The following is a 72,089-nucleotide window of genomic DNA, read 5'->3' on the forward strand; positions in this document are numbered from 1 at the left end:
GTCTTTAAGTGGTTTAAAGTTAAATATTGTTCTCTACTTAGATCTTTGCGATACGTAAAATTACTAGATTTTTGTATGTCACAGATGTCTATAACTGTTATATATACTACATTAAGGTTTTCGATGTTGACACTTGTAATTAATATTATATATGCTGTGACAACACAGATGAAAGCACAAAGCAGATTATGCAATTTGTGCAGGAATTTTGTAATCTGTTAATTGTCATATATTCTACATCAAAAATGTAATTTGTTTAAAGATCAAACACTCATTATATAAGATTATATAATGTTTCTCAGAGACATAATTAAGTTCTCTGATTGAATGAGAGTGTTATAGTAAAGCCACAGTTATTTAGACTCTGTGTCAAGAAATGAGGCAGATATGTCAAAAGGCAAATGGGTTCAACTACTACTTCCAAAAGTGAATGTTGGGGCCTCACAGAAGGGAAATGAGTGCTTGCGCCACTTGGTGGTAGTCTTCCTGGAATCCTCTCCCACTGGTCCAGAACAACAACCTCTGCTGAGGGGGATCGATGTCTCCACAGTTGCCGACTCATAGGTGATGACAGGTGTCTCTAGGGTTTGCAGGGCATCACTTTCTGTGGAGGAGCCTAGTTGGTTGTTGGATGTTGAACTTGGTCCAATGAAAGGTGTACATGCGTCCCAGTAGCCCTACAAATGTTCTTTAATCCTTCCTGCACCATTTCTGAAATGAAGCACAATATAGAAATCTATCATTTCATGAGGTCATTGGGCTCCCACTGCAACTGATTTTGCTCCCCAGGAGGTCAATGTTGTTTAGGAGAACCATGATCATGGCCCATCTGATGTTCATGTCTAGCGGCTGCACCCATTATGATCTGGCCCATAGTTGTACAAAAACTATGGCCATCTGTGGCCCCAAGAAGCTGTGCAAATCCAGCCTTACCCCTACCTCCAGTACCCTGTAAATTTAAAATGGTATGCACGGTAACAGTGGGCCCTCGCTCAATTGCAGATGTTGTTGTAGGACATACAGGATCCAGGACTGGGGTGCACACTGCTGAGCTGATGGTGTGTGTTTAGCCACAGAGAGCAAATGTTGCCACAGACAGTTGAGGAGGGGGCTGCACTACACTAAAGGATGTGGATGTAGTATATGGCCCCACGTCCCTGGTGTCGCAGAAAAACCGCCCGCCTGGTCCGGGGAATATCTGATGGTCAAATTACGATACATGGACTGCAGAATCCTTCCACAGCGGTCGGAATCCCCAAAAAATCCGACCACAAGAGTAAAAGTGCCTGAAACTCTAACTGATGCGGAGGGAAAACCATATTCCTGATAACCAAATGCCGATTCCTCAGCGCTATGACCGCTGAGCAAAGTATGATGACAAACTCTGCGTTCCAACCACCGCGGTCCTGCTAAGTTAACATAAAAAATAGGCCCAAAGCAAACTCAGCAAGTAAAAACACAGCTGGTGGTCATTCCTCAGACAGACACACCCACATCGCTATATATAAAACCACACCTCTTCCCTGACCAGCATCCTTTGCCAAAACCCAGCATTCTAGGTCAACACAACTGCTAGGAGAGGCGAATGCTTCACACTGCACATCACCACACCCACTTATCTCCACACGCCAACCCTCATTAAACACACACCTTACACACCTTTTACACCTTCACCACCACATTTCCATTTGCTCTAGTATTCCTTTCATTACCACCCTTCACCATGTCCCAGAATAAAATGCCAATACTTTCTGAGAATGAATTAGCAGTGATGGTAGATGAGAGCATAAGAGGTGAGCCACATTTGTTTGATAACCTAGTCCAACAGACCCCACTTGCCAGGAAGAATCAAATGTGGGTGAGGATAGTAAACAAAGTCAATGCAGTAGGTTCCACCCTGCGCACAACGCGTGACATCAGAAAAAGGTGGCATGACCTCAAGAACCGTGTCAAAGAAAGGGCCAACAGGAACCACCTGGCGGCTCAGAGGACTGGCGAAGACCCTCTCATTCCACCACTAACATTCACTGAATGGGATGAGAAAGTGCTTTCTATCTTGCATCCAGAGAGTTCCACAGGAATACCCGGGGGAGTGCAGACTGGTAAGTAACAACTACAAAAAAACACCATATTGTCATGTTTCATGTTTTACACACCAATTGATAAAGACTGTCACATCTAATTATCACATATGTTGTTCTCACTGCTCCCACTCCATCACCCACTGGATAGCCATTTCCCTCCTCTGATCTTGACCTTACAGGAAGGTAGCCATCTCACTAGGGAGGGGGGTATGGAGACAGGAGAACACCACTACAACTCCTAGCGAGGCCACCCTGCCTCAGCCTCAAACAGCATGGAGCACTCCCATCACCCCAAAGCCATGTGGCAGCCATCTCGCTGCTCTGATTCACCTCACAGGTAGGTAGCCATCTTACTAGGGAAGGGGTTGTGGGGACCGGAGAACACCACTACAACTCCCAGCAGGCTTTCTTGCCTCACCCCTAAACAACATGGAATACTCCCACCACCCCAGAGATATGTGGCAGACATTTCAGTCCTCTGATTCACTTCACAGGTAGGTAGCCATCATAAGCTCTCTTGCCTCACCCCTAAACAGTATGGAACACTCCCACCACCCCAGAGCCATGTGCCAGCCATATCCGTACTCTGATTCACCTTACAGGTAGATAGCCATCTTACTAGAGAGGGGGTGTGGGGACAGGAGAACACAGCTACAACTCCCAGCAGGCCATTTTGCCTCACTCTCAAACAGCTTGGAACACTCCCACCCTCCCAGAGCCATGTGACAGCCATCCCACTCCTCTGATTCACCTTACAGGTAGGTAGCCATCTTAAGCTATCCTGCCTCACCCCTAAACAGCATAACAGTGACATATCATATATTGTGCACAATGATATGCGTACATACAATGGATGGTAAACATGAAGGTGACACGGCAACAATACATGCATGTACATGCCTTCAAAGTACAGAGTGCATATGATGGCCAATGCAAAATGGCCTAAATAAAATATGAATATTGCCAAAGATTGTAAACATGCAATTGCTATATAAATAATACACATGCCAAAAATACAGTGCTTGATCATCAAGTTGCCAGGTGATAAAATGTCTACTGAAACAGGGAATGTAACTATGTATTATAATCCTCAAGTCCATTAAAGTTCACTAACAAATAATGGCTGTAGTAACTAGTTCATCCTATTCTGGTAAAGCACATGGAAAATGTCTGTTATTTACAAATGGAAGCCTTTTGTTGCCTTCAAAACATTACTTACTGTGTCAGTTATTTTTGAGACTGAACTCAACATCCTGACAATGTTACTTTTCTCCAACAGCCGGATCTCAATCCTCATCAGTTGAGACTCAGAACACTGAGCAAAGCCAGTCCTCAACCCTAGATCAAGAACTCTCATATGCCGAATCTCTCCAAAACTTGGACGTGGAGGACCAACCAGGCCCTTCTGGCCTGCCAGGGCAGCAACAGTCAGTGCTTCTCAATGGCCCCAACACCACTCCCACCACAACAACCGGGACAATGCTGACTACTGTCCCAAGTACCTGTATGCCAACCACCACCACCACTGCTGCCTGCACCACAGTACCTGTCCCAGAGGAAACCAACAACACCACGCTCAGCGAGGATCCAGAGGACAGTGCGCCTGTGCAGGCCCAGCCGTGGACACAGGTCCGGGGGGGCACGGCTTGTGGGAGGGCCACTGGGAGCCAATCACGGGAGCCCAATTTCCAGAGTCCTTGGGGCCTATGAAGGCAACCAGGGACAGATGGGCCAGGTCCTGGAAGAACTCTGGGAGATGAGGCTGCTGCAGCGGTCCATGGACACCAGATTTGGTCAACTCATCGATGTCATGGGTCAGCTCGTTGGGGTTTTGAGGGACATCAAAGCACGTCAAGTCATAGCTCCCCCCCACATCATCATCTAGTGGCCACTCTGCAGATACTCCATCAACCTTTGCGGCTGCCACAGGGAGGGAGGAGCAGACACATCCCTTGTCCTCAGATTCCTCAGAGCCTGCAGCAGTGGAACCCCCCTAAACGTAAGCGGGGACATCCAAGAAATACAACAGGAGATTCTAGTGGCAATGCACCACCCCAAGCCAGGAAGCCGAGCCGCAAATGATGTCACTAGTTATGTGCAGGTCATTTACTTTGTGTACTATCCTGTCCCACATTTCCTATCTGATGGCAGGAGTCTGTTGAACTATGGACATTACCAATGAGGTTTCAAATCCTATGTGTACATCATGGACAACTCAAGCCCTCTGTGTTTCCCACCCCACTATTTTCATAATTATTTTTTTTAATCATTGTTCAGCAACTAAATAAACACTCACATATCACACATTTATTTATCAGAGTTGTATGTTTTTCAGATTCATTTAAATGTGAACTTGACTAGGACTTTACAAAAACAATTTTTTATGTGCAAAACAATATTGTCGGTCACTAGGTGCAGCTCTAGCCAACATAGCAGATGAGTACACCAAACATGTCAACATTTACAGACATTGAAGTAAAAAAAAAACATATCTTTATCACAGTGCCACAAATATTGGTACTTGTGAGGAGAAGCACATCCGCACAGTGACAACACATATTTGTCAGCAGTGTAAGATGCTGTACCACCGTTCACATAAAGCAAAATCTCAAGTACAAGTATGTTTTGGAAACATGAGGCACTGTCCAATGCCAGAGTAAGCACACCGCTGTGTCATCAGTGAAGCCACAGACATGTCAAGTATGCCACAAGAGACTTTACACAGCCAAACATGTTACCGCATCAGTGGGTCTACACAGCAAGTCTGCACTGGTACACTCAAAACAGCTGTGGCTGCATCTCCATGGATACCTTTGGGCCATGTGTATGTATTGCAACATGATGTCTGTCACATACAATAATGACACACATGGACATCTACATCCAGTTTGTACATAGAGAGGTATACGCCTAGGTAAAAATCAAAAAACATGTATTGGTTTGAAGACACAATAAAGTAATGAAGTTGTACCTTAAACAACCATCCCATTGCTGTGCAAGTTGCCCGCAAAGCAGAGTTGTACTCACAAAGTCAGGGTCAGACATTCACTTGTACACATCACGTGCAATTTTCATGGCAGAACAGCAACATTCCGCTGATGATGTCAATACACTGACATGGCAGTTATGGTAATTACAGGGCGAACACAACAACACAACAAGGATATGTAATTGAGGAGTTTCATCATGTCCCATCCACTACACTACACTACTGGAGTACACTGTACAAGGATCAGATCACATAACACCGACCTACACCAAGAACGGGATATATGACATTACATCATATACAAATACAACACATTCATTTACAACAAGCTCAATACAAGGAAGCTTACATTACAATGCATACCAATACAATGCGAGACATTACAACACATGTTGTTACATACAAAAAATCAGTAATATATCCCTGTAGGGTGCGTAGCTCAGGGAAGGTGCTTGTCAGTGAGTGACCTGCATTGCAATGGCATGCCTTGGAATGGAAAGTGTGTTGTATTGTCCGCCACAGTTATGCATAACAAACAGTCATCATCCCACAACATCCTCATTGCTTCAGCTGACACCAGATGCAACCGTAAGAGTCATGCCATCTCAATGCATACTTACAGTCAAGGGAAGTAGTTGTTGATGAGCTGTTGACCATGGTCCACACCTCCTTCTTCCCCACTATCATCTTCACTGCTCATGTCAGGATTCACAGCCGGGGGCTCCTGCTGGTCACCGTCATCCAGAATCAGCGGGATCTCCTTGTGCAATGCAAGGTTGTGGAGCATGCAGCATGCAACTGTGATCTGGCACACCTTCTCTGGTGAGTAGAGGAGGGCTCCACCAGTCTTGTCTAAACACTGTAATCTGGCCTTCAGGAGCCCAAAGGCCCGGTCACCTACCTGATGTGTGCTCCCATGGGCATCATTGAAACTGACTTCCCCTGGTGTCATTGGATTTCTCAGTGGGGTCAACAACCAAGGCTGGTTTGGATACGCTGAGTCACCCAGTTGTGAGACACACAGATGCACAATCAGAATCAACCTCACTGATGATGAGCTTCGCATGTCACACACTCACTTAAAATATTGACACATCTTACTCACCAACAAGCCCTTTCTGGTTGTATGTTGCTGTACCGCATGATATAGGAGTCATGTGCAGAGCCTGAAAATTTAGCACATACATGTGAAATGGTCATATCTGCTAGGCATCTCACTTGAACATTGATGGAAAGATGATATTTACGGTTACTATACATCTCCTCACATGCCTGAGGGGGAACCAGGCCAATGTGTGTGCCATCAATGGCTCCTACAACATGTGGGATGTGACCTAGGACATAAAAATAACCCTTCGGATTTTTCAAATCTCCTATTTTTGGGAATTGTATGTAACTGTCCATGTGTATCAACAATGCTGACAGGACATCAAGCAACACAATACTAACCATCGGTTGTGACATCCCACCTGATGTAAACACAGTGTACTGAAATGAACCAGTTGTAAAGAAAGGCAGGGTGGCCAGCACCTTCACTGTTGGGGTCAGCGCTGTGGGATCGGTTCTGTGAGCCCTTAACTGAGGCGGCAACTGCTGACATAGCTCTTGAATAGTCAGGTGATTGAGTCTGAACTTCTTGAAGATGCCTCGCTCTTTCATGGTCAGCAAGTCTGGAGAAGGCCGATAGACAGGCGCTTGTCTCCTTTTCCCTCTGGCAGGGTACACATATGTGGAAAGAAGCAAAGATGACATGTTGGTACAGCGTGCACGATGACTCATACCAGCACAAGAGTAACAGTCATGTTGAATCATTGTCATGCACGTGTGAGCTTGATACATACCATGCCATAATTACATTACTTAGGTAGATAAGATGTACATACTGACCTAAAAAATCTGATATTTGGCATAGGGTCCCTTTACATAACACACCTTGATGTAGATGCTGCACAACATCATCACTAGATTCCACAATTAACTGGAAACAGAACAAGACATCATTTTTTGTGAGCCCTGTTTTTGACATGTCTGCACATATCGTGTTTTATACATGTCTGTGTGAAGAGTGTGCATAACAGACCTTGCCACATACACAACTAACACAATTGCACTAGTAATGTGTGTCCATGCACACATGGATGATAGTGACTTCTGAGGAAGACAAAAGTAATGTTGTTAATCATCTGTGTGCAGCTAGTTCATGTGTTGGATGAAGAAACAACAATGTCACACTCTCAAGTCCCTTTGCAAGGTGCCCTCGATGTCTGATCTTTTGTGGCGCACAATGCAGAAAAACATGTGTCAAGAACTTCAAACATAAGATGTTGTCACCCGCAGGGTGTATGTCAACCACTGCGGCCACTGACACTAGAAATAATTGATAAAAGCCAGCGGTAGAGATGTTCTGACCTCCGCGGTGTGTCACCGCCAATGCGCATAACATGGCTGCCAATGTGACATGCCGGGGCGGCCAGAATTCGGGGATTTGAACATCTCAGGTCTCATACTGAGCACATCAGGGCCCTTCCCTTTACCCCAGAGGAGCTGGGTATCCTGGTGGACGATTTCCTTGCCCAGTACGGGCATCTTTTGGTGCATCAGAGGTTCTGGTAAGTGAATGTGTGCGTATTCTGAACACTGTCAACGCGTGGCTTGTGTAATTGTACAGTAGTATATGCCTCAGGGTGCAAGACAATGTGGATGCCCAGTTTTGTGGCTTAATACATGGACCATACATGACAATCCAGACGTTGCACTTAGGTCTGTGTAGGGTATGGCAACATTCTGGAGAGTGTAGCTCTCTTTGTCACTTTTGATGCATATTTTTAAAGAGGCATGTTTCTGATTCATGTTTGTGATTTTGTTTTACATGGTGATTTCACAGTTATAATGCAATGATGAGTTGATACTCCGTCCCCATGACCCCTGACTGCATGCAATGATGATATGGACAGGATGGTTTTTGCAAATTGTACACTTATACTGATGACTGTGCCAATTTTCACTTTATGCACCACTTCCCTGTGTGGTGTTTAGCAATCTAGATCAGACTTAGCATGTCGACATGAATGTGATGGGTCATGTCTACTGGGCTCAGGGTGCATGTATGTTATGCATAGATGTATATAGGGAGACAATGTAGATGAGTGCTGTCTGCCCATGAGCTCAAGGCCGTTTTCTGTGTAAGCCAATGTTTATCTGAATTCACCTCTGACACATCTGAGACATGTACAGTGTAGACACAATCCTACCATTATGATCATTATGAGGTGTGGGTCACATGTGAATATAATTTTTGAACATTCAGTTGAGACATGCAGTTGAGTATTGTGATGGCATGCCTGTGTTAGTGTACCATTTGCCTAAAGGGATGTCCTGTGAATACACAATGCCGGAAATCATACTCTCAAAACTGACTATTTCAGCCATCTGAGTATTGCACCCTAATATTTGGATACAAACAGTCATATAGATCAATTGTACACATGACTGCCCTTAGCCTTGTCATGTTAGTGATCGAATGTTGTGTCATGTACATTACTGTGCCTTGTGCACCACGTGATGTAACGCACTGAGCCAGGACTCATAGATGTCTGTAGTGTCAGACACAGTGAACATTTATCAAAGGTTTCAATTACTGTATGATATCTGTCATGGTCACTCACATTACACACCACAGAGGATGTCCATGCTCAGCCTGATCTAAGTGGCCAGCCTCAAAATGTTGATGTAATGACCAGTTAGTATGCCCATCCACACAGACATTACCATTGTACTCATCAATCTTGATCAGAGCGTAGTATGTGACATGGGCTAGCTGACTATGCTATGTATGTGTTATAGGTAGTATTGCTTTCAGACAGACACAAAAATGTCTGCTACATATTAATGTAAACTTGCTCTACATGTCTCCAATGCCTACAGCTCAAAGTCCATCATCGCAAGGCCATCTGGAGGGGCATCGCCCAGAAGGTGCAGGCCATCTGGGTCTTCAACCGGCGCGGTACACACTGCCGCAAGAGGTGGGACGACATCTGTCGCCTCAGCAGGAACATCGCAGAAATGCAGCTGGGGCTGGCCCCTCGAACAGGCAGGTTGGCGCGCCATACCTTGACCCCACTAATGTTCTGCAGCCTGGCAATGGCCCAGCCTGAGCTGGATGGGCGCTTCTAGGCATAACAGCAGCAAGTTGGGGGTGAGTATTGGTCTGAGTGTATCTTTGTGCATGACTGACCAGCTTAATTCCAGACATCAGCAACACAGGAAGGTCAGAGATTTCTCTTTGTGTGATGCTATATTTAGTCTGTTTTTGGGTGGGTGAATGTCATGTGGTGCCAGCAGCATCAAAGTGTTTCTATATCAGGTATCATTGACCTGACCTGACCGGTGTCAGCCCAAATGTCCCTACCATGGTTGCAGATTCCATCTTGGAACTGATGTCTGACCGGAGCCATTTAGACACATGAATGTAGGTCTGTGAATTGGCTATCACAGTACCCTTGTCATCCTTGTGTGTTCAATGTGGCTCACATACTCTTGTGACTCATGGGATGGTGTGTGTGTGACTTGAGTTATGGCCACTTGATTACTCAGGGTGTAATGAGTTAGTGGTGTATAAACTTGACCCTTGTGTTGTTTAGAACAAAATGATACAGATTACAGCATTCCTCACTTGCCTATCTGCAGCTTGGCATCACAATAATGTTTTGGAAGACACAATCATAGTAGCTGCAATAATGCACTGATCCCGTAAATGGTAATGAGTACAGTTCTGTTGGAGCTGATTTTAATTTAGACATTGTGTACATGGGAATATGTATTTGTGATGGACAAGTGTAAGGTTGATTTTAAGGAGCAGTTAGTGTGTACAGGCTGAATGTGTTAATACCTAAGTGTTGACATGGTTGTATGGGATCAGGGTGTATAGAATTTTGTAATAGGGCAACGGTAATATATTGAACATTGAAGCAAGTCAGCCTAGGTCACTCTGAGTGGCAGTACTTACTGTGTGTGAATTGAGGATGTGTGTACATATTCATCAGTGGCGTTAAAGGTGTGGCTACTGATTTGCATCACTGAGTGAGCTCTGGAGACATTGATGTGTCTTGCATGTCAGAGGTCAGCACAACATGAGTATGTCAGACAACAGACAAGGACTCTGGGTGCCACATTCCCTGTGTTTGTGGAGGCCACTCTCACATTCCAGAATATATGCATTTTGATGCCTTTTGTCCTTCAAGGCTTGCACTGACATTGACAGATGTATGATTTAAGATTTCTGAGCCCATGCAGGGCCCTTGACTGAGATTGCCCTAGACATACCAATGTGACTTGGACATTCTTCACATTTGTACATGGTGCTTACTTACTTCTTTTTTTTTTTTTTAACTTTTTATTGTATATATAAATTGGCACAAGTACAGCATACAGTACACAGAAACATTATATCCAGACATCTGCGTTTTTTCAGTAATTGGCACAATGATATTACATGTATCATAGCAATGGATAACTTCCCATCTATTAAGTTCCCGCCTCCCCGTCATTTCCATCTTCAGATTCCCCCTCCGCCCGCATCTCAGGAGGCTCGCAGATATATCCCCTGAATTTATTCCAAGCCCCCCAAACTCTGCTCCACTTCTTAGGACATCCTCTATGGATGAAAACTGCCCTTTCGGCCATCATAGCAGTATCTAGATCTCCACACCATGCAGTGAGTGTTGGTGATTCTCCCGCACCCCACTTTTGTGCGATGTTGCGCTTCGCTATCATTATCCCCATTGTGGCCCACTCCTGCGTTGGGCACGTAAGATCGTTTGGCTCCCACACGTTTAGCAAGCATCTCCTGGGTTCCGGCGTTAATGACACCTCTACCGCCTGTGATAAGGTCCTCATTATTTTTACCCAGTATTCCCTGATCTTAGCACACTCCCACACCGTATGAAAGAATGTGCCTTCCTCCCCACAGCGTCTCAGGCAGTATGGGTGCGGCGCCGAACTTATTTTGTGAAGAGTGTGTCTCGTGTAGTAGGTTCTGTGTAAGGTTTTAAGCTGTACTAATTTAAGTTTAGAGGGTATTCCCACCTCCCGCAGGGAGGCCAGTGCCTCCCGCCATTCAGAATCATCGAAATCGCCCAAGTCCCAGGACCACCTCTCCCTGAGCGCCACATGTGGGTCGGGTAAATTGTTTACTAATCTTCGGCATGTAGTCTGTCAGCAGCCTATCCTTTCAGGGGGGGTGGCACCGGAACCTCAGTGCCGGACGGCAAGACCGCCTGCAATGCATGCTTACTTACTTTTAACCATTCAACATATGACACATGTGAAGTCCACTGATGTGTCTATTACAGTTGCATCACGGACAGCAGTGTTCATGACGAATGGAGGTGTAACATATGTGTGCTGTCCACTTACAGCTCAGTGACGTGTTGGGATTGAGAAGTCACTGATCAAAAGTCTGTGATCTGCAGTACAAGGAGATGTTAGTGTATGCATGTAAGGTCATTTCCCAATTTGTTTGTTCCTTTTTGTATGTGTGGTGGTATGGACTTCCATCCTAACTTTAGAGGGACACTAAACCATTGGATATGCAGCTCTTTTGCAATTAAGACTGTAGGTGTGGATACACAAAATTGAATACGAGATGAATTGGATTGGCACATGCAATGTTTTTTGCCATTGTCAACACATCATGTTGCATGGATGGACATACGACATATGTCTATACATCAAGTTAACATGTCAAAGGTTGTGCTGATGCAGCCGGTACTTGTACAAGTAATTTCATGTTCTGATGTGTTACATTATATTTTTGCTATTTGTCTACATATTTGTGCCAAGGCCACTGTATTAAACATATTTCTCCGTCTGTTACAGCATCTACCGAGGACAGGGAAGGAGAGGGGCCTGACACCATTGGGGAAGCAGCTGGCATGAGTGGTCCCCGGGATTTCAGTGACATGGAGGGGAAAAGTGCCTCAGAGGGGGACAAGAGTGCCCTGGAGGAGACAGGAACTGAAACTCCAAGCTCAACATCTTAACACTCCAGCGGCGACTCCATGGTATTGGTGGACACAGGAAGCTCTACATCTACATCTCTGTCTGCCAAACCACATACTTTGTTCACCCTACCTGCTTCTCCCCAACCTGCTATCCGGGCCCCCTCCCCAAAGAAGGGTAGAGTCTCCTTCCCCCCCAGGCATCGCAGCCCCTGCCCCTGTCTTCCCTGCTGCCCTCAGTGTGGAAGCCATAGACGTCCTTTGGCAGATCTCTGTGGGTCAGACTGCAGTCCTACATGCCCTCCAGGATCATGGCAACAAGTTGTCACAAGTCGTAGCACTCCTGGAGGGCATTCATTCTGACATGGCTCGCCTGCAGAGATCTTTCCAGTCTCTGGCCTCCACAGTGATGTCAGCCATCCAGAGCTATCAAATTCCCATCCCAGCTCATGTCCCTTCCCCCTCAATACTCCCAGTGCCCCACCTGACCAGAGCACATGCATACCAGAGCACACATGCACCCAGACGTCCACATGCAGCACACATCAACACCACTCCAAAAAACACAGAAACACCACACCCTCAAAAACATGCAATACACACCCCAAGCACACATGACACCACACCAACTACACCATCCCTGGACCCTCAGAGAAACCCCTCGTAGAATTTCATCCACATATCACACCTCCGAATCCCCACCCTCTAAAAGCCCACCCCTCACCACACCTTCTCCCACGTGTCAAAAAACACTTGCCATGCGTGCACTGGACCTGTGGCCTACCAATACTGATCCCCCTCCCAGAGTGAAAAGGGCTAGCTTGCACCAAAAAACTCCCCAATTCCCAGGTCAACCCCTGAGAAGGGTGGCCCCAGCACACATGCGGAGGTAGTCCCTTCAAAACAGGGGAGAAAGGGCAAAAGAAGAAGCAAGCATGATCCCACACCAGAATCGGAAAGACGGGTAAGGAAAGACGCCCCACCCTCATGTCCTGAGAAGAAGGTGGATGTGGTGGCCACCTCACTTTCCATTGCTGGTAAAGTCTTTCAGGGATATCGCATTCCCAGAAGAATCAAGCCCAGCCCTCTCCATTCTGAGCCAAGTCATCCTCCTCACCAAGCCAGCCCTTCTCCTTCCCAAGCCACTACTCCCACTGGCCCAACCAGCCCACGAGACACTACTCACACTATCACTGCCAGCCCTCTCCCTACCCGGTCCAGTGCAGCAACTACACCATCCATCCATCCCCCTTCAAGTTCCAGTCCTCCCCAAGTTTGAGCCAGCCTCCCAGTTCACACTAATATCCCGCCCGAACGGTGCCTGGAGTGCCCATTTTATGCCCCTTCCCCAGGGAGGTTTCCCTGGCAGTGATCGGTATGGCAAGTTTTCAAGCACACAAGTTCTTAATTTGTGTGTGCTTAGTTGTATTTGGACTGGCACTCTGCCTTGATATTTTTGCACTATGTCTAAAAGATGTTCTTGTTGAATAAAAAAATATTATTTTGTGTATGACCCTTGTGGCTGTGCTTGCTAATGATGCTGGACAATGTTGTTGTATATGTTGTCAAATCAAGTATATTGGTACCACTGTCACTGTGGCATGTGAGTCATTTGCAGGTGTGGAGGACCCCAGAAAGTTGAGCAGGTAATGTGATTCATGGATCATTGGGTAAGTGGGTACATGATACATATCTGTGATGGTCAACTCTTGGCCTCTACATTGGCTTGTGTGAGATCAGCTTTGAAACACATACGATCTTTGCTTCCTTTACATCAACACATTCAATTTGTCCGTACTGTATGACTTGTGTGGTGGACAGGGTGCATAATATGTTAATGGATAGGTTAATGTGCAACCACCTTGTTAGGTGGACAATTCTCTTTGATGTGTAGTGTTACACAGGCACCTGTGTACATTTCCCATATTTGGACTTGATAAGCTATGCATATTGAATGCCATGGGTAGTGCAGATGTGGAAATGTGTACTGTGGATATCAAGCTCAAGCATGTACACATGTACATGACAGTTGGTGACAGCATGATCAGTGCCAAACTCAGATACATGCAACAGGTTGTGTGCACAAGGGGACATTGCTGCAGGTACTGTGTGCGGTGTCGTTGTGACCTTGCCGTACTAGAATACAGCTACTTGTGGGCCACATCAGTTAGGATTAGGGAGAGTGTGTTGCTCTAATGTGTGAGACAATGGTTTCTGAATATTCCTAGTTTCTGATTTTCCTTCTTAACCGTGAATTGACTGTGCTGCATAGCTCTGCACAAGATGTTTTTATTTGCTGGCATATCTCCTACATTCATGTTCCATGGCACTGTATACACTCAACTTAATGTTAATACACTCCATGTCAGTCCTGTATACCAGGCGAGTGTACGCCACTCCTCTGTATGCTGTTATGCTGTACCTACTACCACTATATGACACTACAGTTTACACAACTGCATTATCCACAACTACAATGTGCTGTCATCCAATATTTCATGTAGCACTCGAAACCAATCCACTGTACAACATTCCTATCTATGCTACTCCACTCTACACCATCACACTGTAGAGCATTCCAGTGTATGACACTCCACTATCCAGAACTCCAGTGTATGACACTATATTGTGGCACAATCCATTCTGACCTACTCCATTGTGCACATCACCAGTTTTGCCACTCCAATCCATGCTAGGGGACTCTGTCACATTCCAGTGACAACAAATCCTATCACATTCCAGTGAAAACAAATTCATTATAGTACATTTCACTTTGCAACACTGTCCTCTACGCTTATGCCTTGCATATGTAGTTGCTTACATTGTATAGCAGTATGTGACATTCGCAGTGTTGATGTGTTTGGTGAGCCAATCACACCCATCCTGACATTTGTTGTAGATGAGTATGTGACGTATGTTGGGATGCATTTGAGGTTGTGGCATGAGATGCAGACGGTGTCATTTGTGAGGATGTGCAGTAAGTGAGGACTGTGGTCTGCAGACTATACAGAATTGGCATGTGGTGTGTGAGAAGTCGTTTGATTGGTTTGTGTAGGCCAGACCATGTTGATTTTTGTGGACACAGGGCAGGCAACCAACTTACATGAGTGGTGGTCTGATGGCAGAGATGTTGCAAACATGATCAACGTTGCTTGTTTTTTTGCATGGATTTGTAAGTGAAGACATTTGCCACTGTGTTGATGCTTTTGGGTGGTAGTGGCATGTGTGTTGAGGACACCTGCTTAGATGTTTTCTGTATGCTATCTCTGTTTTTATTAGCCTTTTGTGTATTGATATTGAGTGTATGTGAAACTGATTCAGAATGTGTTTTTTGACACTCTGACATGTACAGGTACTGGCTGTTTGCTCAACTGTTTTGAGTGTACATTGTGGTCATGGTAATGCTGCTCCTCCTAGTAGCAGATGTGCTGTAGCTGGTGACCTTCATTGTAATGCGTATGGATGGTGCACTGTGAAAGTGATATGAGGGGTACTGTATGGTTCAGTCATGGAAAATGCGGAGTACAATGAGTGCTGTGATGAATTGTGATGTTGTTTATCATGCTCCTGACATCAGTTATGTGTGTTGGTTGTTGTTGTGGTGTTGGCACACTGCTTTGTGCACATGCAGGGATGTCAGTTGCAGAACCATGCCCCTTGATAGGTGTGATGTCCACTCTTGTCCGGCTGTGTTTGCTGTGTGATGTATTTGACTGTGAATGGTTAATGAGTTTGATTCGGATGAGTGGAGTGTATTTTGTGTATCGGCCCTTGCCACAGAGCAGTGTATGTATGTTCTGTTGTCATTGTAGGAGTGTGTGTCATTAAGTGCACTCAGATGTGTATTGCTTTTGTATTTGGTTTCCTTTTGTGCATGTCAAATCAGACAATATTGAGTTTTGTACAGTTTGATTTGTGAGTGTTCCCTTTTGTGCTCTGGCACTCCATCTGTTACCAATCTGCTGTCAGGATTATGTCTGCTAATGTTTGGGAAGGGTGAATGACACAGTTACCCCATTGTGACCAGTGGAGTCTCTGCAGTGGTGTTACCACTCATGCCCATGAGGGGTCCAATTTATCGGTCGTCCTTTGAAATAATATGTTAGTGAGGTTTCTGCGGTCTATGTGGTTGGCCAAATGTAAAACTGTTATGTGTTCCATGGGCATATTGGCCTGTCCCCTCTCTCTTACTACACCTCCCCATAGTTTGTGAATGCATTTAGAGGTTGTCTATGAGGATGAGCCTTTGGAATTACCTTGTGTACAACTTAGCATCTGACATGCTTGACCTGGGCTCCCTACATTTTGTATACTGTCCAGTCTGAGACACTATGGAACAGGGACACAATGCTAATGGTGTGGCACCTGTACAGTGAATGAGCAGGGTCTATAGCAGGAAAGTTGTTGTCGGGTAAGTGATGGCTGATGTAAAATGGGTTTTTACATTATTCATGACAGGGCTGTGCACAGAAAGGCAGTAGAAGGGTGACAGTGGCATACTGACATGAGAATCGTGTAGGCATTTATGTTTCATATCCATGGATGCCTATTGCCAATGTGTAATCATTGTGCTTCAATGGCTACCTTGCATTACAGGACCACAGTGAAACTGCACTGATGATATCTTTCCTTCTTATCCCAGCTCTGTGCCACTCAGAGGTCAGTAGACGTACAAGGTGTGATCTCAGAAGTGAGACCTCTTTACTTACAGCAACATATGCAGCCACTCATTTCTACAAACATTTCTTACAGTGTTTGCTCAACTTTGGAACAGTTAACTCGTTGTAATACTGTTTTTGAGATTTACACAGTGTGAAAGAAGCAGGGGAAAGTGACTTAGAGGCTGGCAGAGAGTGGATTATGAAGCTGACATGCAGACTGACCAGTGAAAGGTCTGGAATCTGAGCAGTCAATTATTCATTAACCTATTCCTCAAGGTTATTCACAGGAGGATAAGGCAGGGGAAACAATGATGCCTTTTGCTATGTTGCTTAGGTCATGTGTCACCGCTTTATTAGTGGCCTATTCATTACACATCAGAAACCATTCAGCTTTAGTGCTTTATGCTACAGGTGTACATGTTAAGTACTGGGTTGGAGCAGTTAAGTTGATTGGCTGCATAGTCAATGTTTTGGGGGGACGGGACAAAAACACATTGCAACTTGTTGTGCTGCTAAACAGATAGGAGTCACGATGTCCACTGTTGATGCCATGAAGTTTACAGAGCAGGGCAGCAATACTCTGGTGTGATGAATGGCATGTCCTGTCATTATGCTGTATGTTCTGCCACTGTATGGTATGTGCCTGTTATTGGCTGATTGTGGTATGATATGGCCTGTGATTGTATGGCATGGTACCTCTCTTCATGTGTCATCTACATCCACTCTGTGACGCATCCCAGAGCTCATTGTACTACTGTGATCTCCAATTTCACATTTGGTTTACTCTTCCTTCCTCTATTCCTCCTTGAATCAGTCCAAGCCTCATTTCACTAGCATGAGCTCCATAATCACTTTCTGGAGACTCTGCCCTCCTCTATCTTTCCTATTGCTCATTCCAAAACTCATATTCCTACTATAATCTCACAATGTACACTTCCTGGACCTTTCCCTCAACTCTTCCTCCAATATAGTTTTAATCCAACCTCACATACTCACAAGGCCATCATTCACATTAAAAAGGATTTCACAGGACTATTCCTTCACCAATCCTTTATGTGTTACAGTATGGCACGCAACTGACCAATAAGTGCTCCAACGCCTATTAAGGGGGAGTAGGCTAGATATGATCTCACGGATGAGGTGCCTGCACTGACTGTGAGATTAGTGCTGCCCTTAGAATAGTGTGTGCTAACCACTTGTAAGCTGAAATTGTTAGTTGTATGAAAACTACGGGCATCCGTGGTTCCAATAAGCTGTGCCAATCCAGCCTTGCCCCTAACCTCAGTACGCTGTGACTTTAAAATAGTGTGCAGCATAACAGTAGGCCCGCTCTCAATTGCAGATGTTGCTGTAGGACATACAGGATCCAGGAATGGTGTGCACACTGCTGACCTGATGGTGGGTTTTGAGCCACTGGGAGCACTTGTTACCACAGACTGTTGTGGCGTGGCCTGCACTACACTGGAGGATGTGGATGTAGTGTATGGCTGAGCGAGTCTCATGCTGTTCCTCCTCACGATCCAGAATAGCAGGAGATGTCTGTCCACTGGAAGCTTCTGTAGTGGTGGTTGGGTGATTTTTAGAGGGTTGCTGGACTTCACCTTTGGATGATCTTCCTACAATTATAATGGAAATAATAGTTAACAAAATATGAAATAAATAGAGTGGCATTTGATATACTGCATACTGGGTAGACTGAGTTCTATAAAGGTGGACTTGCAATTCAGATAGTTATGAACAGGCTCTTTTATCTGTGCCAAAGGGACAGAAATGGGACAGTAGGTTTTGTTAAAACAGACACATATTTTGAGTTATTCGGATGAGGTCCCGTTATATTTCATATCGGTACCCCCATATAGGTCTAGAGAACATCATACTCTTTCCCTACATCATCTCCCCTTCATTTCATATGAACGAGCCTTCTAATGACATAACTCCAAATAAGGACAGAATGCCTTATAGGGACTGACGTCTTTTAAGGACTAAACCTTTCACCTAGTTCCATGCCGAGGGTGGGCTTTTCCCAATCGATATTGCTAAGATGTCATCCTTAGCACATATGAATAATTTATGAGAACACTCTCCCGGTGGTATACTTCACCTCTCCTATCTACGCACAAGGTTTAATCCCCAACGTCATCCTCATACTGAACAATGGCTAACACACGCACATAGACTGTATAACAACAGCACCTCTTGCTATCAGTAGTTCAGGAGGGAACCGAGACTTCAACGCCGACACACTGACCAGAGACGCTGCGGCTCCGACATGCAATCGCTCCAGCTGACAGTGGTCGGACTATCCCTTACGGGGTGTCCAACTCAAGTCCAGGACGAAGTCCCACACTCTCACTATTCAGGTAATGGGGTTCGACTAAATCCTAGAGGGATTCTTGGCTATTAGACTATTAGGCTCTTAGGCTTATTATGCGAGGTACACTCAGGTACATTTACACAGACATCTTCGGAGTACGCACTTTATTTTATAAATGCATTTTATATTCATGTATATGTTCATGACTATTGAAAAATGGTAGAGCTGTACTATTCCTTTTTATTCACTGTACTGCTGATTCTATATCTCTGCTACTGTGTAACAGTTGTAGCAGCACATATATTTTACATGAGAAGAACAACGGTACAATACATTTTTATTGTAAACACGCCCGACTGTTTCTTCTGTGCATCTCTCTGAGAGAAAACGAGCAAGCACGAGTGATTGGGTGAAAAGTAGTATATTGTTTCCACGAGTCAAAGGAATCAGGGTTTGTTGTTTTCTGAGGTTGCCAAAAACGAATCTCTCTGATAAAAGGAGATTCTAGTGGCACTGCGAGCTAGCTAATGCAAAAACAGGCTAACATACTCGGCGGGTGTGTACAGAGTCAGTCTCCCACCAGACCCACAGTTTATATTATCCACAAACAGCGCAGGTCCTGCATGAAGGGAACTATAGGAACTACACTACAGTCCTGCTTCACAACCATTACATTGATACCATCCAGTTTAATAGAAATGATTGATATGCGTTGACAAATGTGTTACAGAAAAATAAATGTCCATGATTCTTTTTTTATTAAAGTATGTTGCCTGCCCAATTCCAACTATAGGCCTAAATTCATGTTTGCTACCAAGTAAACCTGTTGGTTTATGGAATAGCTCTGAACTTATTTTCTGCATTTTTGTTGCACCTATTTATTGAACACAAATATTTGATCAATCTAATAATTTTTAACACATATGTTATATGGGAGACTCATGTTGTCTGAACCTAAAATGCAAACCTATTGCTTTGTAAATATTTGACATAACTAACAGTATTTACCAAGAAGAGCTATGTGATTGTGTAATTATTATCTGTGTCCATGTTAGTAAGAGTCTAATAAGAGGGGTACCACCTTCGGTGTTATGTCACTGGAGTATGTATAGATGTGTCAACAACACGGTTGTACTTCATCCTGTTAACTTTGAATCAAAATGTACATTTAATCATTCAATATTGGCACAGCAAGGCATTTGAAAATGCATTAGTGTTGGTACAAGAGTAGCCATGATTTGTAATATGTAGGTACAATACAAATGTATAGAAGTAAAAGTGTAGCAAACCATAATGACCATGGAGTGTATTTTTCTAATCCATAGATTGGAGATTGTCAGTAAATGTTCTAAAGTGACACATTGTTCTCTACTTAGACCTTTGCTATATGCAAAATTACTAGTTATTTGTATGTCACAGATGTCTAAAACTGTTATATATCTTACATTATTAAAAGGTTTTCTATGTTGACATTCTTATTATGAATAGTATATTTGCTGTGAGAACACAGATGAAAGCACACAATAGATTATCCAATTTGTGCAGGAATTTTGTAATATGTTAATTGTCATATATTCTACATCAAAAATGTAATTTGTGTAAGGGTCAAACCAGCATTATATAAGATTATATAAGGTTTCTGAGATACATAATTAAGTTGCTTGATTGAATGTGATTGTTATAGTAAAGCCACAGTCATTTAGACTCTGTGTCAAGAAATGAGATGTCTCAAAAGGCAAATGGGCGCAACTAAACATACTTCCAAAAGCGAATGTTGGTGCCTCAAAGAAGGAAACTAGTGCTTGTGCCTCTTGGTGGTAGTCTTGCTGGAATACTCGCCCACCGGTCCAGAAGAACTGCCCCTCTTGAGGGGGACCGATCTCTCTGCAATTGCAGACTCAGACGTGATGAAGGGGTCTCCAGGGTTTGTAGGGCCTCCCTTTCTGTGGAGGAGCCTGGTTGCTTGCTGGATGTTGAAGTTGGTCCAGACAAAGGGATACAAGAGTCCCTAATGGCCTTATAAATGTTCTTTAGTCCATCCTGCACCATCTCTGAAATGAAGCACAATATAGAAATTGAATGTTTCCTGAATTCATTGGGCTCCCACTGCAATTGATTTTGCTCACCCTGGAGGTCAATGGGGCATATTCTCTAGGAGCTATCGCTGAGTTAACGGCACTTGATCGCAGCCAAACTCGCGATAAAGTTACCGCCCCATTCATTCACAAGCCGGTGCTAGCAGCCCATATCACCAGTTTTCCGGCGATAGCATCCTCAAAAAACATCGCCACAGATGACCCCGGCAACTATCGCTAATGGGATGCAGAGTAGTTGTTCCCGAGCAAAAAGCAGCAACAACACCACTCCACAACATTCTCAATGACCAGCCACAATGGTGAAAAGATCTCAAAAGAGGCGATAAGGCGCGTTAGCAGCAGGAAATTAACACCTGCTCCGACCTGGTGCAAAGTCGGACGACAACCGGCAACAGAAAGGAAACCAAGCCCAGAGCCACACCTGAAGATCAACAGATGCCATGGAGCTACTCATCATGCAGCTTGGAGCCCCAACAGAGCCACAACACCCACCGTCACCACCCCCAGGACCACCACCCCCACCGGACCACCACTGCCCCCTCCTCGGACCACCACAGCGGCAGCACAGACAAAGACAGCGGACCTTCAGGAAACGCACCAGCCTCACAGATGTAACACCAGAGCATGTCATTGCCCACTGCAGCCTCAAAAGGACAACCATCCTATGCCTCCTGAACATCATTGCCCACAGGCTGACAGTACCAACACAGCGGAGAACCAACATCCCTCCGCAGACAAAGCTGCTGGCTGTGCTGCACCTGTTGTCCTCTGGGACATTCCAACCAACAGCTGCCATATTCGGAGGAGTCTCACAGCCAGCCCTATCCAAGTTCCTCACACCTGTCTTGGATGTCATCATCAGCTTGGTACCCCAGCACCTATACTTCCCCCACACTGCGCAGGAACAGCTGGAGACCAAGCCATAGCTGGATTTCCACAAGTCGTGGGGGCAATCGACTACACACATGTCCTACTTGTCCCCCCTGCCGACACTGCACACAATTACCGCAACAGAAAGTAAACACATTCAATCAATGTGCAGGTAATAGTGGACCACCGGGGACTCTTCACCAATGTCGTAGCCAACTACCCAGGCAGTGTGCACGACTCATACATCTTTCGACAGTCCATCATCAACCGGCACTTCCGGGATGGCACCTACGGAAATGCAGTGCTCGTTGGTAAGTACCAACTGGACACACCACACACCTCAACTCCACAATCATGCAACCCACAACTCTGGCAATACACACCTCACAAACCCACAAACAACATGCCAAACTACATGCCCACCCACCAGACCTGACAGCACAACGTACTGTGGCAACCTGGGCTAGCCATGTACATTACCCACCAATGGCATGGCACATCAGCCACACACCAGTAGAATGTGGAGGTAGGTGGCAACCAGGCATGTGCGAAGGAGGCGAGTGACCCATGAATGAGAATGCACACATTGCCAATTGTGGCGTGGATGTGCTGGACAGACAGCAGTATGCAGACTGCAGACATATCCATGCCGAAAAATACTGCTGGTGGTGGTAGTGTTGTGGACAGTGGACGCAACCATGTCACGCCAGCCAGTGGGGTAGATCTCGGAAATGTAGCTTGTTACGTACCCCCTGTAAGCGTGTGCATTGTGCGCTTGCCCTGCATACGCCAGGCTAGCGCAGGGGTGTGAATAAAAAGCACGTAGCCCGGGGCGTGGTTCTCTTCCGGAATGCCCAATGTCTCTGCCAGGACGGCGCCTCTCACCCCGCCAAGAGGCCGATGCCATATGCGGTAGTGCCTGCAATCATGTGTGCCTACCGCAGCCCGTGCTGCAGCTCCTCGAACCAGTCTCGTCCAACCCTGCACATCCTGGCCACACTGCACACCTGCCGACACCGGCTTGTCTCCAAGAGTACCCACCACGTGCCTGTGCCAGCTCCACGCCTTCTGCCCGTGACCATTGGTAGACTCCTCAGACCATCACGGCCTCCGCGAGGAAGGTACGCAGTACTCCTTCCTGTTGACACACTCCACCGTAATACACAGCGGACAAGTAGGTTGCACATGTGGAACTGAGTCTTGATAACGCAATGGCAGAGTACATATTTAAGGAAGGGCTGAAATCCACATATTCTCTTCGATGTGGTGCCACCAACTCCTTGCATAGCAGTCCAACCACACGTGTCTGTGGGCCCTTGCGGACTTCTGCCTTAGGCCTACACATCGGTCCAGCAGGCCTCAGACAAATCCTTTCCAGTCCGTCCCAGCCAGGACACAGCATCGTCGCTGTGTGCACACCCGCCCTGCTCTGGTGCCTCCACCTCCGTCACCCAGGAAACCTTTCCACATGCCATTCCAACGCCGTGTGTTAGTGATCCAGGAGGAGCTGGCTGCACAGCGGATGCCCCACAATGACCCCGGTCTCGGGCACACACTGCAGTCGAGTCAGATACTCATTTGGAACAGACTCTTGATTTGTCAGTGTACAGGCCTCATCGCAGACTGCATCCCCTTTCAGCTCTGGTGCCACTGCCACGGGAGTCATGGGCACCCTCCCATTGGACTAATTTGGCATCTGAGTCCATGGCCTGGGGGTTGTCTTCATCATGTAGCTGACACTGACATGGTGGGATACAGGAGACTGTAGCATTCATCTCCTACATTATGCCTGTTTCTGCTTGCTCCTGCCCTCTACATCATTCCCTGGATGGACACCTTCCACTGTCCCCCGTAACACTCCACGACATTCTCCTGGGACATCAACGAGGACCCGCTCAGCTCTTGTTGCCCTATCCCAGTGCACCACAAGTCACCGTTCTTTGCGGGTGTACCTGTGCCTGCCGCAGTGCATCCTGTGCCACTAACTCTGTGCAGCTCACGTCATGGACCCTTACTGTTTCTACTTTGGACTTCTGATTGTCAGATCACTGTTGTAGTTGTTGGCAGCACCAGCCAACCCCTGAGAGGTTGCTTACACTACCCTACACCCATCCAGCACAGGCGTCACTGGACGTGTGACCCTGGCAATAAAGGTGCTGGGCACACGTGCCCATACCACAAATTATCTCAATGTGTCAGTGTGATCATTGCGTATTCATGTGGGCCCCGAGCCATACCACATCACATTGTGCTGTGTACAGCGTGCGCAGCCTTGTCATCTCAGGTAGTGATGTAGACCTTTGACATGTGGCTGTGTCGGACCCCCCTGTGAGCGTAAGTGAGTTGACTGGTGTACGGCAGTACGGCGTGGGGTGTGGTCTTTCGACACGTGGCTCTGGGCGTAGTTGAGATCAGGCCTTGGGAAAGAGGCAACTGATGCGTGTGTTTCTGGTGTGGTGCCGGCGCCACCCATCACGCAATGTGCGATGTTGCTTTGCGGCATGCCCACGGCGTGCGGCCTCGTCCGAGGGGTACATGAGGGTGGGCAAGCCCACACGGGGTCGTGGAACATACATGCCAACTGTTGTGTGTGTCGCTATTTCTGCAGCATGGCCCAAAGGTCTACACTCAAGCTCAGGGCGAGTTCAGCCAGGCATGTATCCTACATCTGTGTCCGTCCTGTCCTTACCATAGGCTTATGTACCACCTTGATACAGGGATGCCCCCTGTGACTCAGATCCCACAACATGTGCAACATGTACGTAAGCGGGAGTCACTGCCCCTACATTCATAATGCAGGAATTCTTTGTGGAAACCATGTCCTCTTATATCACTACACCAATTGTATTTCCATATTCTTAAATAGCCAGAAAGAACCGCTGACATACTCTCTCAGCTTAACTAATATAAGATGAGGTAAGATTAAACTCCCTTCCAAGATGGCGCTTCGAAAGATATGCAGATACACTTTACTCACATTGTGCAGGTCCGAAATCTCGCGAGACTAACAATACGTTAAAGCACTCCAATTCTTCGACTGATTGGTATGGATGCCCTACGGCGAACACAGGTATGCACTGATTCGTTTCTATGAAGAACTTCCTTGGGTCACTAGAGATTCAACGATTAGTGTCCAAACGTAGGCTATTATAGACCTATCGTTTAGTGTCCCTCATGTTCCAGCTACTCTATAAATCCTTTGTGTCTAATGGCCCCCATCCATATTTTACAAAACTTGCTGCTCAGTCCCAACAGAAGCTATACCATCACCTAAGGACCGATTTCTGATGTGCGCATGCGCTATCTGAAACATAGTTTTCTGACATTAGCCATCTGTAGAGATCTCATATATCTGGCTACAACAACAGTAGGTATAAAACACGAGAGACTCAGATATGCTTTAAAGTTCCGTGGTATCGTTACCACGTGTTAGTATGCTATTTAAAATCTCCAATGACACTTTGTCAGTCCATAATAATATATATTTTCTTTATTAGCGCGCCTGCCTGGGGATAAATACAAAGCCATGCAATGCTTCCTCTTTTCTTACAGTGACATGCCGTGATCGGATGTACCTACCTAAATTAAAAGAACAGAATCCGTTCCAACATACATAGAGAGAGGAGACCCAGGATTGTTGTCTGGTTCTACCCCTAAGTATCAACCCATGTTCTGAAAAGGTAATGAAATACATGGCACTCGACTGGCCTCATTACTTCATCCTCAATGTTATTAATTAACCTGGTATGGTTTGGTATAAAAGTCCTCTTATTCCGTAGATCTGCCGCAGTCGACTTTGCAAAATGCCGGGAGATTATAAAACAAACCCCTGAGTGTGAATGTACTTCCACACTTTGGCTTGCTAAGGTATTATGGCCACTATATCAGTTTCAGCCTCTAGAACCCCACACTAGATCAGGCTCAATAACTTAAACCTTTTCTCTTCCAGAAAAGCCTATCGCTGTACCATCTAGCACAGACGACTCTTTCAGCCGGTTACATGCTTATTGCCTGATGACTTAATAGGTAGACATTCTAAACACTACTCCTTAGGCTTTGCATGCCTACTTCTGGGACTCTACATACGGGATCTCCTGTTGGCACTTTTTCTTTTTCTTTCTCATTTGTCATTTCCATAACACCAATGGGCCTTACCAGAGGTGGATGATATTTCATATCTCACTTTAATAAGCACGTTCCTTATGGCCTTACTTCGCATATATCTATGGTGCATGATAGCAATTATTTAGCATAATAAGGAAGCATTCCCCTCTTGAAATTATGTGTATTCCCGATCAATTGCCAATGCTATTTCCTCTTGTTTACCTTGCAGACACCCAGACATCTTTTATATGTATTTCATCCGTTAATACTTGGCAGTTGGTCCTGAAGAAGGTGGTTTCCCACTGAAACGCGCGTTGACCGCGACACTATTAACATCAGAGACATTGAAAGTTAACATCTTTTCATTTTGTCAACCTGAGAAATCTGACCAATCTAAGAGCTTTTCTTTTCTCTTAAAATGTTCTTTTCTATTCCACATTGTATGAATGCAAGTATGAATGATTAGCAAATGCTTTTTTTATAGTACAGATGTCTAGGACGTTCTTTCTTATATTAAATATGTAATATGTTTGCACCAAAAATTATAAGTGTAAAACCAAAAAAATGTTTTCTTTTGTTTTAAATCATGTGTAAATCACAAACACAAAAAAAAAGGAAATAATAAAAAACATTTCTTGTTTATAAAACTTTAATGGACTGAATCTATGAAAATAATGTTATACTATGAAATATAATGTATCTTTGACATTTTGATTGGGAAATGCAGAATCTTTACAGATCAATTGAATAAGTGTATCGGCCGGTTTAGAGATTTCTACTTGATATTTTTGTGTTTCCTCCCTCCTCTAGGGCCTCAATTTAAATAGGGAGAGCTTTCATTTATTTCATTTTTCTTTTATTTCACTGCCCCTACATTCATCCACGCTGGCATTACTGATTGCTCATGGTCATAACACGTCTGTGTGCAGGAGGGGTTGCTTGTCCCTCTGCAATGCCATTGGAAAATGCGGTTTCACTGTGTGTTCCAAGCATGTGTCTGCATTGGCGCATTGTACATGCAGACCGATTGTCATTGTACAATGTGACTGTGTGGAGATGCCTATGTAATGCAGGACGACCTTTGGATGATCTTCCTACAATTTTAATGGAAATAATAATCAACAAAATATGAAATAAATAGATGTGTAGAGTGGCATTTGATACACTGGATAATGGGTAGACTGAGTTCTACAAAGGTGGGCCAGCAATTCAGATAGTTATGAACAGGCTCCGTTATCTGTGCCTAAGGGACAGAAATGGGATTGTAGGTTTTGTTAAAACAGACATATATTTTGAGCTATTCAGATGAGGTCCTGCTTCACAAACATTACATTGATACCATCCAGTTTAATAGAAGTGATTGATAAGCGTTGACAAATGATCTACAGAAAAATAAATGTCTATGATTCTTTTTTTATTAAAGTATGTTGCCTGCTCAATATTCCAAATATAGGCCTAAAATCATGTTTGGTACCATGTAAACGTGTTGGTTTATGGAGTAGCTCTGAACTTATTTTCTATATTTTTGTTGTACGTACTTATTGAACATATAAATATTTTATCACTCTAATAGTTTTTAACACATGTTAAATGGGAGACTCATATTGTCGGAACCTCAAATGCACACACATTGTTCTCTACTTAGACCTTTGCTATATGTAAAAGTACTAGTTTTTTGTATATCACAGATGTCTAGAACTCTTATATATATGTTACATTATTAAAAGGTTTTCTATGTTGACACTCTTATTATTAATAGTATATGTGTTAATTGTCATATATTCTACATCAAAAATTAAATTTGTGTAAGGGTCAAACCAGCATTATATAAGATTATATAGGGTTTCTAAGAGACAAAATTAAGTTGCTTGATTGAATGTGATTGCTATAGTAAAGCCACAGTTATTTAGACTCTCTGTCAAGAATTGAGATATGTCTCAAAAGGTAAATGGGTTCAACAAAACATACTTCAAAAGGGGATGTTGGTGTCTCAAAGAAGGATATTAGTGTTTGTGCCTCTTGGTGGTAGTGTTGCAAGAATACTCTCCCACTGGTCCACAAGAACGACCCTTCTTGAGGGGGACTGATATCTCCGCAGTTGCAGACTCAGAGGTGATGAAGGGGTCTCCAGAGTTTGTAGGGCCTCCCTTTCTCTGGAGGAGCCTGGTTGGTTGCTGGATTTGGAGTTGGTCAAGGGAGAGGGATACAAGACTCCCTAATAGCCTTATAAATGTTCTTTAGTTCGTCAGCACTATCTCTGAAACTAAGCACAATATAGAAATTGTACGTTTCCTGAGCTCATTGGGCTCCCACTGCAACTGATTTTGCTCCCCCTGGAGGTTGTTGTTGTTTAGGGATAGCATGACCATGGCTCATCTGATCTTCAAGTCTAGAGGCTGCACCAATAATGATCTGACCCATAGTTGTAAGATAATTATGGGCATCTGTGGTCCTAATAAGCTGTGCTAATCCAGCCTCGCCCCTACTCTCAGTACCCTGTGACTTTACAATGGTGTGCACCGTTACAGTGGGAACTGTTAGCTGCAGGTGTTGCTATACGACATACAGATTCCAGGACATGTGTGCACACCGCTGAGCTGATAGGGGGTGTTTAGCCACGGGGAGCACATGTTACTACAGACTGTGGAGGAGGGGCCTGCACTACACTAGATGATGTTGATGTAGTGTATGGCTGAGTGACTCTCACCTTTGCACCCTGACCCGACAAACCGTACTGGTCATGCTGTTCTTCATCAAGATCCAGAATAGCAGGAGATGTGTGTCCACTGAAAGCTTCTGTAGTGGTAATTGGGAGATTTTTGGAGGGTTGCTGGACTTCATATTTGGATGATCTTCCTACAATGATAATGGAAATAATAATTAACAAAATATGAAATAAACAGATCTGTAGAATGGTGTAGGAGAGTAGGGTCTGCTATCCTATGGTCACCCCAAATTTTTGCTTTTTGCTTCACTGGTTTTTGACATATTGAGGCTGTGGGCCTGCTAATCAGACCCCCAGCCTGCTGTTCTCTCTAACTAAATTGACACTATGCACCCTAGGTGCATAGTCAATTGGAATTGGATCACCCTGTGAGCCCCCGTACCAGTGTACACTAGGTACCCAGGGCATTGGTTTATCTAAGGCCTACCAGGGGCTGAAGCATGTATTATGCCACCCCAGGCCTGGCCTAACAAATTTGACACAACTGGCTGATCACTCAGCTGGGGTAAGTTGGTGTAACCACCTCTTACTTAGGTGTAGTATACCTATACCTAACCTTAAATGGGACACCTGGTAACCTATAAGTCACTCCTATGGCAGGCCTTAACAATCCTGAAGGCAGAGTGCTTGGTTCCATGTGAGATGGTGCTCTGGCATGAGCTGAGCCTGTCTGCAGTGGTTGGAACAACTTCCTTCTACCGTTTCCAGATATCGTCATACCATATACTCTTAAGTGCATTATGAACCTCGCGGTTAAATGCTATCTTTGGTTTGGCTTTATCAAAACATGTCGAGTAAGGTGTTATACGAATTGGAATACTAACCCCTCGCCAATTCTGGCGACGGGGTTAGCATTCCACCCTTCTAGAGGGACACGACATGTACAGTACCTGAAACCCGGGTAAAATCAGACATAGCCTCAGCTCCACAAAATGGATGCTGCCACCACAGACACAAGTCTGCCCTCCTGCTGCTGGGAGTCCTTCCAGCTTGGGAGAAGTGGACAAAGGGTTTCCTGCCAGGGGAGGTGCGAGCACCACCCCAGACAGGATTTTGTGTATTGGTCAGGTAGGGCTTGAATGGAATGAGACATGCCTGAGGCTCACAAGGAGCCTCGGTGCATATGCCAGTTCACACCGGTCCTGGGGCACACCAGCCCCGGACCTGGGGCGAGCTGGACAAAGGATTGGGGGTGTAACCACCCCCCTTCCTGGTCCCACCCTTAGGGAGGGACCTAGCAGGTAGTCCGGCCCCTAGAATCCACTTAAAGGTAGGAGCTGTGTCCTAAGACTTCAGACATCCTGGAATCAACTTAACCACAAGAAGAAGACGGGAACTTCGACGCTCTGCTGCACAGAGGACAGAAGGAAATCTCCCCTATAGTCAGGGAGTGACCATCTTGCTAACGCAAGCACCAACCAGCTATTCGACGTCTGCTTTGCCGCCGCCTCCCGCCGGAGCCCGAGCCCAGAGCCCGACAAGACCTGGACCTCCAGACCTCTCACAGCCCGATCCACAGTCCCTGCAAAGAAGGAACCCGTGGAGGCACCGAGACACGTGGAGCCAGCCATCTTGAAAGACCGACGACAAGCTGCAAGCGCGACAACAGAGGCTCCCTCCAAGTTGTGCTTTGGGTCCTGAGAAGCCCAACATCCGAGCAGCATCTGCACTAAAGGTGAGCCCTCCAGCATCTCCACGATCTGCGTGGGGCCCCTCTGCACTTTGCATCTCGACGCCCCTGCCCGGTCCCTGGCCTGTTGGCTAGTGGCCATTTTGGCAACCTAACTTGAAATCAACAACACTGGTCTGGTTGCTCCAGACTGGCTCCAGCTGCTCTCCAAAGGAGCAGCCCCTCTGACCTTGCTGGTCAGAACAATCAGCTTTCTTCTCTTTCCATGACTCCTGCCTTTGCTAAGGCTTGTTTGCCTCTTTTGAGTCGCCAACACTGCCGACAGCGAGAGCCTGCGTGGGACAGCTCGTGAACCGACTCCTGGACGTCGTCGACCTTCAGGGACCACGTGGCTGCGGAGACAAGCTACACCTCATCACCTGTTTGCACCCGACATCGCCTGGTACCTACCTGGTGCCACGCCGGTCACTGGCTAGTGACTGTGAACACTGTCCCCTCTGCTTTCAGGTCTTCTACAACTCTGATCCACTCTTGGATCCACCGCATCTCTTCTGGACCGACCGCCTGCAGCATCTTTGTCATCAGGCTCCATTGAATCGATAGACGAAACCCGACGCACTTCGAGACCTATGCACCCGCTTCCTGTGGGTGAGGTAAAGCTGGCACTCCGGTGCCCAAGTGTAGAGAAACATCTCTAGTGTCTGTGTTTTGAATCTTAAATTCGTAGTCCATCCAGAAGGCCCTTCTAGCAGTAACTTTTGAACTTTTACGCACCCATTGAAAACCTATGGGAGCACGCGTGTAACTTTCCTCACTGCACACGCGACCCGTGGACCTCCTGGTCACTAACTGAAGTTAGCTCCTTGTAGGCCCAGAGATTCTAGAGGCCCTAGGCCTTTTCCCTTTCCTGTTCGTGGTACTTATACCACTATTTTAGTATATGGTTTGATCGGCCACCAGGGCCCATCCATATAAAGTGCAACTTCTGTATATTATAACGTTGTCTTGTTTAACGATTTGTGCTCCTGTGCTCATAAAGAGTCTAGGCGATACTTTGAGAAATAAATACATATATATTTTGAATATATATCTGTGTGGTGTCCTTTCATTGGTATAAAGGGGGGTTACATATGGTAAAACAGCTTGCTTAACACGCTTTAACGAGTTTGGCCTCAAAGACTGCTTAGCCTACGCTACCACTAGGGCAGCTAGTCCGAAAAGGTTGACTTACAACCACACCATAAGGGTTGCTTGGCATGGTACAAGGTGGTCACTTTAACTAGTGAACAGCATATACCAGGCCAACTTCTCACAAATGGCAATCGATGTATTGGATTCTGGGACGTTTGATTTCTACAAGGTGGACCTGCAATTCAGAATATTATGAACAGGCTCCGTTATCTATGCCTAAGGGACAGAAATGGGATAATAGGTTTTGGTAAAACAGAACCATATTGTGAGTTATTCAAAAGAGGTCCTGTGTCACAAAGATTACATTGATACCATCCAGTTTAATAGAAGTGATTGATATGTATTGACAAATGTACTACAGAAACATAAATGTCAGTGATTCTTTTTTATTAAAGTATGTTGTCGTCCCAATTCCAAATGTAGGCCCTCATTCATGTTTGTCACCAAGTAAACCTGTTAATTTGTGGAATAGCTCTGAACTTATTTTCTGCATTTTTGTTGCACGTACTTATTGAACATATAAATATTTTATCACTATAATAGTTTTTAACATATGTTAAATGGGAGACTCATATTGCCGGAACCTCAAATGCACACCCATTGCTTGGTAAATATTTGACATAACTAATAGTACTTACCAAGAAGAGTCCATGTTGGTGATAGTCTCATAAGCGGGGTACCACCTTCGGTGTTATGCCACTGGAGTATCTACAGATATGTCAACAACACGGTTTTGCGTCATCCTGTTAACGTTCAAGCAAAATGTGCATTTAATAATACAATATTGGCACAGCAAAGCGATTGAAAATGCATTAGTGTTGGTATAAGAGTACCCATGATTTTTAATATGTAGGCACAATACAAATATATATAGGTAAAAGTGTAGCAAACCCTAATGACCATGGAGTATACTGTTCGAATCCATAGAATGGATACTGTCAGTAAATGTTCTAAATTGACCCATTGTTCTCAACTTAGGGGTCTATTAGGACGGCAGTCAGATTAGGATCAGCCGCCAGGACAATCCGACCGCGGTGGACGGATACCACAAAAGACCGCCGGAACCAGGCGGAGCAGGTGAAAATCCGTCCACGGCGGTCGGAATCGCGGCGGAAAAACCCAAACCCGCCTCTAGGCCAAGTGGAGTGACTGCACGCACAATTAGGATGCAATTTAGGTGACAGCAGAACGATCCGCTGTTTCAGACCACCGCGATCGCTAACAGTGATGAATGGGAGAGCAGGCGGAAGGGCTGTTGCATACCCACTGCCCCGGCCGCACCGGAACTATTATGGCGGCCAACAAAAAACACACTCAACAAGGCCACCAAGTGTACACATCAAACTAACTCAGCCCCCCAAAACACCCAACACATCCCAAGGACACACCCCCAGGGCAACCAAGAAAATACAAATCCCAGGACAACCCACACAACGCACCTGACAGCAATACTCCATTTTGACACAGCCACATAGCTGAGTATGAAACCTGCCCCTTCCATGACCAGAATCCTTTGCACTGCTCCGGCTCTGAAGGAACTAAACCCTACAGTACATTGGATAGGCAAAACACCACACATCTCACCAGCACAACAACACACACACACACGCACACACACCACCTACACCACCCCCTCCACCCTCACACCTGCACCTCAAACCATTTGCACATCACACACCATGGTACAAAAGAAAATACCCAAATTCACTGACAATGAGTTGTCAGTCATGGCAGATGAGATAATCAGAGTAGAACCACAATTGTTTGGTAACCTGGTCCAACAGACACCATTAGTCACGAAAGAAATAATGTGGGAAAGGATTGTCAACAAGGTCAATGTAGTAGGGACCACCCCGTGCACCAAGCGGGAGATCATGAGGTGGTGGGATGACCTGAAGAGGCAGGTGAAACAGAAGAACTACAAGAATCGTCAGCTGGCTCAGATGACTGGCGGTGGCCCTCCCATTCCACCAAAAACATTCACTGCATGAGAGGAGAAGGTGCTTGCCATACTGCATCCAAAGAGTCTCACAGCAATAGGCAGGGGAGTGGAGGCTGTTAGGTACAAACAAATGTCTACCATCACACTGCTATGTATTGTCTTGCACAACTACAAAGCTAAACCATCTAAGCCCAAATGCACTCATGTGCACCACACGCTCCCCAACACATGTCTCACAGATCCAACATGCACTCCCTCTCATTCACCCCAAAGGTAGCTAGCAACATTTCCTGGGTTGCATGTGTACAGGCAGCCAGCACTACAACTCCCACCAGGCCCCCTGTCCCACAGCTCAGCAGGATGGAACATTCCCCCCACCCAAGAGCCATGTGCAGCCAATCACTTCCTCTGCTCCACAGGGAGCCAGCCAACTTAACAGCCAGCACCACAAATCCCAACAGGCCCCCTTGTCCCACAGTTCAGCAAGGTGGAGCACCCACCCCACCCCACCCAGAAGCATGTGGTAGCCATTGCATTGCCCACCTCAAAGTAACAGGTAGGTAGCCATCTTAACAGGGAGGGGTGTCTGTGGGTGGGATACCAGCACTATAACTCCCAAAAGGCCCCCATGTCCCACAGTCCAGCACCATGGAACACTCCCACCCACCCAGAAGCATGTGAAAGCCATTACATTACCCTCACCAATATAACAGGTAGGTAGCCATCTTCACAGGGAGGGGTGTGTGTGTGTGGGAGGCCAGCACCACAACTCCCACCAGGCACCCTTGTTACAAAGCACACCATGATGGAGCACCCACCCCTACCCTACCCAGAACCTTCTGTGAGCCATTGCATTGCTCACTTCACAGTAACAGGTAGGTAGCCATCTTAACAGGGAGGGGTGTCTGTGGTGAGGAAGCCTACACTACAACTCCCATCCGGCCCCTTTGTCCCAAAGTTGAGCAAGATGGAGTACTCCCTCCACCCACAACCATGTGGCAGACATTGGATCTCACTCATCACACTAACAGGTAGGTAGCTATCTTCATAGGGAGGGATGTTTGTGTGTGGGAAGCCAGCACTACAACTCCCACCAGACCCCCTTGTCCAAACGCTGAGCAAGATGGAATACTCCCCCCACCCACAACCATGTGGCAGACATTGGATCTCACTCATCAAACTAACAGGTAGGGAGCCATCTTTATAGGGAGGGGTGTTTGTGGGTGGGAAGCCAGCACTACAACTCCCACCAGGCCCCCTTGTCCAAACACTGAGCAAGATGGAATACTCCCCCCACCCACAACCATGTGGCAGACATTGGATCTCACGCATCAAACTAACAGGTGGGTAGCCATCTTCATAGAGAGGGGTGTTTGTGGGTAGGAAGCCAGCACTACAACTCCAACCAGGCCCCCTTGTCCAACAGCTCAGCAGGATGGAGTACTCCCACACCCACAACCATGTGGCAGGCATTGGATCTCACACATCAAACTAACAGGTAGGTAGCCATCTTCAAAGGGAGGGGTGTTTGTGGGTGGGAAGCCGGCACTACAACTTCCACCAGGCCCCCTTATCCCACAGCTCAGCAGGATGGAGCACTCCACCACACACCCCGAAAGATGTGTCAGAATGTCCCCCCTAATGTGCCACAGAACAGGTAAGTAGACAGTGCATGCACCCCACCATTTCTCTCAACAAGCATGTTGCCATATAACCACACCAGCCCTCACATCCCACCAAAATTGGCACAGATCTAATTGCCACTTATAGTGTGCAGACAGCTAAGTGTATGTAACTGTCACAGAAACCAAAGTGTGACTCACCAAATGACATGTTGAAGAAATTCAGTGCACAATCATGCACAGCACTGAATGCTATCTGTAAGTGCCATCAACAAAGATGCTTCACATAAAGTCATTGTGCTGCTCGTCGTTAGATGACAACATGTCCTTGTAATCACAAAATCTGCACGTGGCGCATGGTATCTATTGAGATGTCACACCATGGACAAATAATGTATGTACCTCCACATCATGTCTTGATGCATAATTTACTCAATGGGCGGACTGCGAGGCGACCCACCGAACGCAGTCGGCTGCCCGGGCGCATAGTGATAGGGCGATGGAGTCGGCCCGAGCTTGGGGTGCGCTGGTGGAACTACTGAAAGTAGCTGACCCGGCTGTGGATGAGGCCTCTGAGGCGGAGGTCGGGCAGGTCCCGGCCTCTCCTGCATCTGCTTAGGGTAGAGAGTAGCGACTGGGACATAGCGCACCTGGGGGGTCGGCGGGCCTGGATCGGGAGGGTCAGAGATGTAGAGTCCTCGTCTTCAATGTATCATCAGGTATCCTGTCAAGTAGTCATGCCGGAGGGGGGGGGGTGGGTGTAGGGGGGGTGGTTGGGGGGAGGGTCATCGTAGGGGGTGGTTGTTTGAAGTTTGAACTTTATTTGGCGGCTCCAATTACATGGGGGTACCATCTGTGTGGGGACCCCGCGCCCTGCGAGTATATACTATGCCTACGGGGGGACGCCAGGGGGCGGGCCTCTAAGGATTATCCTGCAGGGTGACTAGGGGGGGCAACGATTTACCCATGTACTGTTGACTCATAGCTGGGAAATTTATGCGATGGTAATTGTATATTGACATGCCCTGACAGGGGATAGTCGTTGATTGTACTGTTTTCCGAGTGTTTAAATGCCAATAAAAATATTCAACAAAAAATAAAAAAAATCATGTCTTGATGCACAGTACTGTGCAGACACACAATGTGATATCTAGTAAACTGTGCGGCGTGTAACTTGTAAATAAGAAACATCTAACACCAAGCTTGAGGGGTACACTTCAATGAACATTTCCCCTCTGTTCCACAGGTGACCAAGAACTGATGGCAAAAGATGATCACACCAACCTACGGAGCCAGTCTCCACCCCCGGAACATGGACTCTCTGATGCTGACTCTCTAGATTTCTTGGATGCATGCCAGGACGCAACAGGTCCCAGGACCCCACTGTCCCCCCTGCCACCACCTCAGCAACAACAACTACGCTGACCCCTGCTGTAACGACCGGTGCAGCCTCCACCACCACCACCAGTGCTGCCTACAACACTCTCCCTGCCTCAGAGGATGACCTCCCCACCCCACAATCTGAGGAGGGCAGGGAGAGTATGCGGGTGCGTAGAGTAGTGACGCCACAGGTCCGAGACAGCAGGGCAGGTGGGAGGGCAACTGGCGTCAAACCTAACTGGACACTGGGTCCGAAGCCCTGGCCAACATCGCCAGAGTCCTTGGGGCCTATGACCGAGCCCAGGGACTCACGGGCCAGGCTCTTGAAGATTCATGTGAGCTCTGCCTGCTGCTGAGGTCCATAGACATCCGCATGAGCCAAATCGTGGACCTCTTGGGCCAGCTTGTGGCGGTTCTGAGAGACAGGCCTGCGGCCCAAACAACAGCTCCACCTCCCTCCAGTGGTCCGCAGGATGACAGTTCCCCCATCTCCCCTGCGGCCACAGAGAGGGGTGAGTCCTCAGACCCTGCTGAGCCCGCAGCAGAGGCCCCCCCTGCCAAACGTTCAAGGGGCCGTCCAAAGAAATCCCAGGGAGGATCCCGTGGCAAAGCACCAGCCAAACGCCAGTCAAGGAGCCAGCCATGATGGCACCCCTCTACACCTTGCCATTGACTTTGTTTACTGTCCTTACCCACACTGCCAGGTTAATGGCATGCGTCTGTTGGAGTGGGTCACCACATCAATGTGGTGACTACTCGATTTTCTCATCTTCCATCACTGACAACTCATTGATCCACTTTTCACCTTTTTGTTAAAATTCTCTTCCCTGTCACATTCACCCATTGTAAATAAACACTCTTTACAAACCTAGGGTTCGTGTCAGCTCCATGTTCATCACAGGATATACAATGTGGACTCTGTTTACAAAGAACCAGGACCACTGGTTGTTTTGAGGCATCGTGAGGCTGAAGGGACCTAGGAAGACACAAGAGAACTCTATACACTTGCCAGGTGATGGCATCACAGCTATTACACAACATTTTTCATCAAGGTACTCAATTCTGCACACATTACAATGAGTACCAACATAGACATACTGTAGCTGGCATGACTACCCTGTCCCAGAACAATTAGCAGCCAGCACAGAGCCAACAACAGGCAGCAGTCACAAAGCTCTCCTAGGCCTTTTCACCAACAACGAACTCTGCAGACAATGGCACCGTTGTACGTTTTCACTCACCTTCAAGGGAAGTAGTGGTTGATGAGCTGTTGATTCAGGTCGACACCTTCCTCCTCTCCATTATCCTCATCACTGGACATGTGTGGGTTTGCAGGCGGGGGCCTCGGCTGCTCATCATCGTCCAGGAGCGGGGGGATCTCCTTGCGCAAGGCCAGGTTGTGGAGCATGCAGCATGCAACTATGATCTGACACACCTTTTGGGGAGAGTACATCAGTGCACTTCCGGTCTTGTCCAGGCAGCAAAATCGAGACTTAAGTAGACCAAAGGTACGCTCCACCACAGGACGTGTCCTCCCATTGGCATCATTTTAGCGGACATCCCCCGGGGTCCTGGGATTCCTCAGTGGGCTCAGCAGCAAGGCCAGTTCGGATATGCACAGTCACCTATGTGTGAGATACACAGACCAATATTGTAATCTAAACAGTGGCTGAGAACCGTATGTCACACATACAGCACACCACTTGACTCTTCGTACTCACCCACAATCCACACACGCTCTGGATGCAGATTTGCCATCAGCTGTTGTACGATGCTGTTATGTAGGATGTAGGAGTTGTGGGCTGATCCTGGAAATTTGGCACAGACATGTGAGATTATCATATCCGCCTGGCATACCACTTGCACATTCATGGAATGGAAATGCTTTTGATTCCTGTAGATGTGCTCACGTGCCTGTGGTGGAACCAGGCCAACAAGTGTGCAGTCAATGGAACCAACAACATTAGGGATGTGGCCAAGGACATAAAAATCACCCTTCACAGCCGCCAATTCATGCCTCCTGGGAAATGGATGTATAAGTCCTTGTAGGTCATCATAGAGGACAGGATATCACGTAGCACCATGCTAAACATAGGTTGCGACATCCCACCTGCGGTGGACACCAGGTACTGGAATGAACCAGTAGCAAAGAAATGCAGGGCCGCCATCACCTTACACGTTGGTGTCAAAGCAGTCAGATAGGTTCTGCGAGGCCTCAGATGGAGCTCCAACAGAGCACATAGGTCTTGAAGGGTAGGTCGATCCAGATGGAATTTCCGTATGATGTCCTCATCCTCCATGTCCGTCAGCACTGTGAATGGACGATGCACATTTGGTCGTCTCCTAGGTGAGATGAAAGGGCACACATGTCAACTAAATCCCCCTATGTGATGTGTTCAACATCTTACGTGTTCACTGAGACAGCGCCAACAATGACTGGCAAAAATACTTCAGCTTACAGCACAACTCACATGTAGGGACACCTTGATCTAAACTATTTGCACACTTGTCCAGTATTCACACAGTGAGTACCCCCAAAACAGAATCAGACTATATGAATTCCAAAAGGTACATTTCAACATCTTGTGTCACCAGCCCTGAGAGTAGTTGACACAGCACATGTGTGAGACAGCAACACTACTAACCTCTATGTAGCTGCTGCACCTGCCACATCTCCTTGCGTAAGTCGGACAGGGCACCCAGTAACAACACAATGTGCACAGTGTGTGACCAAAGAGCAAGAATGATCACGAGTTCAGCAATCTACACTGTTAACTAGGCATATTATGTGGTCATACCTTCATTACTGTGTGTCCCTTAGCCATTTCACACATTAAAATGTGTACACATGTGAGAGTCCATCACACCACAGATGTGTGGACATGCAAAACAATTTTATAAGTGACATGTGAGTAAGTACATGCCTGTGCATGTAATTCTGTGCACTGACATGGCATGTGTAATCATCAGTGTGCTAAATGTCACACTAGCATTGCTTAGCACTATCTGGTGGCATGATTCATATGTCTACTGTACAATGGTTTGAACTGCCCATTGACACTGCCACTGCATAATGTGTCCATAGGTGCCATACCATGCACCGCCACCACAATCACGGCCATGGGCACCAATATCAAGCTGCAAAATCACGGTAGCGACTGCCAGGCCCCAGCGGTGTGCCACCGCCAATGCTCACCTCAATCGCGGTAGTGATATACACATTTGAAAATGGCGGTTGGTGTGCTCCGCCCCCACAATCACGGCCATAGGCACCAATTTCAAGCGGCAAAATCATGGTAGCAAACACCTGGCCCCAGTGGTGTGCCACCGCCAATGCCCACCTCTATCGTGGTAGTGATATACACATTTGAAAATGGCAGTTGGTGTGTTCCGCCACCACAATCATGGCCATGGGCACCAATATCAATCGGCAAAATCACTGTGGTGAACGCATGGCCCCAGTGGTGTGCCAATGCCCACCTCAATCACGGTAGTAATATACACATTGGAAAATGGCAGTTGGTGTGCTCTGCCACCACAATCACGGCCATGGGTACCAATATCAAGCGGCAAAATCATGGTAGAGACCGACTGGCCCCTGTGGTGTGTCACCGCCAATACCCATGCCCTTACAGCCAATGGAAAACGCAATCGCGGTAGCCAAATGCATTTTTGAAAATAGCGGTAGGCGTGCTCCACTACTGCGGGGCCGGTCATTGGATGCAACTGTAAGATCCACGATCGCGGTAGCAACTGCCGGGCCCCTGCGGTGTGTCACCGCCAATGCCCATGCCCTTACAGCCAATGGGAAACGCAAACGCGGTAGCCAAATGCAATTTTGAAAATAGCGGTGGGCGTGCTCTGCTACCGCAGGCCGGTCATTGGATGCAATTGTAAGATGCACGATCGCGGTAGCAACCGCCTGGCCCCTGCGGTCTATCACCGCCAATGCCCATGCCCTTACAGCCAATGGGAAATGCAATCGCTGTAGCCAAATGCAATTTGGAAAATAGCAGTTGGCATGCTTCGCGACCACGGGCCGGTCATTGGATGCATTTGAAAAAAGCTAACCTGGAACACCAATTGCAGCAGCTTAGCACCACTGAAACAACCCCAGGGGCCATATATGTGTGGGAGAGAGCCACACATTTTTCCACTGCTTCCAGCTACTGCTGACTGACACACTTCACCACCAACTGCTGCTGTTCCTGTCTCCTGGACCCAGTGATGGCGAGAACTGAGAACATCAGGGACCGTCCCTTCACCACAGAGGAGCTGGAGGTCCTGGTGGACGAGTTGCTCACACAGTATGGGAGGCTATATGGTGCTCCTGATGTCATGGTAAGTGTTTCAGAGTGAAAGTAGGGGAGAGCAGGGAGTGCACGAATTAAGTTGATCTGCTGCAGTATGGTCCTGAGAGTGTGTGATTGTGTCATACACTGCCGAACATGCTGACTTCAGGGGACAGGGGTTTGTAGCCTATTTTACACAGTTCCCGGGCTGCATATCAGTATGGGAGGGTCATGCAGTGTTTTTTCAGCCATACAGTGACACTGCAAGTTTGGTAAGTGGGAGTCAGGACAGAAATTGCATGTGCTAATGGATGTTTGGGTCCATGAGGTTCTTCACAGGCTCATCTGTGACATTACAAAGAGTTTCCGTCTAGAGGGTACTGATGGGAGCGTGTCTGACTTTATATTGCCACCAATGTTATGTCAGCATTATGCACAAGAGTGAAATGCCAGAGGTTGACACTCTTGATGGAAATTCACCTATGACACAGCAGATTGTTGTACTTTAGAAACATCCCCTTTCCATTTTCTTCCTAATGTGTACTGACTCGCATGTGTAGGCACATTTCCCCATCATATTTTACATGCATGTGACAGTTCCGATGGCCCACGTTAGACCGCAGTGTGAGCCCCCTTGGCCTGCACAGTTACTGCCCAATTTGTCAGGGACCCATCACTGAATGGACAGAGTGCGACATATGGGTCGTCTGCTACCCTATTCCTCAATGAGCTATCTTACGCCTGTGTATTGCACAAGACAGACCTTGTGATAAGGGTGTGAGATTGTAAGATCATGCCCCGATATGTGACCTCCATAACACAGGCAGCCATTCACAGGCCAAGGACATTGAGGGGTGTGCAGTGTTGGACACAGTGAGTCTGCCCCAAAACATAATTTGCAATGTAATGTATGTCTTCCTCCCTCACATACTGCATTGCAGATGTGGGCCATCTTCACCTTGCTTTCTGTGCTGGCATTCTGCAGGTGTATGAGATGGCCCGGTACTGTGTCCATCCTCATACCTGCATGTATTTCTATACAATTATCTCATGCTATTGTACTACATGACATGCTGTATTGTCTCTGCTAAACATATCTTAATAGCTGTGCTGATTGTGTGCATGCTCCTGTACTGAGACACAGTGGTACATAACCCAGTGCACTGAAATTTGCTCTTCTTGTCTCCCATGCCTGCAGCTCAAAGTCCACCAGCGAAAGGTCGTATGGAGGGCTATTGCACGCAAGGTGCGGGCTCTGGGTGTCTCCATCCGACGGCACACACACTGTCACAAGAGGTGGGATGACATCCGCCGGCTGAGCAAAAATGTGGCAGAGGTGACGCTGGGGCTGCTCCCTCGGACTGGCAAGTTGGCACGCAGGAGCATGACACCACTAATGACCCGCATCTTGGGCGTGACACAGCCAGAGCTGGATGAACGTTTGAGGGCCCATCAGCATCAAGATGGGGATGAGTATTCTGGGAAGGGTGACTTTGGTTGTGAGTGACTGCATGTATTCCAACCCTGAGCCAGTGCTGGGCTCTGTGATGTTGGTATTGTGATGCAATGGCTTGTAAGTGGCCTCTCTGTTGGGTGCAGCTGTCATGTATTTTCACTACATGTTCTTTCTCATGTCATTGATGTAATGGCCCTTGACGTTGCATTATGAGTGGTGGACTTATGGCATTAGCTGCATTAGTGAATTCAGGGACATCCCATGGCAGTGAACAGCAGTGTGCCTCATCTGAGTGTTCTTTTGGCAATGTGTGCAGTGCCTAAGCCCGAAATTGTGAGAACTACACATTTGACACCAATGGGCAACTGTAGTTGTGCACCAAAGCATGACATGGTGGATTTCAGGAGCTCATGGCCATTGCTAAATGACATCTTGTATCTGTGTTGTCCCCTAATCTTGACTTCATATGTGACTGTGACAACATGTTGGTATGTACATCTTTTTCACCCACAGGGACCTAGGTAGGCTCACAGGGATCTGTATTTCAGGTTCAACGGAGGCATGGGCAAGCTATTTGGCTGTGTGGACATCACATGGGTCAATTATGCCAAGTATGCATGTTACCAGGCATCTTTTGACTTTTGAATTAAGGTTGCACAATGTGACTGCACAGGGTGGTGTGCAACTTGGGGGTACCATCATCCTGTTTTGTGCTTTGCTTGCATATGATGTATGTGTGTATGGCACTAAACTGAACCTACGTCTCTGTCTCTTGTAGCATCTGCCTAGGGCACAGAGGGACAGGGGATGGACACCAGTGGTGAGGCATCTTGCACAACTGCTACACATGATCTCACTGACACTGATGTGACCAGCACCTCGGTGGGGAACAGGAGTGTCCTTGAGGAATCACACCCAGAAACACCAACCTCTACGTCATCTGATGCCAGCATTGACTCATCGATGTTGGCGGGCACAGGGAGTGGGAAATCTGCCTCTTCTTCCACCACGCATCGTCCACTTCCCATCTTCCCAGCTACTTCCTCCAGTGCTGCACGTGCTCGCGCCAGTAAGAAGGGAAGAGTGTCTTTCCCCCAGGCTGCCCCTGCCCCTGTCTCCCCTGCTGCCCTCTGTGTTGAGGCAGTGGACCTTTTGCGCCAGCTGTGTGTGGGTCAGAAAACTCTTTTGAATGTCTTCCAAGACCAAGACAAGAAGTTGGCACAGTTAGTTTCCTTCATGGAGGGGATTCATTCAGACGTAGGTGGGCTACACAGAACTGTCCAGTCTTTGTCCTCCACAGTGACGGCAGCCATTCAGCTGGCATAGGCCACGAGTCCAGCTCCAGTCCCTTTGGCAACCCCCATGGCAGTGTCTGTATCTGATGAGAGTGACCACACACCACAGCCCACAGGCTCCAGGTACACCACACACAGCACACAACAGCAGCACCCCAAGCGGGCCAGAGCGCAGACACCACTCCCCAAACAAACTAAAGTGACACAGGAGTGAAAAGGCAAAAGCCCTTCAGGTGACACTCAGGGGCATCATGTCAAGAAGCCGGCCTCTGGCTCACATGCCTCAAAATCAGCCCCATCCAAGGACACTCCCGCCCCAAAAGCGTCTCCCAAAGACAGGCAGACAGTTGCCGTGCCTGCAGTGAAGCTGGTTCCTGCTAAGAGTCCACAGAAAAAGGCCTCAAAGGCAGATTCACCCACAACCTCAACTCCCACCCACACCCCTGTGAAGCTGGGAAAGGAGGGCACTGTAGGGGGTCCACCAGGTCAACATGGGATGGAGGGGAAAAGGCAAGGCCAAGCCAAGCGTACAGCCTGATCCAGCAGATCCCCAGAGGGAGGGCCACCAACTGCACCTGATGCACCTGTGAGGCTGTTGTGACCGCCCCAGTTCCCACTCCTACCAAGACAATTATTCTGTATCGAATCCCCAAGAAGTGGAAAGGCAGCCCTCCACATTCTCCCTCGCACAATGTTTCTCACAGCAGCATGTCTCCGCCTCCACGTGCCACACCACCACCTGGTCCAAGCAGCCTTATGGCTTCCAAAGCCACTGATGCCTCTACCTCAGCTGGTCCTCCCTCTCCCAAGGTCAGTCCTACAGCTGGCTCCAACACTCAGCCACCTTCCAGTCCGACTGACAGCCAAGTATGAGGCTAAAACCCCTCACACACCTATCTCTCCCACAGCAGTGCCTGGACTGCCCATTGGTATCCCTCTAGCTGTGTTGCTGACCATGGCTGTGTACGGTGTTACCCATTCCCTGTGCAGGTTCTCATGCATACATGTGCCTACTTTGAACTATGGACTGGCCACTGGCCTTGCTGTTTGTTTGTCACTTTGGATGCCCATTCCCTTTGCAGATTCTCATGCACACATGTGCCTCCTTTGAACTATGGACTGGCCACTGGCCTTGCTGTTTGTCACCTTGGATGCCCATGCCCTGTGCAGGTTCTCATGCACACATGGGCATGCTTTGAACTATGGAATGGCCACTGGCCTTGCTGTTTGTCACTTTGTTTGCCCATTCCCTGTGAAGGTTCTCATGGACACATGTGCCTACTTTGAAATATGGACTGGCTACTGGCCTTGCTGTTTGTCACTTTGTTTGCCCATTCCCACTGCAGGTTCTCATGTACACATGTGCCTACTTTGAACTATGGACTGGCCACTGGCCTTCCTGTTTGTAACCATGGATGCCCATTCCCTGTGCAGGTTCTCATGCACACATGTGCCTACTTTGAACTATGGACTGGCCACTGGCCTTGCTGTTGTCTACTTTTGATGCCTGTCTATGTAATATGTAATAAAGACAGTTACTCCTGTTGTCTGCTTTGTGAGTGTCCTTGCTTAATAAAAACTTTTCTGTATGGGTATGGTTTCATGTGACACATGCTCTGTATGCCACTTTAACATTTCCAATTGCTTGTTTCACTTTTTCAGAGTTTGCCAGAGGTGACATGCACTTCAGTTCTTCTTGACTCTGAGGCTTGGGGTTGCAAGGATCGTTGTTTGTGAGGATCTACTGTTATCCTGATCATTGTATGGTCAAGTTTGCTAAATTTTACACGTCATGTAAGGCTGCACTACCAACACAGACGGAAATTCTATCCACAGAATTACATTTGGGCTGGCCATCATGTATGTGTGAAATTTCTTGATATGTGTACAGCACTGTTGATGTATGGTCATCTCATGAGGGCCTGTCTTCCTATTCACATGGGTACATTTGAATATGAGTGATCATGAAGTGTGAAGGGGTGACTTGGTCAGTAGTATTGATGTGTGTGTGCTCCGCAATGCCAACTGCACACATGTATGGCCTAGGAGCTGAGTGCCTGTTTGTTAGAATGGTCAGCCCTGTGCTTGTAATTGTGTGCACATGTAGAAGTTGTAGGTTGTGCACTGTGCAGTGTATTGGTGTGTCCTTGCACTCGTGGGGGACACCTACTTGTTGTTGCTGCCAGTTGTGAGTATGCAGAGTGTGTGACTGTCAAATCTGTGTTGTGTTTTGTTGATCAGTCATGTGTCTTGTTACTGTTTGTGCTCACTGTGCAGACCTGCTCAGCCACACTGACATTATTTGTGAGTTTTATCATGCATTTCTGTCACTTGAGCCATGTTTGGCTCCAGTATGGTATGTGGGATGCGGAGTCATACCATCCGCTATCTGTGCTTCTGCAGCCTACCCATTGTGAATGACGTCTCTAAGTGTTTGTGTGCTGTACACTCCTGACCTGTCTACTACTGATGTAAACACCACGTCAATCTCATGTCACCTGCCCCTTGGGTTGCCAGTGGGCCTCTCCACGGGCCCGATTCACAGAACTAACTTAAGACAAAATCCTAAACTTACTACCATTTTGGTATTCACAGAAGGCACTTACTCATTTTGGTATTCACAGAAGACACTTACTCACTTCGGTATTCACAGAAGTTAGGAGTCCTAACTTTAGGACTCCTAAATGCCTTCTGTGAATACCGAAAGTCTTAAAATTAGGATTTTTCTCAGTTTAGGAATCCTAAAGTTGGGACTCCTAACTTTACTACTACTGAGGCACTGATACCCTTCCTGAGTATGATGTTGTCTGTGTGCTGTGCTGATTTGTGTTGTGGGAGTACATGGTGGGCACTGAGATGTGTGTGCTACTGGTTTTATAGTTGTGCTTTGGTGTGCATGCAGTGCTGGCAGTGTATGTTGCCTTTTACTTGCCTGGTTTGCATTCTACTGATGTCCAGATGAGTTTGGAATGTCATGGATTGGCATGTACATCTCTCTGCTGATAAATGCTCTGTGTGTTTGATGTTCTATTTGCATGATATTGTGTGTCAGTAGTTTATGCATTGTGATACATTCAGATGTGTGTTGCAGGTGTGGTGTGCATTACTTGTGTGTCTGTCACGAGCAGCAAGGTGGATTGTTATTACTGGACTTGTTTGGGGTGCAGAATGGTGCTATTTCCTCCTATATTTGGCCTGTCAATTGTCAGGATTGTGCATGTGCATGCTTGTGGTACACTGTGACACCATGTTGACTTGATGGGTGGTGTGGTGTCTCTGTCTGTGTTAGCAGATTGTCCCATTGATCCCAGTTAGTGTGCATGATTGATTTTTGATTTCACAATTCTTGTTTGTGTTTGGTTATGGTGTCTGTGCATTGGTCATGAGTGACAATGTTGTGCCCAAGGTGGACCCCAAGGACCTCAAGAACTTCCGGCCCATCTCCTTACTCCCGTTCCCGGCGAAGGTCATCGAGAAAATTGTCAACATGCAACTGACTCACCACCTCGAAGACAACAACATACTGGACCCGTCCCAATCTGGATTCAGACGAAACCACAGCACCGAGACTGCCCTCATCGCTGCCACAGACGACATCAGGCGCCAATTAGACAACGGCGAAACATCAGCCCTCATCCTCCTAGACTTCTCGGCCGCCTTCGACACGGTCTGCCATCGCACTCTAAAAACACGCCTCCAAGAAGCCGGTATCCAAGAGAAGGCCCTCGACTGGACCTCATCCTTCCTTTCCGACAGATCCCAGAGCGTCCGCCTCCCACCCTTTAGATCCAAATCCACCAACATCATCTGCGGTGTCCCCCAGGGCTCCTCCCTCAGCCCTACGCTGTTCAACATCTACATGGCCCCCCTCGCACAAGTGGCCCGCCACCACAACCTCAACATCATCTCCTACGCCGACGACACTCAGCTCATCCTCTCCCTCACCAAGGACCCGCGCACTGCCAAAACCAACATCCACAACGGAATGAAGGCCATCGCCGACTGGATGAGGAGCAGCTGGCTGAAACTGAACTCGGGCAAGACGGAGGTCCTCATCCTCGGACCCAACCCCTCGGCCTGGGACGACTCCTGGTGGCCGACCACTCTCGGGACAGCACCGACACCCACCGACCACGCACGCAATCTAGGATTCATCCTCGACTCCTCCATCTCCATGTCCAAACAGGTCAACGCCGTCTCCTCCTCCTGCTTCAACACCCTCCGCATGCTTCGCAGGATCTCCAAGTGGATACCGACCGAAACAAGAAGAATGGTGACACGGGCCCTCGTTAGCAGCAGGCTGGACTACGGCAACGCACTCTACGCCGGAATCCCAGCCAAACACCTACGACGAGTACAGTGCATCCAAAATGCCTCCGCCCGACTGATCGTCAACGTCCCTCGCCACAGCCACATCACCCCCACCTGACAAACATACACTGGCTCCCCGTCGACAAGAGGATCATCTTCAAACTCCTCACCCATGCACACAAAGCACTCCACAACACCGGACCCGCCTACCTGAACAGCAGACTCAGCTTCCACACCCCCACCGCCAGCTCCGCTCCGCCAGCCTCGCACTCGCCGCCATCCACCGCATCCAACGAACAACCTCCGGTGGCAGATCCTTTGCCTACCTCGCCGCCAAGACCTGGAACACCCTACCTACCCAGCTACGGCAGACCGAAGACTTACTCGCCTTTAGAAGACTCCTCAAGACCTGGCTCTTCGAGAAGTAGCGCAACCCCCCCATTAGCGCCTTGAGACCCTCACGGGTAAGTAGCACAAATATCTTGAATGATTGATTGATTGATTACTCCTGTTCTGTCTGGGGTCCCATTGCCTTTCCAATGTCTGGGTGGCCATATGTGGGCTTGTTGGACTTCTGTGTATGTTGTTTGTGAAGTTTGTGTTTGGCTATTGTTTTTGTGTCTGCACTGGCTCAGGCATCCCTGGGTGTATGTGTGATATTTGTGGATGCACCCCAGGGAGTGTGATTGGTTGTCAGTGTACTCACAGGACCTCATTTGCACCATTCTGTGTGTATGACACTGGTGTTGAGTGCTGCAAGTGTGAGGTGGGTAGAGGAGGGGTATGTGTGAAAGATCAAACTTGTGTTTGACAGTCATGGACTGTGACAATGAGCCATGTGTGTTGTGCTGATGACGTACACATGTCAAGTAAGTTGAGCCAGATGTGTGGCTAGTCACTGTTTGACTTCAGACACTTCCTATCATTCCTGTGCCTATGCATGGCTTGCCTTGCTGTCTCCCTGAGTTGTTGCACTGAGGTCACTTTGGTTTAATTCCACTCACTGTGCTACCCATGTCTGACTTGATGGCCTAAGGGTGTTGTGATTTGTTCCTTCTCTTGAATGTGATGCACACATGCTTTGTGGCTTGCTCCATGGCTTTACAGCACTGTTCACTTCACTTTTGGCTGGCCCATTTATTGTCCTCCATTGCTGCTGACATCTGGTATGTGTATGTGGCAGAGTGTCAGTGTGGGGTGTCTGTGGGTGACTTGACAGGCAGTGTGGCCAGTTCAGTGGATGTTCATATGCAGTATGAGTCTTCATTTTGTGATTGGACTCAGTTTGCTGGACATGAGTGGGGGTAGGTGTGAGGAAGAGGAATGCCCTGCCCCTGAGCTTCTGTGCAGGGTGTTCCTCTTCACCCCCACCTTCTGAGACAGGCTCCCTGTTTGTTTGGTGTGTGTGGAGCATGGTCTGGCTATGTCTGGCAGATGAATTGTGCAGGGGGGCACAGGAGGAGCATACATCATGTCCCCTAATGGGTGTGTTAAGGGTGGAGGTGGGGCCCTGTAAATCTTTGTGGACTGCCCATGCCTAGCGCTGGCCCTGCCTACTAGACTGTGCGCATGTTTTCCCGCGTCTGCACCGCTGCGGTGACGTGACCGGGACATTGCAGTGATTTCGCGGTTGATGGGTGACCCGGATTTTGTGACAGCTAGGGCATGTGTGGGTACACTGGGAGACATGTTCCTGTCCCTACCAGAGTGTCTGATGTGGACAGCAACCGTATGTCAGCACAGGAGTTATGTGTTGTGGTAGTGTGCAGAGTTGTGTATTTGCGTACCTGCATCGTCCTCCGCGACGGTGAATTATTTGCTGGTAGTGGATGAGGTACAGCACCGGAAAGGCTTGAAGAGCTGGATCCATTGCGGTCCGGACCGGGTGGAGGGGACCGGGAGTCTGGTTTCGCGCTCTGCTGTCTTGATTCCGCCGTCTCTGGTTGGGTGGTTTCTCTGTTGTGGTGTGTCAGCCCTTTGGCAGTTCCCTCCTCATTTTTATTATTTTTGTCCCTTGTCCCCTTCTCATTTTTTCTGTCCACCAAACTTTTTAGGTGCTAATGTAGAGGTTCTGGGCGCTTCACCCTCACTACCCGAGGGAAAGGCGCAAGGTGCTCCTCTGAGGAAAACTAGGGAAGGGAAGTGAGATTCTAAAATGGTGGCACCAACTGTCACCTCAGCACCTGGACCATGACTGCCATGGGGGGTTCCTGAACTTTCTGGGCCCTTCTGGCAGGTCAGGCCCAAGGTGATAAATAGAGGTGACAGGTGGGCGGCCATTTTAGAAGAGAGCTGAGTGGCCGGTTAGCCAGGAGTAAGGCACCTGAGTGGGGAGGTGGCTGCACTGGGCAGGGATTGACAGGTCTCAGGGTCTGCACAGTTCTCCTCGCCAGTGACATCACCGCCAACCTCTTGACCAGTCCCTGTGGGCCGCCAGTGACTTGGGGCACTCGTTCCAGGGAGGCCTCTAGGGAGAGTGAACCCCTGACTTCTTGGTTCGCGGAGAGGGCCATTGCTGTAGGCTTACAGCCCTGTTACTGACCGGGATTCCTGGACTGGCCTGGAGGTAGCCACTCCCTCTGACAAGCGAGGAGAGGTGGATGAGCTTGAGTCCCGAGAGCCTAGCTGACCTCCGCCCCCGTTCCTGTGAGGGGACCGGCACCCGTCAATTCACCACCTTCCCCCCCTCCTCGAGACCCGTCCTGAAATACGGACCGCCACTCCCCCCCCCCCCAGTTCGAGAGAGTACCTGGGGTCTTTCGGCAGGAGTCGCTGCCGCCGGAGGGCCTGGAGTGAGGGATTGGCCCGGGTGTGTGGAGCGGGTGAGCAGCGCGTCTGGTGGCCTGAGGAGACCCACCTCCAGGAAGTGCGGAAGGGAAGGCTGTGAGGCCGCGGTCCTCATCACGTGCAAGGGGCCTAGCGCCGCCCCGCAGTTGCTGGACGGAAGCCGAGGCCGCGCCCCCGCAAGACGCACTGATCCTGTCGTCGTGGGAGCGCCTTCTAGCAGTAGCGGAGAAGAGAGGCTGTCGCCCGTGAGGGGAGAGAGCAACATAGGGATCCCTTGTGGGAGGAGTGGAGGGTGTGCGCAGGCCCCCACCCCCCCCCCTTTTTGAGTGGGGATTCCTTCTTCTTGTTTAGCCTGCAAGCTTCGTTCCACGAAGCGAAGGGAACGTACCTCCCAACAGCGGTGGACCATCCACGAGGAGGACCTCAAGAGTGACAGTAAGCGGGGCCCATACCGAGGGGAAGCCAGGGGCCCGTAGTAACTACAAGCACCTCGTCCCAATCAAGTTGAGGGTAGGGGTTAACAGGACGAGCCTTGCCAGCGAGAAAGCCTAGGGGTACTGCCAATCGGGGATAGTTTAGCTTAGTACTAGGGTACCCTAAGAGGAGCTTGCCTGTCTGTAACAAAGTTGGCTGCCAGCAGTTTAGTGAGCCCAGCTGTCAGGGGAACCTCGTTTAGACCGGGGGGGACGATATGAATTGCCAGTGTTCTTCAGAGCGCAATTTGTGAGGAGGTTGACAATCCCTCCAGAGTCCAGGCGCCGGGGTGGGGTTACCTAGGGGGTCTACAGATCTGCTGTGCCAGAATTACCCCGAAGGGACAGTTATTGTGACATGTAATGAAATGGTGTCTTGGAATATGATGGAATGGGTTGTTCTGAAATGTAATGACATGGTTTATCTTGAAATATGAGGAAATGGGTTGTTCTGAAATGTAATGACATGGTTTATCTTGAAATATGAGGAAATGGGTTATCCTGAAATGTAATGACATGGTTTATCTTGAAATATGAGGAAATGGGTTATCCTGAAATGTAATGCCATGGTTTATCTAAAAATGGAGGGAGGCGTTCACCCTATGATGTGATGAAATGTTTCATTCTAAAAGTTTAAATTAGGAATCCAAGTTCGCAAAGAAAAGATAAAGACACCTGGTAAAACTTAAACTTAACTGGTGTAGTGTTCTTTTTGAGTGGTGCTGCGCTAGATTGGAGCTGGGTAGGATGCAAGTATGAGAGGCCAAGTAGAGATGTAAGCCTGTTGACCGTGAGCCAAGCTACCCCTAGGACATAGGTCCAACAATTTGGTGCTCAGCGGTGGGATTACTTATTCAGTGCTTGCATCCGCTTAGTGGCAGTTTAGCGTGCATCACCACCTACACTGGATTGTTTTGACTGGAGTTTTCTCCGGATTGTTTTCCTAATTGGAGGATTTTTGAAATTGTCCTGTGTATATTTCCTTTCTTGGGAAAGTCCTCCAGAGTAAAGTTCTTGTTGACTGTGTTGGGGTCCCATCTGGTAGGATGGAATTCGAATTGGGTAGGCTGGAGGAGTATACAGTGGCCCAATTGAAAGAATTCTGCCAGGGATGGGAGGTATTCTGTAAGCAGGGGGCGAAGAAAACAGAGCTCCAAGCAAGCTTAAGAGCCTGGGTTATGGCCCACCCTAGCGGGAAACGGGAGGAAGAACCAGGACTAGACCTCCTAGAAGAACCGGAAGTCCTTCTCCCCCCTGGGAGCGGTAATATGGACGTTGGGTCCAGGGCTCCATCAAGGGTGGGAAGTAGCGCCTCAGGGGGGAGCTTGTCCTCTGCTGACCTAGCTGACCGAAGGGAAGAGAGGCAGCTTAGAATGGATCTGGCCCGGTTGGAAAAGGAGAGGTAAGAGAGGAGGTTCCTCCATGAGCTCCACTTAAAGGAGTTAGAGCTCAAAGCCCTTCAAATTGGAACCCCCAGCAGTCCTAATGGTGGCAGCATACCGAGAGAAGTCCCGAGAGAGTCCAGGCCCTACCTGCCCAAAGATGTAGTTGCTAGCTATGGTATAGGGGATGACATTGTAAAATGGCTGGCTGCCTATGAGGTTTCTTTAAGAGCCCATGGGGTCCCTGAAGCGCAGTGGGGGGGTGGCCTGTATAGGTATATGCCTCCGGTGGGGAGGGATGCCTTGTTAGCGCTAGAACAGCCAGACCAGACCAGGTACCCCGTCATGAAGGTAGCCCTAGTGAGGAAATTTGGGCTGACCCCTGAAAAATTCAGGCAGAGGTTTCGGGGCAGTCAGAAGTTGTCCACCCAGAATTGGGTGGACTTCTTGGACTATGCTAGGAAGGCCTTAGAGGGCTGGGTGCAGGGCAGTGATGTCAAGGACTATGAGGGACTGTACAATTTAATTTTAAAGGAGCACCTCCTCGAGAAAAGTTTTCCGGAGCTGCGTCAGCACCTGGTAGACAGCAAGCTAACCAATCCCAGGAAGCTTGCAGAGCAGGCGGATATCTGGGCGAGTACCCGGGTATCCTCAAAAGGGACTGGAGGGAATTTCCAAGGGGCTGGACAGGGCGCCCCCCAGAAGAAAGAGGGGGGAGACAAAAAGAGGGAGTTCTCTAAAGGCCCCCAAAAGAGTTCACCAGGGAAGGGAGTAGGATTCCCTCCTAAGGTTGGCCCCCACAAACCCCCTTATCCTGACCGTGGTCAGCAGCCTAGGGTTGTCCGATGTTATGAGTGTGGTGTGGTTGGGCACTATAAGGGGGATGCCAAGTGCCCCAAGAGACCACACCCTCCCATTGGAGGAAAGACCCCTGGGGTGGCGAGTGTAGTGCTCGGGGAGGAGTTGCCCCCAGATAAGGGAGGTGAGTGGGCAGGGCTAGCCCTAGTGTCCTTAGGGGATTGTGAGATGGTTCCTAAGACCCAGATGCCCTCGAATACTACTAAGTACAGGCAATGGATCACCATCAATGCCCAGAGGGTGGAGGCTCTGAGGGACACAGGAGCCAGCATGACTATGGTAAGGAGTCAGCTGGTGTCCCCAGAGCAGGTGGTTCCCAATGTAGTCCACCCGGTTGTGATGGCTGACAACCGAGAGGGTCACTATCCGGTGGCCCAGGTTCCCTTTGAGTGGGGAGGGGTTGCGGGTCCTCTACGAGTTGCGATCAGCCCTGCCATGTCGGTCGACTGCCTGTTGGGAAACGACCTTGAACACTCGGCGTGGAAGGAGGTTGAGTTCAGGGCCCACATGGAAATGTTGGGGACCCCTGAATGGACGTGTGTCAACACCCGGTCCGGGACTGCCCGAAGAGGGAGTACACCGAGGTTGGAGTCTGGGACAAAGGCCCAACCAGCTGCCGGAAAGGGTAAACGGGGACGGGGGAAGCCTGCCCCGGCATCTGACCCTCCAAAGGTGGATGGGGCAACTGAAGTGGTCCCAGAGTCTACGGAGGGGGATGTAACTTCCCTGGAGGGCTTACCGACTCCTGCAGATTGGCAGGTGGAGGGAGGACCTACTAGGGAAGAGTTTTGTCGGGTCCAGAAGGAGTGCCCTACCCTTGGGGGTTTACGGTGGCAGGCCGAAGCCCAGGCAGCGGGTAACGATTCGGGGAACTTCCACATATACTGGGAAGATGGTCTCCTTTATAGCGAACCCAAGGCTCCGGTGCATGGTTCATCCCGGGCCTTGGTAGTTCCCCAGCGTTACCGAGCCTTCCTATTGGGACTGGCTCACGAAATACCCTTGGCAGGACACTTGGGACAAGAAAAGACCTTTGCTCGACTTGTCCCTCATTTTTACTGGCCTCAGATGAGGATTACGTCCGATACTTTTTGTAGGACGTGTGTAACCTGCCAAGCTAGTGGGAAGACAGGGGTGAAGCTGAAAGCTCCCCTGGAACCACTGCCTGTCGTTGGTACCCCCTTTGAAAGGGTGGGCATCGACATTGTCGGGCCATTGGATCCACCAACATCGGCCGGTCACAGGTTTATCCTGGTTCTGGTGGATCATGCCACACGGTACCCCGAGGCTATCCCTCTGAGGACCATTACTGCACCTGCAGTGGCACGGGCCCTTATGGGAATTTTTACCCGGATGGGATTCCCCAAGGAAGTGGTGTCGGACAGAGGTACCAACTTCATGTCGGCCTACATGCGGGCCATGTGGAAAGAGTGTGGAGTTACTTACCGGTTCTCCACTCCTTATCACCCCCAGACTAATGGTCTGGTGGAAAGGTTTAACAAAACCTTAAAGGGCATGATCCGGAGTCTGCCCGAGAGCCTGCGGAGGAAATGGGACGTCCTCCTACCTTGTTTGCTGTTTTCGTACCGGGAGGTACCACAGAAGGGAGTGGGCTTCAGCCCCTTCGAGCTGTTGTACGGGCACCCCGTGCGTGGACCCCTCAGCCTGGTGAAGGATGGATGGGAAAAGACTCCCAGAATACTTCCCCCGGATGTGGTGAGCTACATGCTGGCCTTTCGTAGCCAAATGGCTAGGTTGTGGAAGCAAGCTTCTGAAAACCTAGAAGCCAGCCAGACGGTCATGAAGGAATGGTATGACCGAAATGCTCACCCGGTGGAGCTGGAGCCTGACCAGAAGGTGTGGGTGATGGAACCTGGAGAGCTTAGCGCCCTCCAGGATCGCTGGTCAGGTCCCTTTGAGGTGGTTGAGAAAAAGGGCAAGGTTACCTACGTGGTAGATCTTAAGACCCCCAGGCAGCCCCATCGGGTGCTCCATGTCAACCGCCTCAAGCCTCACCAAGAGAGACCCGAGGTCACGTTAATGATGGTGACTGATGGGTCAGAGGAAGAGGAAAGTGAACCTCTTCCCGATCTGTTTGCGTCCCAAGAGAAGGATGGATCAGTGGAGGGAGTGATCCTTTCACCGTCACTAACTCCTGAACAACGGAAGGACTGTCGCCAGGTACTGGAGCAGTTTGCTTCCTTGTTCTCCCTTATTCCGGGAAGGACTCATCTGTGTACCCATGATGTGGACACAGGGGACAGCCCACCTGTGAAGTCCAAGTCCTACCGACTGTCGGATAAGGTGAAGGCTAGCATCCATGAGGAAGTTACCAAGATGCTAGAGCTAGGAGTAATTGAGCCTTCAGGTAGTCCCTGGTCCAGTCCGGTGGTACTGGTACCCAAAGCTGCCCCACCGGGCACTACCCCAGAACTCCGGTTCTGTGTGGATTACAGGGGACTGAACTCAGTGACAAAGACAGATGCTCATCCTATCCCGAGAGCAGATGAGCTCATTGACCGGTTGGGAGCTGCCCAATATCTCAGTACCTTTGACCTTACATCCGGGTACTGGCAGATCTCCTTGACGGATGGAGCGAAGGAAAGGTCAGCCTTCTCCACACCCGAGGGTCACTACCAGTTCTGTGTGATGCCCTTTGGGCTCAAGAACGCCCCTGCTACGTTCCAGCGATTGGTGAACCAGGTCCTCTCTGGAATGGAAGCCTTTTCAGTTGCGTACCTGGATGACATCGCTGTCTTCAGCCGCAGCTGGGAGGACCATTTGTGTCACCTTCAGGCTGTTCTTCAGGCTTTGCAGCAGGCAGGTCTGACGATCAAAGCCAGTAAGTGCCAGATCGGGCAGGGGTCGGTAGTGTACCTCGGTCACTTGGTGGGTCGAGGCAAGGTGCAGCCCCTCCAGGCCAAGATCGAAACCATCATGGCCTGGGAACCCCCCAAGACTCAGACAGAGGTTTGGGCCTTCTTGGGCCTCACTGGTTACTACCGACGCTTTGTCAAGGGATACGGAACCATCGTGGCCCCCTTGACTGAGCTCACTTCCAAAAAGCACCCTCGACGGGTAATCTGGACCGAGGGATGTCAACAAGCTTTCGACACCTTGAAAAAGGCCATGTGTGCGGCACCTGTTCTCAGGGCCCCTGACTTCGCTAAGGGGTTCATCGTCCAGACAGATGCGTCGGAGCACGGTATCGGGGCAGTGCTGTCGCAACTCAATGACGAGGGTCTAGACCAACCAGTGGTTTTCCTGTCTAGGAGACTACTCCCCTGGGAACAGAGGTGGAGTGCAATTGAGAGGGAGGCTTTTGCGGTGGTGTGGGCCCTGAAGAAGCTGTGGCCATACCTGTTTGGCTCGCACTTCCTGGTTCAGACCGACCACCGGCCCCTCAGGTGGCTGATACAAATGAGGGGCGAGAATCCCAAGTTATTGAGGTGGTCCATCTCCCTACAGGGAATGGACTTTAGGGTGGAACATCGCCCAGGAGTGGACCACGCCAATGCTGACGGTCTCTCCAGGTATTTCCGCCTTAGTGAAGAGAACTCCCAAGGGATTGGGTAGCTCTCCCCACTTTCAGCTGGGGGGGACGCGTGTTAGACCTGTCAGCCCTTTTGGCTGTTCCCTCCCCTTTTTATTTTTTTTTCCTTTTCCTTCTCATTTTTTTCTGTCCACTAACTACTTTTTGGGTGTTGATGTAGAGGCTCTGGGCGCCTCATTCTCAATAGCTGAGGGAGAGGCGCAAGGTGCTTCACTGAGGAAACAGGAAGAGAGAGGTTAGTCTCACAAAATGGTGGTTCCAACTGTCACCTCAGCACCTGGGCCATAGACTGCCATGAGAGGTTCCGGAACCTTCTTGGCCACTCTGGCCAGTCAGGCCCCAGGTGATAAATAGAGGTGAGGGCAGGGCGGCCACTTTAGGATTTAGTTGAGCTGTGAGGTAGACAGGAGTAAGGCACCTGAGTGGGGAGGTGGCTGCACTGGGCAGGGATTGACAGGTCTCAGGGTCTGCACAGTTCTCCTCGCCAGTGACATCACCCCCAACCTCTTGACCAGTCCCTGTTGGCCACCAGTGACTTGGGGCACTCGTTCCAGGGAGGCCTCTAGGGAGAGTGAACCCCTGACTTCTTGGTTCGCGGAGAGGGCCATTGCTGTAGGCTTACAGCCCTGTTATTGACCGGGATTCCTGGACTGGCCTGGAGGTAGCCACTCCCTCTGACAAGCGAGGAGAGGTGGATGAGCTTGAGTCCCGAGAGCCTAGCTGACCTCCGCCCCCGTTCCTGTGAGGGGACCGGCACCCGTCAATTCACCACCTTCCCCCCCCTCCACGAGACCCGTCCTGAAATACGGACCGCCACTCCCCCCCCCAGTTCGAGAGAGTACCTGGGGTCTTTCGGCAGGAGTCGCTGCCGCCGGAGGGCCTGGAGTGAGGGATTGGCCCGGGTGTGTGGAGCGGGTGAGCAGCGCGTCTGGCGGCCTGAGGAGACCCACCTCCAGGAAGTGCGGAAGGGAAGGCTGTGAGGCCGCCGTCCTCATCACGTGCAAGGGGCCTAGCGCCGCCCCGCAGTTGCTGGACGGAAGCCGAGGCCACGCCCCCGCAAGACGCACTGATCCTGTCGTCGTGGGAGCGCCTTCTAGCAGTAGCGGAGAAGAGAGGCTGTCGCCCGTGAGGGGAGAGAGCAACATAGGGATCCCTTGTGGGAGGAGTGGAGGGTGTGCGCAGGCCCCCACCCCCCCCTTTTTGAGTGGGGATTCCTTCTTCTTGTTTAGCCTGCAAGCTTCGTTCCACAAAGCGAAGGGAACGTACCTCCCAACAGCGGTGGACCATCCACGAGGAGGACCTCAAGAGTGACAGTAAGCGGGGCCCATACCGAGGGGAAGCCAGGGGCCCGTAGTAACTACAAGCACCTCGTCCCAATCAAGTTGAGGGTAGGGGTTAACAGGGCGAGCCTTGCCAGCGAGAAAGCCTAGGGGTACTGCCAATCGGGGATAGTTTAGCTTAGTACTAGGGTACCCTAAGAGGAGCTTGCCTGTCTGTAACAAAGTTGGCTGCCAGCAGTTTAGTGAGCCCAGCTGTCAGGGGAACCTCGTTTAAACCGGGGGGGACGATATGAATTGCCAGTGTTCTTCAGAGCGCAATTTGTGAGGAGGTTGACAATCCCTCCAGAGTCCAGGCGCCGGGGTGGGGTTACCTAGAGGGTCTACAGATCTGCTGTGCCAGAATTACCCCGAAGGGACAGTTATTGTGACATGTAATGAAATGGTGTCTTGGAATATGATGGAATGGGTTGTTCTGAAATGTAATGACATGGTTTATCTTGAAATATGAGGAAATGGGTTGTTCTGAAATGTAATGACATGGTTTATCTTGAAATATGAGGAAATGGGTTATCCTGAAATTTAATGACATGGTTTATCTTGAAATATGAGGAAATGGGTTATCCTGAAATGTAATGCCATGGTTTATCTAAAAATGGAGGGAGGCGTTCACCCTATGATGTGATGAAATGTTTCATTCTAAAAGTTTAAATTAGGAATCCAAGTTCGCAAAGAAAAGATAAAGACACCTGGTAAAACTTAAACTTAACTGGTGTAGTGTTCTTTTTGAGTGGTGCTGCACTAGATTGGAGCTGGGTAGGATGCAAGTATGAGAGGCCAAGTAGAGATGTAAGCCTGTTGACCGTGAGCCAAGCTACCCCTAGGACATAGGTCCAACATGGTGTGACGGGCTGTTTGAGGCATCGTGATTTGTATGGTGGACTGTACGTCATTCCGCACAGTGGTGGGTCTCTATTGGCTCCCACCACCGCGGTGGTGGGAGCCAATAGTGGCGGTTCACGTCGCTCTGCGGCGGACGGGAAATGGGCTATGTTTGCCCATTGTAATATGGCGGGTGAGAGGACCGCTGCTGGAGGGCAGAAAATTACATTTTCTGCCACCGCCAGCACCGCAGAGGTGCCTCCACCTGCCATCTTAATGAGCCCCTTAGACTTTTGCTATATGTAAAATTACTAGCTTTTGTATGTCACAGATATCTAAAACTGTTATATATCTTACATTATTAAAAGGATTTCTATGTTGACACTTTTATTATTAATAGTAAATATGTGGTGACAACACAGATAAAAGCACAAAACAGATTATACAATTCGTGCAGGAATTTTATATTATGTTAATTGTCATATATTCTACATCAAAAAATTTGTGTAAGGGTCAAATCAGCTTTTTATAAGAATATATAATGTTTCTCAGAGACATAATTAAGTGGCTTGATTGAATGTGATTGTTATAGTAAAGCCACAGTTAATCAGACTCTGTGTCAAGAAATTAGATGTGTCTCTAAAGGCAAATGGATTCTACAAAACATACTTCCAAAAGTGAATGATGGTGCCTCAAAGAATGAAATTAGTGCTTGTGCCTCTTGGTGGTAGTCTTGCTAGAATACTCTTCCATGGTCCAGAAGAACGACCCCTCTTGAGGGGGATCGATCTCTCCGCAGTTGCAGACTCAGAGGTGATGAAGGGGTCTCCAGGGTTTGTACGGCCTCCCATTCTGTGAAGGAGCCTGGTTGGTTGCTGGACGTTGAAGCTGGTCCAGGGAGTCATGAATAGCCTTACAAATGTTCTTTATTCCGTCCTGTACCATCTCTGAAATGAAGCACAATATAGAAATTGACTGTTTTCTGAGGTTTGTGGGCTCCCACTGCAACTGATTTTGCTCCCCCAGAAGGTCATTGTTGTTTAGGAGTACCATGACCATGGCTCATCTGATAGTCATGTCTAGAGGCTGCACCAATAATGATCGGACCCATAGTTGTATGAATATTATGGGCATCTGTGGTCCCAATAAGCTGTGCTAATCCAGCCTCGCCCCATCCCTCTGTGCCCTTTGACTTTAAAATGGTGTGCACAGTAACAGTGGGCACTCTGTCAGTTGCAAGTGTTGCTGTAGGACATACAGGATGCAGGACTGTGTGCACACCGCTGAGCTGATGGTGGGTGTTGAGCCACACAAAATACATGTTACTACAGACTGTTGGGAAAGGGGTCTGCACTACACTAGATGATGTTGATGTAGTGTATGGCTGAGTGACTCTCACCTTTGCAACCTGACCCGACAAACCAGACTGGTCATGTTGTTCCTCCTCACGATCCAGAATAGCAGGAGGTATGTGTCCACTGAAAGCTTCTGGAGTGGTGATTGGGAGATTTTTAGAGGCTTGCTGGAATTCACTATTGGATGATCCTCCTACAATGATATTGGAAATAATAATTAAGAAAATATGTAGAGTGGCGATTGATGTATTGGATTCTGGGTAGCTTCATGTCTACAAAGGTGAGCTTGCAATTCAGATAGTTCTGAATAGGCTCTGTTATATATGGCTAAGGGACAGAAATGGGATAATATGTTTTGGTAAAACAGACACATATTGTGAGTTTTTCAGAAGAGGTCCTGCTTCACAAAGATTACATTGATACCATCCAGTTTAATAGAAGTGATTGATATGTGTTCACAAATGTACTACAGAAAAATAAATGTCAGTGATTCTTTATTATTAAAGTATGTTGTCATCCCAATTCCCAATATAGGCCCTAATTTATGTTTTTCACCAAGTAAACATGTTAATTTATGAAATAGCTCTGAACTTATTTTCTGCATTTTTGTTGCACCTATTGATTGAACATATATATATTTTATCAATCTAATAAGTATTAACCCATATGTTAAATGGGAGCCTTATGTTGTCTGAACCTAAAATGCGAACCCCTTGGCTGGTAAATATTTGACGTAAATATTAGTACTTACCAAGAAGACCTAAGTGATTGTAATTATGATCTGTTGTCCTTGTTGACAAAGGTCTCATAAGATGGGTACCATCTTTGGGGTTATGCCACTGAAGTGCCTAAAGATGTGTCAACATCACGATTGTACTTCATCCTGTTAACTTTAAAGCAAAATGAACATTTAATAATACAATATTGGCACAGCAAGCAATTGAAAATTCTTTAGTGTTGGTATAAGAGTACCCATGATTTGTAATATGTAGGCACAATACAAATATATAGGTAAAACCGTAGCAAACCATAATGACCATGGAGTATATTGTTCTAATCCATAGAATGGAGACTGTCAGTAAATGTTCTAAAGGGACACATTGTTCTCCACTTAGACCTTTCATATATGTAAAATTACTAGTTTTTCACATGTCACAGATGTCTAAAAGTGTTATATATCTTACCTTATTAAAGATTTTCTATGTTGACACTTATTATTACTAGTATATATGCTGCGACAACACAGATTGACGCACAAAACAGATTATACAATTTGTGCAGGGAGTTTGTAATATGTTAATTGTCATATATTCTGCATCAAATTTGTTTAAAAGTCAAACCATCATAATATAAGATTATAAAATGTTTCTCAGAGACATAATTAAGTTGTCTGCTTGAACGTGATTGCTATAGTAAAGCAATAGTTATTTAGACTCTGTGTCAATAAATGAGATATGTCCCAAAAGGCAAATGGGTCAAACCAAAAATACTTCCAAAAGTGAATGTTGGGGCCTCAAAGGAGGAAATTAGTGCTTGTGCCTCTTGGTGGTAGTCTTGTTGGCATCCTCTCCCACTGGTCCAGAAGAACGACCGCTGTTGAAGTAGATGGATGTCCCCACAGTTGCAGAATCAGAGTTGATGACAGTTGTCTCCAGGGTTTGTCGGGCCTCCCTTTCTGTGGAGGAACCTGTTTGGTTGCTGGATGTTGAAGATGATCCAGGGAAATGGGTACATGAGTCTCTAATATCCTTACAAATGTTCTTTAATCCGTCCCGCACCTTCTCTGAAATGAAGCACAATATAGAAATCTAACGTTTTCTGAGGTCATTGGGCTCCCACTGCAACTGATTTTGCTCCCCCAGGAGGACATTGTTGTTTAGGAGAACCATGACCCATGGCCTATCTGATCTTCATGTCTAGAAGTTGCACCAAAAATTATGTCCCCCCCCCATAGTTGTATGAAAACTATGGGCATCTGTGGTTCCAATAAGCTGTGCCAATCCAGCCTTGCCCCGACCGTCAGTACCCTGTGACTTTAAAATGGTGTGCACCGTAAGTGTGGGCCCGCTCTCAATTGCAGATGTTGCTGTAGGACATACAGGATCCAGGACTGGTGTGCACAATGCTGAGATGATGGTTGGTGTTGAGCCATTGGAAGCACATGTTACCACAGACTGTTATGGCATGGCATGCACTACACTAGAGGATGTGGATAAAGTATGTGGCAGAGCGGGTCTCACCTTTGCAACCTGATCAGACAAACTAGACTGGTTATGCTGTTCCTCCTCACGATCCAGAACAGCAGGAGATGTCTGTCCACTGAAAGCTTCTGGAGTGGTGGTTGGGTGATTTTTAGAGGGTTGGTGGACTTCACCGTTGGATGATCTTCCTACAATTATAATGGAAATAATAATTAACAATGTATGAAATAAATAGATCTGTGGAGTGGCATTTGATATACTGGATACTGGGTAGACTGAGTTCTACAAAGGTGGGCTTGAAATTCAGATAGTTATGAACAGGCTCCTATATCTGTGCCTAAGGGACAGAAATGGGATAGTAGGTTTTGTTAAAACAGACACGTATTGAGTTATTTATTTGAGGTCCTGCTTCACAAACATTAAATTGATACCATCTAGTTTAATAGAAGTGACTGATGTGCTTTGAGAAATGTACAACTGAAAAATAAATGTCCATGATTCTTTTTTTTATTAAAGAACAAGTTACTTACCTTCGGTAACGCTTTTTCTGGTGGATACTGTATCTGCCTGTGGATTCCTCACCTTGTGAATATCCCCTGCGCCAGCATTCCACGGAACTTTTCTTTCCCAGCACCCCATGTCGACGTGGGCGACGTCACAATGCATCGGCTCCGCTCGCGACTCCGTACGACATCACCGGAGCCATAAGAAGCCCACGTCGGCGTGATGACGTCAGTTTCACCCATTTTTTCCGTGCCTTCGAGGCGAACAGGGGAACCAACGACAACTCCAAGTATACACAGTATACAGTATACCAACATATATACAAAGCATACAAATTAAAGGAATGCTAAACAAACCAGCATTGCCTACAAATGTACAAGAAAATATCAAAACATTCCAACAAGACCTCTTTCATGGTATACAAAGGTGGACAACGGGGAGGCGGGTGGGTCAGTGAGGAATCCACAGGCAGATACTGTATCCACCAGAAAAGGCGTTACCGAAGGTAAGTAACTTGTTCTTCTGATGGATACATCTGCCAGTGGATTCCTCACCTTGTGAATAGATTCCCACAGCAGTCCCCACTCCCGGAGGAGGGCGTCCACCTTCCTATACCAGAAAGTCTTGCAAGACAGAGCGCGCGAAGTGGCCCTCCCTCCTCATCTCAGAGTCCAAGCAATAATGCTTTGCGAAAGTATGGAGGGAGGCCCAAGTCGCGGGCTTACAATTATCTGCCACAGGAACACCCCGGGCCAAAGCAGATGTAGATGACTTTGCTCTAGTCGAATGAGCTCTAATGCCCTCAGGAGGAGTCTTACCAGCCAGGGCGTAGCAGATCTTGATGGCAAGGATGATCCATCTCGAAAGCGTGCGCTTGTGCACCGCTTTACCCTTTGAACGACCAACGTAGCCAATGAAGAGCTGGTCATCAAGACGAAAGTCTTTAGTCCTGTCCAGATAAAAACTCACAGCCCTCTTCGGGTCCAGGCGATGGAGTCTTTCCTCCTCTTTAGAAGGATGAGGAGGCGGATAGAAAACAGGGAGAGTAATGGACTGCCCTAAATGAAACGGAGTGACAACTTTTGGCAGGAAAGCAGCCCTGGTCCTGAGAACCATCCTTTCAGCATGCAAGGTTAAAAACGGGGGTTTAGAACTAAGAGCTTGAAGCTCACTCACCCTCCTTGCCGAGGTTATGGCTACAAGAAAGACCACCTTAAAGGACAACAGCCTCAACGGACAGGTATGTAGAGGCTCAAATGGGGACCCCATCAGAAAGGTTAAAACAAGATTAAGGTCCCACTGAGGCATTACAAATGGAGTGGGAGGAAACATGTTTGTAAGACCCTTGATAAACCTCAGAACAACCGGAGATTTAAAAAGTGACGGTTGATCTGGAAGGCATAGAAAAGCCGATAAGGCCGAAAGATAGCCCTTGACCGTGGCCACAGCACAGCCCTGCTGAGCCAAGGAAAGAGCAAACTGGAGAACATTAGAAAGATGGGCTTTTAAAGGGTCAATGGATCTCTCTCCACACCATTTAACAAACTTAGACCACCTGTAGGAGTAAATGGACTTGGTGGAGTGTCGCCTGGCTGATAAAATAACGTCCACCACGTCAGGCGGGAGAGAGAATGAACTCAGGTTGCCCCGTTCAATCTCCAGGCATGAAGGTGTAAGCTCTGGAGGTGGAGGTGTAGAACCTGCCCCTCCGACTGCGAGAGGAGGTCTGCCCTCAGAGGGAGACGGAGCGGAGGGCACGAGGAGAGGTGGAGAAGATCTGTATACCACACCCTTCTTGGCTAATCCGGGGCGATCAATATGACTTGGGCCCGGTCTAGGCGAATCTTCCTCAGAACCCAAGGAATCAAGGGTATGGGAGGAAACGCATAAAGGAGCTGTGAACCCCAACTCAACTGAAACGCGTCCCCCAACGCCCCCTGCATCGGATACTGGAGACTGCAGAATGACGGGCAGTGCGCGTTCTCGAAAGTGGCAAACAGGTCCACCCGAGGAGACCCCCACGTCCGAAAGACGTGACGAACTACCTCCGGATGGAGCCTCCACTCGTGGTCGGCGGAGAACTGCCGACTGAGACTGTCCGCACGCACGTTCAACACCCCGGCCAGATGATTTGCCATCAGACAAATCCGATGGTCCTGAACCCAGGACCATAGACGTAAGCCTCTCTGCATAGACAAAGAGACCCCACTCCTCCCTGCTTGTTGACATACCACATCGCGGTCGTGTTGTCTGTCAGGACTTGAATCGACTGACCGCGAAGGGAAGGGAGGAAGGCCTTGAGCGCCAAATGAATCGCCCGCAATTCCAAAAGGTTGATGTGAAGCAACCTTTCCTCTGGAGACCACAGACCCTTGATGTCCAGGTCCACCAGATGCGCACCCCACCCTAAGGTTGATGCATCCGTTATCACTGTGGCCACCGATGGAGGGGCTTTCCTTGTGACAGATTGCCCTTTACGCTCCACCAAGACAGATCCGCTGCAGCTTCTCTGGAGATCTTGATTGACTCCCTGAGATCCCCGTTGTGCTGATACCACTGCTTGCGGAGGCACCACTGGAGCGCCCTCATGTGCCAGCGTGCATGGTTGACCAACAGAATGCAGGAGGCAAACAGACCGAGCAGGCGAAGGACCCTCAGAACTGGAACAACCGCTCCACTGTGGAATAAAGGGACCATCTCCTGAATGTCGAGAATCCTTTGGGGAGGAGGGAATGCTCGACACACAGTAGTGTCCAGTACTGCCCCTATAAATAGGTTGCGTTGAGAGGGCACCAGCTGAGATTTGGGCACATTGATTGAAAAACCCAAGTCGAATAACAGCTGAGATGTCACCTGCAGATGACGCTGCACCATCTCTGGGGACTCTGCCTTCAGAAGCCAGTCGTCCAGGTAAGGGAAAACCGGAATCCCCGACCTCCTGAGATGAGCAGCCACCACTGCCATCACCTTTGTGAAGACTCGAGGTGCGGTAGTAGGATCAAACGGGAGGACCGCAAACTGGTAATGTTGCGACCCAACCGTAAAACGGAGATACTTCCTGTGCGACTTCAGGATCGGGACATGGAAGTACGCGTCCTGCAAGTCGAGCGACACCATCCAGTCTCCTTGCTGCAACGCCTGAAGAACCTGCGCAAGGGTCAGCATCTTGAATTTCTCCTGTCTCAGGTAAAAATTCAAGATTCTGAGGTCCAGAATCGGACGCAATCTGCCGTCCTTTTTGGGAATCTAAAAACAAAATACCGGGAGTAGCATCCCTGACCCCTTTCCTGCTCCGGAACCACCTCTATTGCACCCTTCTGAAGCAAGGCTAGAACTTCTTCTGCAGGAGAAGCAGATGGTCTTCCGAGCAATAACCTTGGCAAGGAGGGTAAGGGGGAGGAAACTCCCGAAAGGGAAGGGCGTACCCAGTCTCTACGAGGTTCAAAACCAAAAGGTCGGTTGTAACATATTTCCTACCCCGTAGAAAGTAGGACACCCGACCCCCCACAGGTCTTACATGATCCGGGATGGGGGATCTAGGGCTGCTTCCCTGAAGCCTCATTTGGAGCAGAGGAGGAGGAGGAAGAAGAAGGGTTGCGTCCAGAACCTCTCCGACCCCTTTGCTTCCCTCTATAGGACCTATAGAGGGGATTCTGCTGCTGTTGTTGCTGCTGCTGTTGGGGCTGTCGGAAGGAGCGAAAGGATGTTCTTCCGAATCCCCTAAACTTTCGAAAAGCTGTACCCCTAGCAGGAGCCTGCAGACCCAAGGACTTTGCCGTCAATCTGCTGTCCTTAAATCGTTGAAGGGCAGAGTCTGCTTTCTCCCCAAACAGTTTCTGTCCGTCGAATGGCAGATGAACCAACGTGGCCTGAACATCTGCTGAGAATCCAGAGGAACGGAGCCAAGCCTGCCTCCTTGCGGCTATAGACGACCCCATAATCCTCGCCACCGAGTCCGCCGTATCCAGCCCTGACTGGATCACCTGCCTGGCAGCTGCCTGAGTGTCCGCAACAACCTCCAAGAAGGACGACTTATCCCCCTCAGGCAACTTAGGGGCCAAAGATTTAATAGAGTCCATCAAGGCATGAACATAACGCCCCAGTAAGCATGTGGCATTAGATGATTTCAGCGCCATACTTCCTGAGGAGAAGGACTTCTTGGCCGCTTGATCAATTTTCTTTGATTCCCTATCAGCCGGAGACTGAGGGAAAGCACCCGAAGCATGTTATGAACATGAAGCCTGCACAACTAGGCTCTCCGGAGATGGATGCGTAGACAAAAAATCCGGATCCCCTGGTGCAACTCTGTACCTTCTTGCCACCTGTCTGCAAACCGCCGGAGATGAAAGAGGTTTCTTCCACACCTCCAAGACCGGCTCCAAGATGGCCTCATTGAAAGGCAACAAAGGCTCTGAAGCTGATGACGGAGAATGCAACACCTCTGTAAGCAAGTTTGATTTGTCCTCCACAGAGGGCAGCTGCAAATCTAAAAGATCTGCGGCCTTCTTAATCACCACATGATAGGGCGCCAATTCCTGAGGCGGAGAAGATCTAGCAGACGTATGCTCCCACTCTGGGGTTGTATCCAACCCACTTGCTTCTTCAATCCCCTCGAACTCATCCGAGTCGACTTCACCTTCTTCCACCTCTGCTCGATATCTCCCTTCCTCCAATACCCTTTGGGCCTCCCGTCTCGACCGGATCCGGGGAGCCGGCATCGTCGACGTCGTACGCGGCATCGGTGGAGCCAGAGGTACCGGAGTCGGCGGCGCCATAGGTGGAGTTGGCGGCGCCGGACGCGGCGCCGATGGAGTCGGCCTCGGCGTCGAGGAAGGTTCCGAAGACTGATGGTCCATCCGAGGTCGTGTCGGATCCCCAGACGGCGCCGGAAACTGCCAAGAAGGCGCCATCGGCATAAAGGGCAGAAAGGGGGCCTGAGCATAATGCTGCGGCACCCCTAGCGTATACGCCATCGGACCCACGGGACCAGTTGGTGCTCCGGATGGGAAGGCCGCCCTATTAAATATACCAAACATGGCAGTCAGAAAGTTTGATGAATCTGTACCTGGAGCCGGGAATTGGGGATAAGGGACCGACCCTGTATCCCTTTGTGGAGTCACCGGCGTCGGCTCTGCAGTATCATCCACCGGAGCCGCAGAGTCATCAGGCACCGGAGCAGTCTCTTCCTGTTCTTGCTCATCCAAGGGAACATCAGACTCCACTCGAACCGGAGTCGAAGCCTTAGACGGAGCCGGTGACTGCGTCGGGGAATGAGCTGGAGCTCGCTTCGGCGAGGGAGACTTCGGAGACTTAGAAGGAGAAGGAGAAGGTGACAAGTCCTTGCTCCGACGTCGACGGGACAAAGCCGACCTCGACTTCCTGGACTTCGAGGACCGACGCCGAGAAGAATGCTTCCTCTTCTTGTGGTGTTTCTTCGACTTCGACGACCTCGAAGTCGATGACTCCCGCTTCGACTTCTCTTTTCTTCTCCCTCTCTTCTCCTCACCGATCTTCTTCATGAAGAGCTTAGTCTTCCTCTCCTTCAGCGCTTTAGGATTCATGCTCCTACAGTACCCGCATTCTTCCATATCGTGGTATGAAGAAAGGCACCATAAGCAGTCCTGATGCGGATCAGTCATGGACATCAGGCCTCCACATTCCCTACAGGGCTTAAAGCCCGACTTCCTCGTCGAAGACATACTGAATTTTACACAGTAACACAGCTAAACTACAAAGTAGCTAGAGAGCACTGGAAAAAACCATTGCGCGTCGACGGCGCGGAAAAAAGGGAACTGACGTCATCACGCCGACGTTGGCTTCTTATGGCTCCGGTGACGTTGTGCGGAGTCGTGAGCGGAGCCGATGCATTGTGACGTCGCCCACGTCGACGTGGAGTGCTGGGAAAGAAAAGTTCCGTGGAATGCTGGCGCAGGGGATATTCACAAGGTGAGGAATCCACTGGCAGATGTATCCATCAGAAGTATGTTTCCTGCCAATTCCAAATATAGGCCTAAATTAATGTTTGATACCAAGTAAATTAGTTGGTTTATGGAATTGCTCTGGCCGTATTTTCTACATCTTTGTTGCACCTATTTATTAAACATATAAATATTTTATCACTCTAATAATTTTTAACACATATGTAAAATGGGAGACTCATATTGTCTGAACCTAAAATGCAAACCCATTACTTGGTAAATATTTACATAGCTAATAGTACTTACCAAAAAGAGCAATGTGATGGTAATTATATGTGTCCTTGTTGGTAAGAGTATCATAAGTGAGGTATCACCTTCGGTGTTATGCCCTGGAGTACCTACAGATGTGTGAACAACATGGTTGTACTTCATCCTGTTAACTTAGAAGGAAAATTTACAATTAGTAATACAATATTGGCACAGCAAAATGTTTGAAAATGCATTACTGTTGGTAGAAGCGTACTTCTGATTTGTAATACGTAGGCACAATACAAATATATAGAAGTAAAAGTGTAGCAAACCATAATGACCATGGAGTATATTGTTCTAATCCATGGAATGGTGACTGTTAGTAAACATTGTAAAGTGGCACATTGTACTCTACTTGGACCTTTGCTATATGTAAAATTACTAGTTTTTGTATGTCACAGATGTCTAAAAGTGTTGTATATCTTACATTATTAAAAGGTTTTCTATGTTCACACTCTTATTATTAATAGTATATATGCTGTGACAACACAGGTGAAAGCACAAAACAGATTATACAATTTGTGCAGAAATTTTGCAATATGTTAATTGTCATATATTCTACATCAAAAATGTAATTTGTGTAAGGGTCTGTAAGAGACATAATTAAGAGGCTTGATTGAATGTGATTGATTTTTTTTTTTTTAAGTTCAGAAATTTTTATTGATAATTATAAAGGTGTCAATAGAAAATCCATAATAAAAGCCTCATAACAAAATATCCAAGATGAACATATTTGCGAATAAACGAATCAGGCGTACAAGTGACAATATGTAAAATAAAACAGAGATAACTAATACATATGTAATCTAAAAGTCAATAAGTTATAAGAGAAGGTAAGAACGAAGGAGGGGGGTCAGGGGGGTTTAGGAACTTCTTGTTGTGAGGGGTGTGGTTGGGAAAACTTTTTGACATTCACATCAAGAAATGTCGCAACAGGAGACCATAAAGCCAAACGTCTCTTTGCCAGATTAATAGGGTAAACAAAAGCAGTATCTAACCTATGATTGTGGCAGATGGCGTACCACCAGGCTCTATAAGAAATTTGTGTAAAGTCTTTCCAGTGATCTGTTGAAAAGCAACAGCTAATAGTAAATCAAGAATTTTAACATTTAACGCAATATTTTCCCAAACAGGTGAGAGACTTCCCAGGAAGAGATTTGTGAAAGAAAAGGGAAAATTAACACCAAAAATTAGGTTGATTTGAGTCCATACTTGTTTCCAGAATTTACAAACAAAGTCACAGGAGAACAGCATGTGGTATAAATCAGCATTTGGAGATAAACATGTCCAACAAGCATCCGATACAGTTGAAAAACTTTTGCTTAAAGCATGTGGTGATAATAAAAGTCTGTTATATACAAAGAAAAGTGTTTGCGTCGTGTTTGCTGCTCTAGAGGGTTTGCGTATCTTAATCCATAAATTCTTCCATACAGAAATTAGCCAAGAGATCTGGAAATCATGCTCCCACGCTATTTCTGCTTTAGATTTCTGTCTAATGGTATCAGTGGCGTGTAAAAGGCCATAGATAGTGGATGCTTTAGGTGTGTTTTTTAACATAGTGTGCAAGTGCGAGGGAAGGTCAGAAGTGTTGGAAGAAATAGGTGTGTTGGATAAATGGGTGTAAGTGGACATCACGGCCTCCCTTAATAGGTTATATTTGGTGGTGAATGAAGTAGGCAGGTTAAACAGTCGGCTAAGTGAGGCAAAGGGCAAGAAAAGTGATTGGGAGAATAATTGATGAATACAAATCAATCCTCTCTGTCTCCAAGATTTCCAATAGAAGGGTTTGTTATGAATGAGCAATTTATGATTGTTCCAAATAGTTGAAACAAGGAAGGAGTCTGTAGTGTGCGATAAAGAAGGATTTAGTGGCTGAAGGAGTTTGGAGGTGAATTTAATTATAGGGGAAGACACAGCCTGCGGTTTGCGTGAGAAAGAGAGATACTCCTGAAAAGAAAAGGGAGAATGAAAGAGACGTTCTATTGAGGTCCACAGAGGAGAAGTATCTGTGGGGTCGAGTATCCAAAAAGATGCCTGGCGTAGAAGGAATGCTTTCTGATACATACGGAAATCCGGAAAATTAACTCCACCTTCATCTTTGGAATAGGTTAATCTCTTCAGAGACATCCTGGGTTTTTTGTTGCTCCATAAAAATTTAGAAAGTATTGAATTAATTTTATTGAGTGATTTAACCGGAATGGGAATTGGTATATTAGATATGGTATATAAAACTATGGGTGATAGCATCATCTTAATGGTGTCTAAATGACCCCACCAGGATAGATAAAGAGGATGCCATCTGGCAGTTATATCCAAGAGTTTTTGGGTACATTTGTTCATGCATAAAGTAACTGTGTCTGAGATGCGGGGGATAATGTATAATCCTAAATATTTGATATGGTTAGGACTCCATGTGAAGTTTGAGGCAGCAAAATCCGTTTTAAAAGTATATTTAGTTAAGGGCAGAATTTCGCATTTATCATTTTTTAACTTGTATCCAGAGATGAGGGAGTATGTTTGGACTTCAGCTAAAAAGGCGGGAATTGAATCACTTGGATTGGAGACGAAGAGCAGAATATCATCGGCATAGGCTGCGAGTTTGATGTGGTGATCAATTATTTGGAAGCCAT

At 47.8% G+C, this 72,089-nt stretch overlaps 1 protein-coding gene and 1 long non-coding RNA gene across 2 annotated transcripts; both read left to right on the forward strand.

The window, feature by feature from the left end:
* Window positions 1–25,021: 25,021 nt before the first annotated feature.
* LOC146833733 (uncharacterized) lies at window positions 25,022–27,746 on the forward strand. The gene is made up of 5 exons (XR_014960612.1): window positions 25,022–25,082; window positions 25,565–25,692; window positions 25,792–25,879; window positions 25,962–26,038; window positions 26,346–27,746. It is a non-coding gene; the product is annotated as an uncharacterized LOC146833733 (long non-coding RNA).
* Window positions 27,747–36,974: 9,228 nt separating this feature from the next.
* On the forward strand, window positions 36,975–45,148 carry LOC146833734 (myb-related transcription factor, partner of profilin-like). The gene is made up of 2 exons (XM_085601593.1): window positions 36,975–40,947; window positions 42,097–45,148. The coding sequence occupies exons 1-2, from the start codon at window positions 40,834–40,836 to the stop codon at window positions 42,403–42,405; spliced, it is 423 nt and encodes a 140-aa protein (XP_085457719.1). The 5' UTR covers window positions 36,975–40,833; the 3' UTR covers window positions 42,406–45,148.
* Window positions 45,149–72,089: the final 26,941 nt, after the last annotated feature.

Source organism: Triturus cristatus, chromosome 4_2 (assembly GCF_964204655.1).
Source record: "Triturus cristatus chromosome 4_2, aTriCri1.1, whole genome shotgun sequence".
Lineage (NCBI taxonomy): Eukaryota > Metazoa > Chordata > Amphibia > Caudata > Salamandridae > Triturus > Triturus cristatus.

Excerpts from the sequence above, each read along its gene's own strand:
- LOC146833734 (XM_085601593.1), top strand. The coding sequence starts at position 40,834 with ATGGCGAGAACTGAGAACATCAGGGACCGTCCCTTCACCACAGAGGAG. Across the intron at positions 40,948-42,096 it reads ATGGTGCTCCTGATGTCATG|CTCAAAGTCCACCAGCGAAA; the intron begins GTAAGTGTTTCA and ends CCATGCCTGCAG.